Source organism: Cupressus sempervirens, chromosome 6, assembly GCF_028749045.1.
Source record: "Cupressus sempervirens isolate cs-2001-9-10 chromosome 6, ASM2874904v1, whole genome shotgun sequence".
NCBI classification, from domain to species: domain Eukaryota; kingdom Viridiplantae; phylum Streptophyta; class Pinopsida; order Cupressales; family Cupressaceae; genus Cupressus; species Cupressus sempervirens.
In genome coordinates, this window is record NC_143123.1 from 691,249,140 (window position 1) to 691,321,228 (window position 72,089).

At 34.7% G+C, this 72,089-nt stretch overlaps 1 protein-coding gene across 1 annotated transcript; it reads right to left on the minus strand.

Moving 5' to 3' along the window:
- Positions 1-36,676: 36,676 nt before the first annotated feature.
- LOC149554084 (transcription factor bHLH35-like) lies at positions 36,677-58,281 on the minus strand. Its single transcript, XM_089789975.1, has 4 exons — positions 57,668-58,281; positions 37,571-37,786; positions 37,295-37,468; positions 36,677-37,205 (listed from the first exon to the last, which is right to left on the minus strand). The coding sequence occupies exons 1-4, from the start codon at positions 58,151-58,153 to the stop codon at positions 37,128-37,130; spliced, it is 954 nt and encodes a 317-aa protein (XP_089646101.1). The 5' UTR covers positions 58,154-58,281; the 3' UTR covers positions 36,677-37,127.
- Positions 58,282-72,089: the final 13,808 nt, after the last annotated feature.

Here is a 72,089-nt window from a genome sequence, read left to right on the forward strand (position 1 = left end):
AATGAAGCGCGCAAGGAGTATGAGGTTGCATGCTGGGTTGCCCTTACACATGTGGGCGGAGGCTGTCAATACTGCAATATATTTGATTAATAGAGGTCCCTCTACTCCTTTGGGCTATGGTATTCCATAGGAAGCATGGACTGGTAAGAAGTTGAGTTATTCTTTTCTCAAGACCTTTGGTTGTGAAGCTTTTTCTCATATAGACTCTGAAAATAGAACCAAGCTAGAAGCTAAATCAAAGAAATGTGTCTTTGTTGGATATGGCATTAATGAATTTGGTTATAGGCTTTGGGATTTTGAAAATCATAAAATTGTAAGAAGCCGAGATGTCATATTCAATTAGAAAGTGTTGTACAAAGATCTGTTGTAGCAACATGAGAAGAAAGAAGATGATTATGTAGTGCTGGATGATACTCCAAAAGCTGATGTTTCAGCCATTCCTCATGATGTGCAACATCTGCAACAACAAATACCACACACACCAGTGAATGTTAGACGGTCAACGAGGCAAATTAGACCTCCACAAAGATTTTCTCCTTCTTTGTATTCTATTTTACTTACTGATGTTGGTGAACCTAAAAGTTATGATGAAGCTGTACAGGTGGATACTAAGATTCAGTGGGAGTCTGCAATGAAAGATGAAATGGACTCTTTGCTAAAGAATAAGACATGGGATCTATGCAAGTTTCCTGTAGGTAAAAAGGCTTTATAGAATAAGTGGGTTTACAGGTTGAAAGAAGAGGAAGGAGGTCAGAAAAGATTTAAGGCTAGGTTAGTTGTAAAAGAATTTGCACAAAAAAAGGGAATTGATTTTGATGAGATATTTTCTCCTGTTGTTGAAATGACTTCTATTTGTATTGTTTTAAGTCTTGTGGCTACTGAAGATTTGCATTTAGAGCAGTTGGATGTTAAAATAGCCTTTCTTCATGGTGGTTTGGATGAAGAAATATATATGGCTCAGCCACAGGGTTTTGAGGTCAAAGGTAAGGAGAACTTAGTGTGCAAATTGAAGAAAAGTTTATATGGCTTGAAGCAAGCACCTCGGTAATGGTATCTAAAATTTGAAAGTTTTATGCATGAGCATGGATATAATAGGTGTCATTTAGATTACTGTGTTTATTTTAAGAGGTTGGATGATGATAGCTACATCATTCTATGTTTATATGTTGATGATATGCTTGTAGCTGGGTCTAACATGGATCATATTAAGAGGCTAAAACACCAATTAGCACATGCATTTGTTATGAAGGATTTGGGGGAAGCAAAACAAATCCTTGTTATGAAGATTTTTAGAGATAGGAAGAACAGAACATTGACGCTATCTCAGGCTGATTATGTTGAGAAGGTGTTGCAACATTTCTCTATGGAGAATGCTAAAGCTGTCAGCACACCTTTACTTGGTCATTTGAAGTTGACTAAGGAGATGTGTCCTAAGACATAGGAAGAGGAGGATAAGATGTCCAAGGTACCCTATGCTTCATCTATAGGAAGCTTGATGTATGCTATGGTATGTACTAGGTTAGATATTGCACATGTATTGGGAGTTGTTAGCAAGTATATGAGTCATCCAGGATTTGAGCATTGGAATGCTGTCAAGTGGATTCTCAGATATTTGAGAGGAACATCCAATAAGTGTTTACACTTTGGGGGCTCTACTACTGATTTACAGGGCTATGTTGACTCAGATTTGGCAGGGGATATTGATACTAGGTGGAGTACTACAGGTTATGTCTTTACTGTTGGTGGGGCAGCTGTGAGCTGGGTTTCTAGGTTATACAAGATTAATGCTCTATCCACTACAGAAGCAGAGTATGTTGTTGCTACAGAGGTAGCCAAGGAGATGATATGGATTCAATTCTTCTTGGAATAATTGGGACATCCTCAGAAGGATAATTATTTGTTCACAGATAGTTAGAGTGCCATTCATCTTGCAAAGAATTCAGCTCTACATTCTAAGACCAAACACATACAGTTGTGGTACCATTTCATTCAATCAGTTTTGGAGGATGGACAGTTAAATTTGGAGAAGATCCATACAAATGACAATCTAGTTGATATGTTGACAAAGGTTGTAACAAGGGAGAAGCTGAACTCCTCTTCAGCTTTGGTTGGTCTTCTAGATTGAACATGAATAAAAGAACAATAGAGCCCAGGATGGTTTGATCCAGTGGGAGCCCCATGTGGTAGTGGTATTGCTACATGATCAGTCTCCAAGTGGGAGATTGTTGTTTAGTGTGGAGCCTGATCAATCCCCAAGTGGGAGATTTTTAGATTATGGTGACTAATCAGGAAAGTACTGTACATACTTCATAATTAGTGGGGTTCGGGCCGACATATTATGGCCGACATGTTGTAACCCTAAAATGGATAAAATACTTGTATAATAGGTTTTAGGGTTAGGTATTTTCATTATGTGGTAATGTGAAATTGCTTCTTGCGGCAATATTGAGCTATAAGGGATTACAGACTATAATCAGGTTGTAATCATTGGATTGTAATAAGATCAGACTTGCTGTTAGGTGGACGTAGCTCAGGGATTGGGTGAACCACGTTAAATCTTGGTGCCTTGTGTTCATTTCTATGTGATCTATTATTTTTATGTTATTGGTTATATTTGCATGTAGTTTTTATTTTTGTCCGTGGTTTATCCTAACATACCATACCATCAATATCCTTCAATTTTAGATTATTTTCTATGATATATCTCATAATAGAGATATCAATTTGATCCTTCTCAAAATTGTTATACAAATCATAAAATTTATTCATCTGAATAAAGTTACCTTCATTAGCAATAGCTGTGTTGATCTTCTCTATCTTCGACTTCTAGGGTTGTTAAGCTTTTCCTGCCAATTTCTTTGATAATGTCACTTTCTCTTTTTTCTTGATCTCTTGTTCTTCTTCCTCTTCATCACTAGACTCAACAATTGTCAACAATGTCTTCTGCCTTTTGCTTATTCCAGTGGCTTGTTGCTTGACCTTTTTTGTCTTTGTAGTCACAGCTTCCACCAGTCTCTTAGATTTCTCTTTATTTTACTTTGTTGCACATCTAACACTACTACATATGGAATACTTTTCTGTGAAGATGTTTCTACAATAGACACTGACAATGGTTGCACATTCATTATTCCTTGCTTCATAATTTGCCTAACTACCGCATACTCACTCTCTATCATACCGACCTCTAATGGTGCTTTCTTCATAATAGATTCTATCTTTTTGTGTTATGCCTTCTCCATGGTTGCCTGATGAGTTGACTATGTAATCTCATCATAGGTTCCAAATTTGTATTCTACTTTATCTTTCTCTAATTTCAATAATAAATCAATATAACTAACTATTGTATCATCATTCAATTCATAACTCAAGGGATCAAGAAATGTTTCCCGAGGTTCCACCACTTGAATATAGGTAAAATATGTATCAACCATAATGCAAAGATCTTTAAATTTGTCTACAATTGAAGGTACAATTTTGAATCTTTGTTTCATTTCAATCTAAAATGTTCTCATTATTAGGTTGTTATTGTCCAATATCTTATCTACACGATGCCTTTTGCATGCTTTTGTGATCTTCTCCATTGTACATCTATCACTTCTCATTATGTTTATGACTAATAAATAAGGAAATCTTTTAAGTACGTGAAAGAATATGTGATTGATTAATGACTGAAATTTAAATACACCATTCTTTGTCCTCTTGATCATTTCTAGGTTTTCTATGAGTTGCATTCTCAAAATTTCACTAAGATTTACTTGTTCCTTCTCTACACATATCTTGTAAACTACATAGATGAATCTTGCTGATAGTCCATCAATCTTTGAGCTTACACATATAGAGTAGGCAATGATTCTACTCAAAAATCTTACATCATCTTGCTTAATAGTGCTGATCACCATGGCCTTTCCATTATACATTTCTTTAGTATAGCTCTCAACTTTCTTCTTGACCATCTTCTCACCCATAGCTATACTACCTTGTTTACTAAGACTAGTTATTTCATGAATTAGGTCAGAAAATATATCAATTACATTATGTTGCATCCATATTTTTTCCATCATGTATTTTACTTAATATGATCTATGTCCATTCATTTGTGTCCAATTCATGGTAGAAATGATATTTGAACAGGTCTAGTTCTTTTAAATATTCAAATCCAAGCTTTACAACCATGTTGTGATTAAAAACTAATTCCATATCCTTGTTCATGAATTCACTACCAATAGACTCAAACTTACTATTCAAATAACTTCCTACATCTTTAAGATATACTACGTTGTTCAGAGTGATAGATAATATTGAGTTAGGGTTTCCTTTGGTAGGTTTTATGGAAATAATCTTCAACTTAGGTCTATCCTCATTCTCAACATTGTGCACCACTAACATATCCATGATTATATCAAATAAGAGCTTTTATCAAATAAATTTGCAAAAAATGATAATATACCTCTTTCTAAAAATAGGGTTTGTTTCAAAATTGCTCTGACAAGTAGCTTCTAAGTGCTCTTCACTTTGGATGTGTTCACAATGAAGTAAAAATTATGTACTCCATTTATTCCATCAACTTGAACTTGCATTAATTGTGTACTTTGCAAACATGAAAAAGATGTCAATTACATTTTGTAATCAAATAACTACTCAAGATCACTTAATTGATCTTCATACGCCATTCAAAGTTTTCCATAGCTATTTTGCATCATGACAAAACTCTATAAGACTTTGCTTCACAAAATTCTCTGTAAAAACATACTTTTCATCTTCTATTGCCAAATTAACCTTTACTATAATACCAGTAACCCTGAATCCCTTCATAAATTGTTTAGATAAGCTCCAAATTACAAGAGAGCTTAAGTACCACCTAAACATATCTCATTACACATTTTCCCAACTTCACTACCTCAAGTTCATTCTCAGAATGAAGTTCTCAAATTTCGATGTTGTGAACAAGCTTAATTCAACTTAGTTGAATCAAACTCAACAACTGACTTTGATCTTCCTATCTCATCATCATCTAGTTTTTCCTTTGACATATCTACTCCTTTTACAATTGCCTCATTAAGTTCTTGTCGAAGTTCACTAACAATGTTTCTTTGTCCCTCATTGTCTTTGTTAGTGTCAGAGTTCCTTTCATGGTTCCTTCTATCATTTCTAACATTCTTTCCAACATTCCTTTTGTTTGCAAAGTTTCTTCCATTGTTTCTTCTATCTCCAAAGTTTCTGTCCATCCTACAACACTTCATTGTATGTCTAAAGTTGTTTCATAATTGACATACTAGTGCTCTACTTCTAGGATTCTACTGATCATCAAGTGCATGACAATTCTAAGAAATGTGTCCTAAGTTGTTACACTTATAACACACAATCTATCTTTTGTATTCATAAGATCTTCCTTCTTTTGATGTCCTTTCATTAGATCTTCTTCTATCTATAGGGTTAGTATTTCTAGACATTCTACTATTCCTTCTATCATTATCATACATAGATTTTCCACAATCAATTAAATTATGACCCATACCATGACAATTATGACAATAAAAGTTCTTAATATGATTAAATGACTTATTTGTACAATCTCCTTTCATATGACCTTTTTCATTACATAAAAAGAACTTACCTCTAAATTCATACCTAGTTCCCTTAGGAGATTCCACTTGCTTTGTTTCATTCAAAATTTCAATTTCCTTGTCTTGCTCAACTTCTTTAGATTTATTAGAAGATTGACTAGATTCAATCTTATCATTAGATTTACCCTTTTCTTTCAAATATGATCTAATTCCAGGTTTCTTCACAGACATGTTAATTAGATAACCAAGACCTATCTTATCACAAGTAGGTCTCTATATTGACATTGAATAGCCAAGCTTTTCTCTACTATAATAAAGCTTCTCAAGCTACTACTTGCACTGAGTTAATTCGCCTTTCACAATAGTATTGTACTTATGAAGTTCTTCATGATCTTCTTTCAATGTTTCAAATTAGATATGCATTTTTAGTTTTCAAATTAGACTCAAATTTGCTAGGATCATTCTTCAAGGTCAACTTTAGATTCATAATCTTCAATTCATGCTTCAAGATTTTGTACTCTATCTTCAACTTTGAATAATCATGATCACTAGTTCCAGATTCAGTAGATTCATGCCTGGATTTGAGATGTTCAATATTTTACTTCAATTGACCAATGTATACTTTGGAGTCTTTATATATGTCCTTCATCTTATCTCTTTCCTCAGTAAAGAGATCAATTTGTTCAAGAGCTTCTTCAAGGATCTTCATCAACTATTCCATATCCATAGGGATCTTACTCAAGGTATTAAGCCTCTTAAAAGTAACTACACTCTAATACCAATTGTTAGAAATATGGATTACTAAGAGGGGGCAGGGGAATCAGTAATCTACAAACTTTAGTCACCAACTGGATATTATTTCTTACTTTAAACCATGCAAAAAAAAAAATAATAATGTTGAACGTAATAGTAACAATGCACAAAGATAGCTCATAATACAATATTTTGTTAACTAGGGAAACCCTAGCCAAGGGAAGACCTCGGTGGGGATGATACCCACTAGATAATATACTAATATATAAGTTCCTTGTTAGAGGATGGACCCTATTAGAAGTCAGTGAGAAAATTCAATATAAGGAGTCCCTCATAGAAGACTTTGAATCCCTGTTAGGAGATTGCAACCCTGTTAGGAGTTGTGGTACCCACTGCCCAAACATGCACTTCTAATTACAAGAAGAGCTCACTACCCAAACAAGTAATTAGACTTTTAGAATATAGATACTGTATCTTCTTCCTTGACTGATCTCTGATCTTCAGCTCAATCATGGATTACAAAATAGCTTTTACAAAATTTTGAATATATTGCTTGCACAAAATTTCACATACAATTGCTCAACATCACAATAGCATGATAGTATTTACAATCACACTTCTCATCACAAGATGTCCTTTGTATAAATAGCATTCTTTTACACAAATTTCTATTGGGTTGGCTAAGACCACAATCCACTTTTCAACTTAGAGTAAACATCTAGGATGTCAGCCCTAATTCGACAAGTAATTATTTTGTAAACAAAATAATCCTTTACTTCCATTTCTCTATCCTTTTTCACTTTAAACATGAGTATCTCTATTTGGTAAAGTTCATACTAACTTCTAAGGTTAAACACATCATCACCAACATGTATACTATCTCCATCTAACTTCGCTAAATATAATATGATGTCAGCAACAAGTTATAAACAAAACAATACACTGTTGTAAACCAAATTCTATACTTAGACAATTTTCTGATTACCAAACACTAAGTATCTTTATTTCCAAGGTTTCCTATAAGCATGTACATGTGTTGCCACAAATGAAAACAATTAAATATATATATTAGCCAATTTTGAATTTCCTTGATCAAGTCCATAGCATATCATTATGGGAATTTACGCTTCTCAGGTATGAGTTACTGCTTCATGTATTTTGTGGAGATTCAAATTTCACTTAATCACAACTCCAAACTACCAGGTCATTTTTTCTAATTGACCTTAAGAGCCAATTCATAGAACTTGAACTACTCTTGACACCTATCCTTATATATCACTTGATAACATTTAAATGGTGGTGGTGCACATGGGCATTTGTCAAACATTTAATCACGATTCTACATGGTCATATGTGCAGCTTAGACTCCTATAGAGGAGGATTGGTAAAAATTGGATCCCTTTAGAAGTCAAGCTCTCATTTTTACATGCCAAACAATGCAGGTGTGCATGATCTGCATACCGTCCTCATGATCTATCTTTGTATATTTACCATGGCTTCTCCTAAGAAACCCAAGCTCCATGAAGTGGAGAATCAAAACTCATAAGACAATACTTTCACGAAACAAACATTAAATCAAATATTACATGATTGGTCTCCGTGATTAATGAAGATTCTTGTCTTTGAAGTACAATATGCGATTTCCTTCGATTTTGCATCGAGTTCATATGTGATCCAATCATTACGGTCACTGCAAATCTCCAAGTTCAGACTTGGTTTCTCATTTGTCTTATTATCATGCACGAATTTCTTTTTTAGTTGAGGTCACTTGATATCCATTGAAGCATAACTTCTATCAAGAAATACTACTACCTTCTAGCTAAATGTCGTGAGTTTTGAGTCTCCATGCGCTTTAAAGAATTGATATCTAGGGTTCTAAAAATGATATTATCATTTTGCTAAACACTTTGCGGTTTCTTCTATATTCAAATACAATGGGTTTGGGCAAATGAGAAACAAACTTTCCCCATCTTTGAATGTTATTGACATCATGAATTATGATGTGTGACCAAATTTGGGATGCTAAATTCCTTGTGTTGTTGTGGGAAACCCAATAACATGATCAGGTTTTGCACAAAACAAAGAATTTCTCCTTGCAACCCGATATTTACTATTCTCAATGTTTGCCCAAATGGTTTGTTTTAAATACATGCCCATTTCTCCTCTCCTATGAACCCATTCCATATAAAACTATTGAAAAGCATTTAATCAAACAGTTGGTCGACCCCTCTTCTCTCCATGTGACATACGTATTCTGGACTGTATGAATTGGTTTGCACTTTATGATTTGGGGTTTGCACTATTCTCTTCACCTTCCTACTGTAGTGCAGGTGCCACTACCTATGTATTGAAATGCTCTTAGACAATATACCATCGCATTCTATAGTATATCCAAACATTTGGAGTCAGTAATGAGCATTTGAGAATCCTCCATTCATGAGAGAGATGTCATGATGCATATGCTATTATCAAATTGACATCCCCAAACATATCCTATTGAAACTGCCCCAGACATATTTTGTTCCAAGATGATTGATCTCAAGATGTTTGATCTCCATAATAGATTCCATATTCAGTCGAAGGTGATATGAATCAAATGTTTGGAGGCACGATTTGATAGTCAATTGTTTCATTGATTGATCTTACTCACATGTTACTCTCCACCACTGTGTCATTATGTCAAACAATTTGCCCACATTCTCCATGTCCTGTCAAGACCAGAGGTCCGGTATTCAACCTTGCAGGTTAGTTACAAAATAAAATAATGTAGACTGTCGGCTCCAAAAATGCATAGTGATCCTTGATTTGGACTTGATGTTTTTTCACATGGGTACATATCTACATTACTTAATTCAAAGAATAACGTATTCATCAAATCATTTGAATGCTTTCATATTAGCCCGAGCTTGAATTCATGGTGCAAGAACTCATTTCATGGGTAGTGGATAATATGTTGAATGAAGAATTTGAATGATAAATTTCTTGGCCCTTTTTATGTGGATCAACACGGGAGTTATAGTTTGTACGACATACGGTCCATGGGAATAGCTAGAGACTACATACATGGTTGTGTTCCTACTTTGAGTGCGCCTTAGCATACATGTACATATCCTCTTGAAAGAACGTTTGACAGACTTGGGGTATGACTTACATGCTTTACAATTGAAGACCAACTTTTCATATACCATTTTTGAACCAACCAATTTATTATAATTTGAAGCTTTGGTTTTGTGCCTCATAATTTATACAACAACTTGTCCATGAGTTTGATGTACCCTTTATAATACTTGCTAGACCTGGCTCTGAGGCTTCAAATCCACTATGTTGAACCATTACTCTCAAACTAATTTGTGACCTCTAAGCTTCAAATTTGAGCTTGAACATTGTGGATAATGACTAGCTTGATGAAATCTGAAATATGAACTCGAACCAAATGAGCCAAGGTGAATCAGAACAACTTGCATGAGAAAATTGAACCATTTTGAACCACTTCAAACCATTGTTCAAAGGAGTTCAAGACCATAAATTGAAAACTTTAATCACTAGGTTTATATGGGTACCAACAGATCTACAATAGGTAGTCATTGTTTCCCAAATATGCAACCAATAGGTAAACACAAATGGTAACATATTTTTAATTCTCTTTCTAAAATACATAAATGCACATAGACACACACATGCACCCCCACACACACACACCTAAGCAAACTCACTAAATAAATCATAAGATATCCCTCTTACAAATTCCTAACCTTTGGCATTATCTCATTGACTCCTAACCTCTCTCTCTAACTTGTTACCCTTAAGTGATGTATCTCTCCGAGGAAGCCCTACCCCCTCTTTCTCACTAACCCATAATCTGTGTGTGTGTGTGTGTGTGTGTGTGTGTCTGTGTGTCACATACACACTCACTAACTCACTCCAAAAATATCTCTCTTACTAACTCCTAATATTTCTCATTATCTCACTAACTCCAAGCCCCTCTCTCTATATAACTTTCAATCCATAACCTTTGTCTCTCTAACTAACCCCTACCCCCTCTCTAACTAATTCCTACTCCCTCCTTGACTAATGCCCCCTCTCTGTCTCTATTAGGACTTACTTAGAGAGGGGTTAGGGGTATTTTAATAGAATTATAGTATAGTTGGAGAGAAAGGTTTAAGGATGATAAGTTGGATAGAGGTTAGGAATTGGTAAGAGATAAATATATTAGGAGTTAAAAAGTAAATAATTGTGTGTGTGTGTGTGTGGGGGGGGAAGGGTGGTGTATGTGTGTGTGTGTGTGTGTGTGTGTGTGAGAGAGAGAGAGAGAGAGAGAGAGAGAGAGAGAGAGAGAGAGAGAGAGAGAGGTTAGGAGTTAAGAGTTATTAAGAGAGAGATTGGGAGCTAGTGGGGGTAAGGCCATGGTAATGGTTGACACTTTTTGGCCAAGTTTGACACCAAAGTAGATATTTTAAAACAAAACTTCATTTTCAAATGCATATTGCTAGAAAACCATAAAGAATTTGATGATGACATAAACTAGTGATTTTTATAATTTTCTATCTAGTTTTTAAAAGTTTTTTTTTTTTTTTTTTTTGACAAAATTCAGTTGAAGTCCATTTTTCCATCTCCTTTGAGAAGTGGTTTATATGAAAATTGGCATTTTCAAAGAGTGATGAGTCATTTGATCAAGATAACATTTTTAAAAAAAAATGATAATGACAAAATTCTTTCAATGATAGAATAGTAACATCAACATCTAGTAAATTTTGTTGGTTTCATTCAATTTAATTAAAAAATATAGATTTTATTTAGTGGCAAAGTGATACTAACGATAACTTAGACCTAGCTTATTTTTTATCAATATAATTTGAGTCGTATTTATTGAAATGAATTTTTTCTTGATTTTATAGAAAGGTAACACACATACCTTTGATGGAATTTTTAAATTTTTTTTTAATTTTCTCATTATATATTTTTCCCAAAGCCTCAAATCCACATTTATGAAATGGCCAGACAACCTATATTTAATAAAATAAAAAATTAAACATCATGATATAATATATACTAAAAATATAGTCATTGGAAAGCTTATTAAGAGTACAAAATTTTTCTATATTTAATTTTAGAATACAGACTTGTTTAGCCCTTGTTTAAGCCCTCAAAAGGGAAAAAAAATGATAGAAATTTGAGCAATTTTGTAAATTTCCAATTTTGGGACCTTCAAATGAACAAGACTTCCAATGAAGCCCTTGGTGAGGCTTCGAACAAAGGGGCTTTATTTGAAGTCCTCTAAGGTGTTATTTGGGTGGCCCTAGGGGGGTTCAAATGAAACCCCCTAGCCCACTTTTTGGCCACCTAGTGCCCCCAAGGGGGTTCGAACAAAGCCCCCTAGCCAACTTTTTAGCCATCTATTTTCCCTAGGGGCTTTGCTCAAAGCCCTAAGGCCTTGTTCAAATCCCTTGTGGTAGTTGGAACATGGGGCTTTGAATGAAGCCACTAGGGAAACTACTTAAAATGAAGCCCTAGGGGGGCTTCATTTGAAGCTCCTAGAACATGATTTTCCTACTTTTCATCTAATTTCTTCATGATGAAAAGTGGGAACCATTATTGTGGCCTTCCCCAATGAGTGAGCTCATGGGTGAAAAAGAGATAGAGGGAGTGAGAAAGGCAAAGAGGTGAGAGAAAGATAAAAAATATGATAGTACTCTTACCTACCTATTCGCTCCATGTTTGGAAAATAATGACTACCTATTTTAGACCAAGATTTATTCTAATGGATGGAAAAGAAAATATTCATATCCTAGTTTTATTTTAGTTGCATTATATTGTATCTCTCCTCAATATATTTTCAATGCATTTTGAATAGAGTCAACTAGAGGTTGGATGTGAAAGTTATGTCTTCCGAAGTGGAGCCTATTTTATTTCTTCAAAACTCGATTGAGTTTTGATTTTTCATCCTATAAACTTGATCGGGTTTCAAAAACTACTTAGGTTTCTTTCTTTCTTTCTTTATTTTTTCTAGTCTTGGTAACCAAGCCTACTTGATTTTTTGAAATTTCAAATAACTCAATCAAGTTATTGATATTTTTTGGTTTTGTTTTTGTGGTTTCCACTAATTTGTACACCATCTTGGTGTGAACACCCTAATAAGTGTTAATTGATGTGACATCTAGTCTTGCTCCTTCCCTAGCTTCCTATAGGATCTCCTTAGGTCTCTCACTTGACCTAATAAGGTTGCTAACTTCCCCTAGTTTCCTTAGCAACCTAACAATGTGGTTCGAGGTAATTCAGCTAGTTGCACACCAATGTAAGATCAATTACTCGCCTCATTTCAAATAACTCCAAATCTTCAAAAGACACCACAAAGGGATGGATGGCTCCTAAGAAGGAATTTTGATTCTCCACAAATTCCACAAGAACTAACAATCTTGAATTCCTACTCAAGTTCCAAAGTTCATTCAAGATTTCCTCAAACTACTTGAAATAGGACTATAAGCAATTAACTCTCTATATGAAGTAAAACTTAATGAACTTGAAAAAGTTTTTAATAAGAGGTCAAAAAATTCACTGATCTTGACACCCTTTTCATAGAACTTAAGGATTTTGGGGGTCTAGGGCTCCTAACTTGTTTATATAGTATGGCCACAATTTTAGCTTAAAACCAACAATTTTAAGGGTTTTACTGGTTGTCTACAAACAATAAGGCTTTTCCCTCTATAGAATTCTTGCAAAATACTCCCATTAAATTTGGGGCTTCACCACTCCTTCCTTCAACACTTCCCCTTCTTTGGTTGAAGTATTACACACATTCAACCACTCATGTCACTTTTGCAATAGACTGTGATCCCTAGCCATGCAACTCTAGCTCGCCTAAGGCATCGCCATAAAAACCTTTTCCTTGATTTCCAAGGGCCCCCCTTTGCTATAAAATAGGTGCAAGGAGTAAACTCCCATATTCCAAGAGGCCGTACATATCCTATGGTGGGAGAGGGAGTTATGACCCCATCTTGCTCCAAGACTAGATTCACAACAACAGACACAGAAAACCCAAAAATAATTTCTACAAGAAACTAGAAATTAAAAAGACCAAAAAATAAAAACAAAAAGGAATCCACATTGATCTCTATTAATACTTTAAGAAACTACAGTTCTTAATCTAATCCATTAAGTTGCCAAAAAAGCTTGAAAGCATAAAACTATAACTATTAACTTGTTGACAAACCATACACACTAGATTTCCTCCAAACTTCCAACCAAGGAAAAAGGTCAAGGATGAACATATAAACACATTGAAACTCCTATCTCAACTACTTCAGATAATTACAAGACTCCAACTAAAAATTTGCTCAACTATAAGAAAAGTGGTCAATGTTGTCAATGACAATATTGACAAATTTTGAGCATTTGACTGTCATACTTGCTCCAAATGATATAAAACCTTTCCAAAGGCCTTAAATGGTTAGAAAACATGTCATAAGGATTTTCAAATCCCTATTTCACATTTTTTCTCTTCAAAACACAAAAATACCCTAAAAGCTTAATTTAGCAATTGGGAGCAACTTAGACCTTTTGACACTTACCCATCTTAGCTAACCCCAACCAATGACTACGTTAGCTCTCGTATTCACCTACTAGTTTGGCTAGCACCACTACAAGAAAAAATCCCAAAGGGATCCCTAGGTCTCCCTTAGCCCACCTAGGTTCCCCTACACCATTAAAATAATAAACTAAATGGGTTTAGAATGAATTAATAAGAGAATTGTGTTCCTCATACATGTTTTGAGAGCTAGTATAGGCTAGATTGGGAGTGGGAGAATGTGCTTCTCACCTAAGTGGGATCTATATGGCATAGTTAGTAACCTTGTGCCAATGAGAGGTTGTGAATCTACATAGAGTCACAAGGGTACTCGGGTCTAGAGAGATTTCCATGATAACCTTGGAGTTGGATTATTTGGTGACACTTCACGAATGTGTATTAGGTTTCCTATATTTGTTATTTATTGTATCATCTTGAAATGGAAGCACTTTCATGTTTAGAGTGTTTATCCCTTCGATTAAATGGTCAGGGGTCATGTCAAGTGCCTTGAATGGGTATTTGCATAGATTTAGTTATTTTTCCCCTATTCTACATCTCTCCCTCCATTTCAAGACTCTTTCTAACAACTTTCTTTGTGAAACTAAAAAATTTGACTTTATAGGTCAAGATTGACCTTGACCTTGACCTAGGTCAAGGATGACCTCAACCTTGGCCTAGGGTAGGGTCAGCCTCATCCCTAACCCTAGGTCCAATTTTCAATTTCTGGGAGTTTTGGGACATTGGATTTCAAAAAGTTTATTTTTCCCACTTTAGGGTTGGCTGTTTCAGGTTTTAGAATGGTAATATAGGTCCATTTCTAAGGGTTAAGGTAAATTGGGATTTAATGCTCTAATTTCGACCTTCTCTAGGAGTTTGTGCCCTAGATCTCTATATAAGGAAGCCTCTTCCTCTCATTTTCATCTAAGGCATAAGATGATACATTATAAGATCAGACGAGCAATTACCTTTCTACATCCATTATTCTATGAAATGAAGATCTACTAAGTATTCAACCGTTCAAGTGTTCAAGCATCCAATTCATTAAGGAGGTCCATTGCTAGCTATTGAAGGATTCAATCTCTATGGATTCCTCTTGTTGAAGATTTTTCCATTCATATTCATTCAAGTCTTTTCCTATGCAAAGATACATTCAAGATTGGTGCTGAAGATATAATGCCATTGATTTGAGACATCCTACATACATTTCTACATTCATTTGGAGCATCCATAACTGTGGATTCAAGGATTTAAATCCTCCATAGGCATTTGAATATAAGAAATTTGAATAGTTCTATTTACTTTGTTTATACATATTGCAATTTCAATTATATTTCAAGGTTGATTCCAAATTGTGGTTTGACCAAAGCAAAACCCCCATCCAAATAAAAAAACTATTTTTCTTGTACATATAGGTGTGGAATAGAAAATTGAAGAGAAGATTTGGATACCCTTTTCATTGAACTTGTGGGATTTGTGAATAAAAAATTGTTGGAGTAGTGTAGGTCAAGGTTGAATTTTGGGGTACAATTGTGCCCCAGGGTAAGATTGTGCCCCTCTATCTGGGTCAATGTTGACCTCCTTCAAAAGGACAAAATTTTTCTGGGTTTTCTCTATCTCTACATATCTAGTCCAAAACAAGTTGTAGAGATCCCCGAAACTGTACACAGACATCAGAAATCAATTTTTTTCATATTTATCCTATTTCAAGGTTAGTATTTTTCTTTTATCTATTTCAAGATTTAAGAACATACTTCTCAAATAGCAAGACCATAGGATCTCCTTTCTCCCTATTCTCAATTGCATGATGCATTGTGCATTGATCACTTCTTTGTGCTTAATCAATTTGGATCATTCCTTTTGGAAAATTAGGTTGAGGATAAGTCCTATTTTCTTCCTATTCATTTTGGTGAACCCAACATGCTTACCCTCATTTATTTTGTGCAATTAGATGTTGTATTGTATTTTGTGGTGTTAAATTTCATTTTTATATTCGTTTGGTCTTTTCTTGCATTAAAATTAGATCTAGTTTATTCTCTTGCAATTTAAAATACAAAAATAAAAAAAATTTGCAAAATTTATTTCAAAATACCAAAATATTAATGCTTTATGTTTTATTAGTTTAGTTCATTTTCATTGCATTGGTTTATGAGCTTTGTTACTTCTAGTCCTACTTCTAATCTTAGGGTTAGATGCAGTCATAGACTTATGGGTACCTTTGAGCCTAAGTGTTTTTCTCCTTTCCTTAGGATTCTGGGTAAGACTTTGATTCTTCCTAATTCTAATCCTCTTATGAAGAAAAACTCTTCTCAATCATCTCATGATGAGGATGATTCTTTAAGAGTCTCTCCTAAACAAGTCCAAAAACTTTCAACTGAACTTGATAAAATGGGTAATTGGCTTATTGAAGAAACCCATAATCAAGATTATATTCAAGCTATAGAGGATCTTGAGAAAGTTCTACATGATAGTAACCAAGGTTTTAATCTCTTGCATGGTATTACTCACCTTGTGCATTCCAATGTTAAACCTTTAGCTCAAGAAGCTCAAGATTTAGGGTTGATTCCTCTCGTCACTCATGTAGAGCCTTTTTCTATTCCTTTCCCTAGTGTTCCTAGCTATACTCCTTTGGTGACTGTGGCAATTCCCTTTATCCCTATGAGTGTTCCTCACATGTCCCTTCCTGTATCACAACCTTCTTATCATATCATTTCTTTTATGTATTCTACTCCTCTTCCAACTATAGTTCCTAGTGTTCCTTCAATTGTGTCTTCCATTCCTACAATTTCTTACACTTAACCTAGTGTTTCTAATGTTTCTATTCCTCCTATTTCCTCTCATTATTCCACCTTAATTAGTTTGTCTCAAACTATGTCATCTTTTTAACAGAAACTTGCATTCTTGACTAAAAATAAGTTTAGTATTCCTACGCGTGACATGGGAAGTCCTTTGTCATAGGATATTATTCATACTTTCATTCCTTAGAAAGTTGATATGCCTCATCTTAAGGATTAAAATGTTAAGGGAGACCCTATGTTAAAACATTTGAAATCCTTTGTAGTGATTATGCTCATGATCATAGGATTTTAGCTAAGTTGTTTACTCAAACTTTTCATGACAAGGCTTTACAATGGTTTTGTTACTTGATTCCTTATTCTATTAATTCATTTCCTCAACTTGCTAATGCTTTTATTCAATGATTTCAAAACAACATTGACCCGCAAGTGTCTTTGACTGATTTGATACATTATAAACAAAATTCTAAAGAAAATTTGATTGAATTTATTGGTTGATTTAAGCATTTGCATGCTCAAATTTCCTATCATCTTCCTGATATTGATACTCAATGTATGTTTATTTGAAATTTGCAAAAGGATATTAGAGACAAGATTTAACTTACTGAATTTACTTCATTTCAACAACTTTGTGCAGTACTTCATCATTATCAATTACAAGTGAGTCAATTTGAGAGCACCACTCCAATGGTTCATATTCCTGTTGATAAAAGTGATGTTGATTCTAATCCCAATAAAGTTCAAAAATTCAACAACTATGTCAAGATAAATAATCAATCAAACACAGTTGTTGATCAAGTTATTGTTGCATCTCATAATGCCACTTTTGCATCCATTGTTTTTTGACTAAGTCATGCATTTACTCCTCTTTATGAATATTTACACTCTATTATGAATAGGTTCCTAACTACTAATATGATTACTTCACCTCCCATTCAACCTCTTTTCCCTGCTACAATGGTGTCTAAATCTTTTGATTTGAAATCATTTTATCAATATCATCACCAGAATGATCATGATACTAATAAATTCTTTAAAACATAAGGTTTAGGACTTAATTGATTCTAATGCTTTATCTATTGATAATTTTTATGGTAGTGGGAATATAAATTTGTTTCTCTTCCTAATAAAAATCTTAAAATCTATATGAATCATTTACCTACACATGATACTAATACCATTGCTCAATCATCTTCTATGGATATTTTGTATGATTCAAAGATGGATGATCTTAATCATGTTGTTAATCAAGTGGTTCAATCTATATCTCCACCTCAACCTCTACTTCAATCTCAAGTTTTAGCTTCACCTCAACTAAAACCTAAGCCTAAGTTGAAGCCTCAACCTAAAACTTGACAACAACCTAAGAAAAAATGACCTTGAGAAATTTTGATTACCTTTGATGATTGTAACAGTATTAAGCTCCTGATGGTTCCCTTTATATTTATGCTAAGATTGTTGAGATACCCACCCGTGGTTGTCTTATTGATCCTCCCTCCTTAGTTAATGTAATCATAGAAGAAAATCTTTTTATGAAAGGATTGCAACATGATTTTTATAATACACTAGATGTGTCGATTCAAACTTGTAATGGTTTTCTATATCCATCATTAGATTCTATTGATTTACTAGTTAAACTTTGTGGAAAAATTGTGAACACTACCATTTTTGTTGTTCCTACTTCTGATCAGTTTCAAGTTAAGCTTCATTTTCTATGGTTAAATGTCATGCATGATGTTGCTTCCCTATTCATACATGTCTTAAGTTTGTTCGTGATGGATAAGTGAAGACAGTTAATCATAGTTTATATCATACTTCTAGGCCTAGGGGTTCTGCTACCATTCACTTCTTTTGGCTTTCACTACCAAATTCATCTCCTTTTTGACTTGATCATCTTTTCCATTCATATCAAGCCTATAAGTATTGTAAGATTCTCAAGTTTAGTTTGCCTCCTATGTATCTTAATCATGGCCTTTTTCCTACACCTTCCATACCTCCTTTATTTATTGCTTCCACAATTTTTAATCAAGCCCCTCATGTTGCTTGTTAGTCTTTTGATAATCATATTCATCCTCCTACAGAACATGTGAAGGATCTCATAATTGTTCCTCTTAGTTCTCAACATATTTCAAGTGAGACAAAAAATAATCAATCTAATAGCAAACGTCATAAGAAGCATCATGCTCAAGCTAAAGCTTGTAATTCTATTCTTCAAAAAATCTTTACCTTCTTTGGGTGCAACTATGCATGTTGTGTTAGAAGAAGTTGTTGCTAATAATGATATTAAGATGCATGATTCTGATGATTCTATTTGTATCTTAGATCCTATTTTGATTAATGTGGATGAAGATGATACTCTTAATGATGTTGATGCTATTAATGATAAATATGGCACTATTGACATTGACACTGATTTACCTAATATGCTTTCCTCACAATTGACACTTACACCTAGTATTGAACATTGTGATTCTCAAGAGGATTCTTGTTTGGAACTGACTATCATTCCTACTATGTTGGATATAGTTCCTCTTGTGATTTATCCACCTTCCCTAAATGATATACAACAAGATGGGGAGATAAGTGACATACTTGATTGGCTAGTCCTTCGTGGTAGCCTTTTTTGTGTGTTTAGGCTATTATACTATGCTTCTCCCATGATGTATTTTCTAAATGTTGTTAGATTCTTTTATACGATCTTTGTTGATTTGTTTGTGCAAGGTGATAAAATAATCAAACTTATTGTATTATTCATCTATATGTATCTCTATTCTTACATATGTTATATTTCATGTTATGTTGTATTTGTGCTACTATAAGTATATGTTTCCTTGAGTAATCTTCTTGGATTCACGACTTGGTAGCACTGATTCTTTTTGGTCTCTAGGCCATGGTCCAAAAAGATTTTCCTTTGTATCTCTTATGTGATCTTTCGTCCTTTGTGATTGTATTTCTACTTTCTTTGGGGAATGATGTGAATTCATTTGCAATAATATCATATATATATATATATATATATATATATATATATATATATATATATATATATATATATATATATATATATATATATATATATCTTATGATCATACTGACCCCATAGTAAGTAGATCCCTCCTATGTTCTCTGTATGTTTATGTACTGTTTCCCTTGGTTTTTCTTCGTTTGGGGGCATCTCATAGTGGAAATATGATTAGTGGAGTTTTTTATGTTTCTATTCAAGCCATTGCTCCTATTAAAGTGTTAGCAATGACTTTAACATGGAGGCATACACTCTTCTCACTTATTGCCCACACACACTTTTGAAAACATATATATTATTTTTCAAGATACCTTTTTCTCCCTTTTAGGATTAATGACTAATCCTTATAGCATGGATTTATACTTTCAGTTTCAAATAATTTTGATCTCTTAAGGTCAAAGGTGTCCTTAAGATTGGATCTCCTTTTCCTTTTTGTTTTTACTCTTATAGAATATAATATTTTTAAGAATAAATTCTTGATGGATTGATTAGTGAGTAGCCATGTTCAGTAGATGGTTCAATTCCATCTTTCCAGTTGTACAATTTTCTTGTGTAGTTCACAATGAGACATAAGCTCTAATTGGGTGAGATAATCACACTTTTTTTCTATTTCTTTTTTTCTAGAGATGTCTCTCTTATTGTTGTAGACACCTAAATCCTTTAGAAAATAAAGTATTTTCATTTTTTGAAAAAGTCCCCGATGACATCATCATTTATTAATTAATTAATTAATTTATTTTTATGCCATTAAATCCCTTTATCTTAATTAAAAATATTTAATTAAGGAATCCCTCCCAAAAATGTTTAAATCTTATTTAAACATTTTTTCCTTATTTATTAATTATTTAATTAATAAATTGACCAAAAATCCCAAAATAAATAATTTATTTATTTTTTGCCCAAAACTTAGCCAATTTCCTTAAGACCACTAACCTCTTCCAAAATCTTCTAATCCTTCTTTAATTTTAATTAAAGGCTAATCCCATCATTTCCTACCCCTAATCCCAACTCAAAATATTTAATTAAGATTAAATATTAATCATCATGTTTATTAAAAATACTTTAATAAATATCTCCTCAACCCAAACCCTTGAAATAAATAAAACTTTATTTATATCCTAAAAACCTTATTTATCCTCATCCTAGGAAGTTCTAGACTCTTCTAGAAAGTCTTCATCCTCATCCAAAGCCTAGACTCTTCTAGAAGATGTCAATCCTTATCTTTGACCCTAATCCTAATACCCCTCTAACCTTGTCACATTCCCTAAACATGGGTTAAGGCTTGCTAACCCAAGCCAAAGCCAACAAATATCTCCTCCTTCACCCACCCTCATTAAATGCCATCCACTTGCCCATCTCTAACAAGCCTAATCTAATCTTAACCCAAGCCTAATCCAAGCTTTAATCATTTGCACATTCCTAAGTCAAGCTTAAGACTTTCTTAATCCAACCTATGTCAAAATATCTCAACTCTCTCTCACAAATATCCCAACCATAAAACTTTATGAAGCCCACAAAGCCATAAATGACTCTTACAAGCCCATTCATTTCTCTTACAAGCCATTATGAGGGTCTTTATGAGCTTTGAGCCTCCTTTGTTGACCCCTCAACCCCTCTTGCAATAACCAATGACCTTGTAACATGTGTCACTCCCTGATTGGCTGTAAGGAAGCACAATCCATGTGCTCTTCTCTCATTCAATCTAAACCTTCCATAATCTTTCTCCCATCCTTGCATCCTAGCCCTTGATCCCTCAAGCCCTTTGCCTATTTAAGGAATCCTCTCCCAAACAATTTTAACACAACCACCCATAATAACAAAGTAATGCCATTTTGATCATGAAGTAAAGCCATAATGCAATTCTTGAGAAGCCATTTTACATCAAATCCATTCACCCAAGCCAAAATCCATCAAGAACACCATTGAAGCCTTTGGAGAATTGAGCATACATCCTATCAAATTAGACAAAGCTACTCAACAAGAGAGCTTCTCATTGAGAGAGCCCATTAATGGCTCATATTCTCAATTGAGAGCTCATCTTAGTCTATCTTGAAGTTACGTTTATTTAGTTTTGTGAATACTTTTGATTTGATATTTAGTGTTCTTTGCATTACTAATCCTCGTATACATTCTGGCACGCCCGGTGGGACCTCGCATGGGTCATGCTTGTTATCATTTGTAGTCGAAATTGCATGTTTTCTACTAACTTTGGCTAATTTTCATGTTTTGGTGATTGGTAGGGGCATTTAATCAAGTTTTGCAGTTCCAAGAAAGCAAGAAGAAGATGAAGCAAGAGTTTTTTGCAAACATTCTGATGGGATTTAGAGTGTTTTTAGATTTTTCAAGCTTATAGGTGGATGGAGCACTTGTTATTCTTCTTCCTCTTCTTGTCTATATTCTTCTTATATTCCGTCTACTTCTTCTTCTTCTTCTTGTAGGATCTTGGGTATTTTTTTTTAGGGAGCAAAATCATACACACCTTGTTTTATAGCTTAAAATGAACCCCCAAATCATACTTAAATCCATTAAAAAACTAAAAATTTGCAAAAAAATGTTTTAACAAGCGAAATTAAATCAATCCAATCATTTGCATCCTTGCAACATCAAGGTTTTAGATGCATTAATGATGATTCCGTTGTTAAAAATAGAAGTTTCTCTCATAAAAAGATGATCTTCCAATTCATTAATTTACATGTGGCTTCTCATAGCTTTATGTCTACATTTTGGTTTCTCTTTCAACACAGGATGACAGGAGAATGATTCTTTTTCTTAAAATTTCAAAATGTCTTCATGATTTATAGGCAAAGTTAGGAACACTTAATTTTTGGAAACTTAAAAAGAACTTCAAGTTTCCATTTCAAAAGGTTCAAAATCAACACTAAGTGCACACAAATTCTAAATCAAACTCAAAGCATCAATCAAGGATAAAATGAACTTCATTTGCAAATATTTTAAAGTTCTTTTAAAATCTCATGAAAACTAAGAGTCCTAAATGGTTGCCAAAATTATCCTAAAAGCTTTGTTATTTGTTCCAAACAAATATTTTGTTGCAAAATCTTGAATGTTTCCTAGGTTTTTCATGCATCAAAACAATCTAGGAATATCATTTTTGGGCTTAAAACATGCAAACTAGAACACAAAATCTTGAATGAAAACCAAAGTCCAAAGAGTCATTTTTTTTGAGTAAGAAACAATCTTGAATGATCTAAATTGGAAAGAAAAGCATCCCTATTCCTTCCTCTTTGAATTTCAGTTCAAACAAACTCAATCTTGAATGATCTAAGGTTAAAACAAAGCACTTCAAAGTTCTTAAAACAACACACAAAATCCCAATCTTGAATGATCGAAGGAAAGAACTTGAATGTTTAAACACTTGTCTTTGAATTCATATTGCTAAAATCACTCTTGAGTGCCATGGATTAAAATCAAGTTTTTTTTTTTTTTTTTTCCATTGGAATACATAACAAATCCAATCTTGAATTCCACAGATCAAATAATCATTATCATACATCACACTTCATCTTTTGGAGCATAAAAAGAATCCACATTTTAGAAAGTTTCTAAGTTATAAAAACAAATAAAGACACTTTGAGTGAGTTTGTTGTTGGACTCACCCTCTTTAATCACGCATCATTCTAACCATTGGTTGCAATATCAGCGCCATATATGGGGATGGGTCTACCTAAGAAGGTGTTAAATGCTCCACAAAAATGAAACTCCACTCACTTGAGTTTTTATTGGTTTTTCTAAAATAGAAAATTTCTTGAATGCACATTAGTCTCGCTAACACTTCATTTGCACATAAAAATTGAACAAATTTTGACATCGAGGGCCTCCAGGCACGCGCTTGAAATCAAACTTTACACACATCTTTGTTTTGGCCTTAAAATGAACAAACACCAACTCTTGAATGCCTTAAAGGAAACTAATCGATACTTGACGTGGAGGGCCTCCGGGCGTTGGGTTACTTTCTTGTTAACCCTAACTCTCCTTTTTGTATTCATTCTTCGATCACTTCTCTTTTGTTGGCACATTTCAAATTGGAATTGAACCTTTGCATCTTAATCATGTGTGTTTTCAAAAAGTCTAGATCAGAAAACTTAAGCATTAGTTGGAAAAGAACTCTATCTTTTAGCCCAAGATCATCCAAGTCTTCTCTCCCCTTGTCGTCTTTTGAGGCCATCTTGGGTACATAAAATTAGGATCCAAAATCTTGTTTAAGTTTTAGGAGGCTTGCTCAAGGATTTCATCACCCCTTGGGACGACCTCAACACCAGCATTCCGGTGGAGTATAAAGATTGGGAGGTGAATCCAACGACGCCCCTCTTGGGATCAAAATTTTTTCACTCGGGCTAAGCCTCAAAGAACTTTATACCCTAGATAAGTGAAAGAGGAGAAGTGGGTTACTACTCCTCTTGGCTGTGTGACATATTTTTGGTTTCATCTATGAATTTGGGTCTCACGTACCTTGCATATATCGAGGACTCCCTAGCTAAACCAAATTTCATCCTTGTAGAAAGCTTCCTAAGATGTTGGTGTGTTTGACGTGCTTGCTCCAAACTTTTGTCTACTTGTTTGTTCATAGCTTTTGAATGAATGTTTGCCAACTTTGGTTAAAATCCCATAAAAGCAAAAATATCCCAGCTCAAGGCATACTTAGCATAGTCACTACCTCATCAGAAAATCATCCAAGCTCCCCTACCACAACCGAATCTATCTAGTTCTTTGCTTTAGAACAATCCCAAATCCAAAGTCCATCCAAATTATCCCCCCAACCAGCTAGCAACCCAATCCAAAATCACCCAAGCCTTTAAGGAATTGTTGTTACTCTGCCAAAGTTTTCTATCCAATCAATCTATCCAAATCCCTCAATCTCCCCAAGGTTATCCCTTTGATAGAGCTTTTTTTAGGGTAATCTAGCCTTGTCACTTGTCATCCCTCATCACCTTAAGCTAAAGGTTGGGATCCACAAGTGGTCAATCTCGTGTCATGCCCATAGGATCATTTTTCTATCCTCAAGTTGACACCCAAAGCCACCAATCCTACGCATAGGAAAGCAAAACTCTCACTTTTTGACAGCATGCCCTTGAAGTCTTCCATCCATAGGAAAGCCAAAAATCTCCAGCCAATCCTCCTTAGGTCTATCATGCAGCTTTGACTCTCCCTAGGAAATCTTTCATTAGCCAATCCAAAATCTGCGCTTAATCCAAATCCAACCATGAGCTTCCGTGTTCATCCATATGCAAGACCCCATCCTCATCCAACTCATCATCAAAACATGAAATCCCAACCCTATCATGATGAGTTTGGTCGCATTGTCCTTTCTCCCGCTACATCTTATTCCAATGATGATGAAAATCTTGTTGACTATGACGGGTATCTTGAGAGCCTTAGATGCCTTCCGCCAACCATCCCCCAAAATCCAAGCATTTCTCCAAACTATCTAGTCATGCCATCTCATATCCCAGCTTCTCCTCCATCACCCAATTAACCAAGCTTCCAATCTTCCACCCCATCATACCAGCGATTCCTATCAATCCACCACCTCCACCTCCGACACACGAGTCTCCCAGGAATCTCCTAGAGGAAATACAAGAAAAGTTGCCTCCAACAGTCGATAAGCTATGTCATCTAATCCAACCATGTGAAGTAGTCAGTAATGAAGCTTCCCCATCTATAATATCACCTCCATCTCCCATAGCTATCATCCCCATACCATCCATCAAATTGCTTAAAATCCTTCCAATTCTCGCAAGCATCAAAATCCCACCACCTGTCAAATCCCTCCAAATCCTATCCACATCACCTCCAAGCATTTCCCAAATCTCCCATAATGACCCTTATGCATCCATCTTCTACTCACCCATCTCCACTACCGAATCTCCCATCTATCCATCCGCTGCCTTTGAAGAATCCATCCCTTCACCTCCTATCGCACCATCTGCTCCAATCCAATCCTATCAAGATCGTGCCCAAAAGCATGTTGACATCCCCCAAAGCATAAACAAAGATATCATCGTACCATGTCTTCCATCCATAGTGCAGTCACCATCCCCTCCATCTCCAAAACCTCAAGCCATACCTCCTCTACTGCAAGATATGTTTTCATCCCATCAGCTAAATCAAGATCCTATCCTACCATCTCCTCTGCTCCATGCTTCCATCTTACCACTTATCCAAGCTATTCCACCATCTATAATCTACCCTCTTGGTTCACTTACATTCATCCATGGTGGCCCCCTCTCAACAGAAGAATTAAGAATAGTATCTCCCCATTGCAGTACATCTAATAAAGCACTTCTACCATTTTCTACAAGCAAAAAGTTTCCTCAGCTCATTCAAATGCTCAATCGATGGCATTATCAAGGTCAAGGTTTAGGACCACAAGAGCAAGGAATCAGAAAGCCTATTATTGCACAAAAGAATCCAAGATTTCATGGTCTTGGATATGTATCCAAAGGCTCACCATCTAAAAAGTGTTGGTACATGCCATCCCCAAACCAAGCCTATCTCCAAGCCCACCATGCCAGCCTCCCATCACTCCTTCAAGAAATCTTATGTCATCCCCCCTCCACCATCTTTGCAATCCACAACAACCTACCATATCCCCCCTTCATCCACTAAATCCATTTTGGGTTCCCATGTCCCCAAATCTACCATCCTCCATCCTCCTATCATCCATCATAAAAATCCTATTCCCTCCATTCTTACGCAAGATCAACAAAGGCACATATCAGGGCACATCATCCATCATTATCCCCCTACACGCTCTTCCATATCCTCTCCATCTCACAAAGCTTCTCCTAACCATCTTCCCAAAGCTTACCACAACAATGTGAATGGCAACTTCAAAATGCATAAAGCTAAAAATCCACATCCTTGGCAATCATATGTCTATTCTAAAAGACATACTCCAAAAAGAAAAAATCCAATCAAAGAATGCAAAACAATGCAAAAGCCTATGAAAAGAAAATCCAAAACCATGTGGATCCCAAAGAAAAAAGTTGAAACCCAATGCATAATGGCATCCACCATTGCTAATCCCCCATCCAGTGATTTGTGTCCCCCATCTCCTAACTCCATCTTGGGTGCCTATATCCCCAAGCGCGCTTCCACAAATCTTGCATCAAGACCGCATCTACCATTTATCCCCCATATGCTCTTTTCACACCCATCCCAACATGTGCCAATGTTGATCCTGCAAGCATCCCCATCTCATGCTCCTTTCCAGCCTTTTCATCCCTCCATCTCCTACCATCAATCCCATCTAATCTGATCTATTGCATAAATCACACATCCGATGTACCAACAACTAGCAACAAAATTGAACATTCCAACAGCCAGTGAAAAATCTCAAAAAAGCCAAAAATAGCTGAAGAAAGCCAAAATCATTCCAGCTAAGTCCAAAGTCAAAAAAGTCAAAAAAATATATATAAAGTAAAATAAAGCGTCCACTAGTGAAAACTTGGCAATTCAAATTCCTTAGACAAGTACCATGATGAAAACTTGGCAAACAAGCATCATGTGTAATCCAACCATCCCCAGCTTAGCCTATCATCCTCATGCTTTTGGTCACATCTTGCCATCTAGCTCCATCTTCCAATTTATCCACCTATCTTTCATCCTCCATCTTTTATCTATCACTATCCACTTATCTTCTGCAACCTCACCCTATCATCCCAGCTATCATCCATCTCCCTAGCGCCTTCAGCTTTTCCATCCTAGATTCAATCCTATCAAATCCATCATAAGACCTCCTTCCACTTTTCATCTTCTGACTGGGGGCACTATATTCCTTGGAGATCTTGTCTTGTCCATCCTCCCTTGTCATTGGTATCTCACTTTAGGCTATCCTCATGCAAATCCAATGTCATCCTCTCATTAGCCATTCACTCTAACACCATCTATCAGCTCAGATACCACCAACCTTAGCATTGTCCTCATCCTTGGTTGCACATCTATCATCATCATTGGATGCATCCTACCAAATCCATATATTTCGCTATCACCTCATCCTTAACTTCTGCATCTTGCACCAACTTGAGCCATCCCGCTATCTTATCATCCGGAGCTCCTGTACAGCTTGTAAATAATCTTGTATCCAATGCTTGTATCATAACTTGTATCATAGCTTGTATATCTAATCTTGTCCAAAACAACTTGTACATTTGTACCATATCTTTGTCTGTCAGCTTGTACATCCTCTTTAGCTTAATACCATTGTATCTATCTAGCTTTCATGTTATTTCATCTTTGATTAGCATCTTGCACACATCGCACAAATCTTGGTTAGCTATTCCAAGCATCCTTTTCCAATGCATCCTTTAGCTAGATCTCCTATCACCAAAGTGTTATCCTTCTTAGTTCAGCTTGCCAAGTGCATCACTAATCCAAATCCACCAGCTTAGGTGCTCTCCGATAGATCTTTGTAGGATATAGCTTTCCTCATGTCTGATCTTGGTCCATTAGTACCTCGTCCTACCCATCTCATTGGCAAATGGTTCTCTTTTGGATTTTCGGTTTCTTTTGATTTGAAATCTTCCCTTTTGGGTCTTGCAGTATCTTTTCCAAGCAATCTGCTTGTTCCCTCCTCAAGGTTGCCATAATCTTCCATATCATGGTATGCTGCGAATGGGACACTCTGAGCGTACAATTTTGATCAAGTCTTTCATTTGTTTCTTTTTTTCTTGTGGGTTACCTAGTGTCGGTTCTACGCTATTTCCTCCGGGTTTCATGTGTGATGCTGGGGCAATCTTTGTGTGTTGTTTCAAGTCAATCAGTCAGTCCTCTGGACGGTTGGTGACATGGCCTTGATGTTCTTGGTAACCTTGGCACTTAACCAACAGTCCTATAGCAAATCTAGTGCTCAACTACATGGTGGTACTTCTCTTTGAAGTATCCCCTTGCTCAAAAAGCTTCAATAGATTCCCTTCATCTCCATTATCCCCCATCCATATTCAACATTTGTCTCTCCTACCCCATCTTATGCATTAGTATCTCTTTGAATCAATCCTCACTTTTATCTTTAGGGATTCACAATCCTAGTCTTAGGGATCCACCAATCCAATCAATCCACCAAGCCTCATCTTTTGAGATCCACAATCCTAGTCCTAGGGATCTCCAAAATCCATCTTCCGCCAATCTAACTCTTTGAAATCCTGTTGCATCAACTTTATAATCCTCTCATCCTTCTCTCTATCTTAGATTCTTTTTTATAGCACTCGGCTCCTTCATCCTCCACCTTCCCTAAATTCTTAAGCTTGCTTCCTCTTGTGCATTTGATTCTCCTTTATCATTCTCCCATAGTGAGAGTTTGAGCTAATTCAACCCCTTCTCTTTGTCAATCTAAGTCTCCTTGCTTATCCCAGATTCTTGTATTTTTCAAGAAGTCATCGAGCCTCATTTTCTCTCCCTGCCGCCTTCTTGAGGGGGCATCTCATAGTCTAGTCTCTCCTTCTTATCCAAGACTGGGGCAACTTTGTTGCTAAAACATCTTCCTCGTGTCATTTATATATTCAAACTTCTTTGAAATACTATTATCTCAACACTATGTCAAAGAGGGGCAAAATATAGACACCTAAATCCTTTAGAAAATAAAGTATTTTTATTTTCTAAAAAAGTTCCTAATGACATCATCATTTATTAATTATTTATTTATTTAATTAATTTATTTATTTTTATGCCATTAAATCCCTTTATCTTAATTAAAAATATTTAATTAAGGAATCCCTCCCAAAAATGTTTAAATCTTATTTAAACATTATTTCTTTATTTATTAATTATTTAATTAATAAATTGACCAAAAATCTCAAAATAAATAATTTTTTTTTTTTGCCCAAAACTTGGCCAATTTCCTTAAGACCACTAACCTCTTCCAAAATCTTCTAATCCTTCTTTAATTTCGATTAAAGGCTAATCCCATCATTTCCTACCCCTAATCCCAACTCAAAATATTTAATTAAGATTAAATATTAATCCTCATGTTTCTTAAAAATACTTTAATAAATATCTCCTCAACCCAAACCCTTGAAATAAATAAAATTTTATTTATTTCCTAAATACCTTATTTATCCTCATCCTAGGAAGTTCTAGACTCTTCTAGAAAGTCTTCATCCTCATCCAAAGCCTAGACTCTTCTAGAAGATGTCAATCCTTATCTTTGACCCTAATCCTAATCCCCCCCCTAACCTTGCCACATTCCTTAAACATGGGTTAAGACTTGCTAACCCAAGCCAAAGCCAACAAATATCTCCTCCTTCACCCACCCTCATTAAATGCCATCCACTTGCCCATCTCTAACAAGCCTAATCTAATCTTAACCCAAGCCTAATCCAAGCCTTAATCATTTGCACATTCCTAAGTCAAGCTTAAGACTTTCTTAATCCAACCCAAGTCAAAATATCTCAACTCTTTCTCACAAATATCCCAACCATAAAACTTTATGAAGCTCACAAAGCCATAAATGATTCTTACAAGCCCATTCATTGCTCTTGCAAGCCATTATGAGGGTCTTTATGAGCTTTGAGCCTCTTTTGTTGACCCCTCAACCCCTCTTGCTCTAACCAATGACCCTGTGACATGTGTCACTCCCTGATTGGCTGTAAGGAAGCACAATCCATGTGCTCTCCTCTCATTCAATCTAAACCTTCCAGAAGCTTTCTCCCATCCTTGCATCCTAGCTCTTGATCCCTCAAGCCCTTTACCTATTTAAGGAATTCTCTCCCAAGCCATTTTAACACAATCAACCATAGTAACAAAGTAATGCCATTTTGATCATGAAGTAAAGCCATAATGCCATTTTTGAGAAGCCATTTTACATCAAATCCATTCACCCAAGCCAAAATCCATCAAGAACACCATTGAAGCCTTTGGAAAATCGAGCATACATCCTATCAAATTAGATAAAGCTACTCAACAAGAGAGCTTTTCATTGAGAGAGCCCATTAATGGCTCATATTCTCAATTGAGAGCTCATCTTAGTCTATCTTGAAGTTACATTTATTTAGTTTTGTGAATACTTTTGATTTGATATTTAGTGTTCTTTGCATTACTAATCCTCGTATACAATTGTAATCTTAGAGCTGGTGAAGACTTGAGTCTCTAGGGGCTTGAAGATCTGTTTGTCTCTTTGATTTTAATAAGCTCATCTTTTCATTACGATCTACTCTACTAAGAGTTTGCATTGAGTCCATACTCTTGCTAAAGTGGGGGCTAAATATATCATCTGAAAATGGAAGTACTTCCATGTTAAGAGTGTTTAGCCCTTAGGTAAGTGGTTTGGGGTCATGTCAAGTGCCTTGAATGGGTCTTTTCACGGATCTGGTTATTTTTGCCCTATTATGCTTCTCTCCTTCCATTCTAGCCTCTTTCTAACAACTTTCTCTTTGAAATTGATAACTTTGACTTTTTGGGTCAAGGATGACCTTGACCCTAACCTAGGGCAAGGTTGACCTCATCCTTGACCCCAAGTCTAATTTTCAATTTTGGGAGTTTTGGGACATCATGCTTCAGAAAGTATCTTTTTCCCACTTCCAGGTCAACTATTTTGGGTTTCAGAATGCTAGAATCTTAAATTGCATTTAATCTAGGTCCATTTTTAAGGGTTAATATTAATTTTGATTTAATTCTCCCACATCAGCCTTCTGTGAGAGTTTGTGCCCTAGATCTCTATGTATGGGAGCCTCTTCCTCTCATTTTTCTCTAAGGCATAAGAAGATACATTATGAAATTGGATGAACCATTACCTTTCTACATCCATTATTCTATGAAGTGAGGATCTACTAAGAATTCAAGCATTCAAGTGTTCAAGTGTTCAAGCATCTAATTCTTTAAGGAGGTCCATTGATAGCTATTGAAGGATTCAATTTCTATGGAGCCCTCTTGTTGAATATTTTTCCATTCATATTTATCCAAGCATTTTCCTATAAAAAGATACATTCATGATTGGTGTTGAAAATCTAATTACATTGGTTTGAGACATCCTACATACATTTCTACATTCATTTGGAGCATCTTTCAGTGTGGATTCAACAATTCAAATCCTGCACAAGTATTTCAATATAAGCAAGCTAAGTAGTTCCATTTACTTTATTTATACAAATTACAATTTCAATTATATTTCAAGGTTGATTCCAAACTAGGGTTTGACCAAGGAAAATCCCCCATCCAAAAAAAAACCATTTATCTTCTAGATATAGGTGTGGAATAGAAAATTGAAGAACAAATTTGGATACCCTTTTCATCAAACTTGTGGGATTCATGAATAGAAATTTTATTAGAGTAGTGGAGGTCAAGCTCAAATTTTTGGAGTACAACTGTGCCTCGAGGTAAGATTGTGCCCCTTTATCTGGGTCAAGGTCAACCTCCCTTCAAAAGGATAGAATTTTTCTAGGTTTTCTTTGTCTCAACATTTCTAGTCTAGAACAAGTTGTAGAGATCCCCAAAACTATACATAGACATAAAAAATCAAAATTTTCAAAATGTATCCTATTTCAAGGTTGGTATTTGTCTTTTAGCTATTTCAAGATTTAAGCACATACTTCTCAAATAGAAAGACCATAGGATCTCCTTTCTCCCTATTCTCCATTACATGATCCATTTGTGCATTGATCACTTCCTTGTGCTTAATCAATTTGGATCATTCCTTTTGAAAATTTGGGTTGAGGATTAGTCCTATTTTCTTCCTATTCAGTTACAATTTGAGATAAAGTGTTTTTAGGATCCCTTGCCTATGTTTTGTGTTGTTACTTTTTGGGTTTGATATTTGACTGGGACATAATGTTATCTTCTTAGCATAGTGGAAGTTGTTCTTTGGTAACACATGGTTGAGTGGTAGTTATTCTACTAATAAATGAAAATTTTCATATGAGGGAATAAGATGTCCAAAAAATGGCATTCCATTACTACTGTGGACACTATGAATTCTTGGTCATTCCCTTAGAGTTGAGCAATGCTCTAGCAACCTCCCAATTTTTTATGAACCACATATTCAATAAGAAGTTGCATAGATTTTTTTGATGTTTTATGATGACATTCTTATTTATAGTAAGACATGGTAGATGCATTTGAGACATTAGGATCAAGTATTAGGAATTGTGGGTTCACAACAATTATTTACAAAATGGTCCATATATGAGTTTTGGATGATCAAAATTTTATAATCACAATAAGTCATCAACAATCTATGAGTTTAGATGCATAAAGAGAAGATTTAGAAAATTCTTGACTGGGCCCCACTTAGGACGCTCACATATTTGTTTAAGCTCTTTGATCCATGGAGTTATTGAACAATATGTGTGAAAGGATTTTATAGTTAGGAGCACCACTGATAGACCTAATGAAGAGGGATATTTCCATTGAAATAAGATAGCATGATAAAACCTTGATAGGTTCAACGAAGTCATGAGTACTTGTCTAGTATTGACACTACAAAACTTGACTTGACCTTTCATACTAGAGTGCAATGTGTTTGGAGAAGACATTGAAGTGATACTAATGCAAGGCTATCACAATATCATGGTTAAGAGATAGAAACTAGCAGGAGATGGACGACTATACTTAATATACTTGTCAAGTTTCAACAAAACCCTTTTAATTGAACCAAAAGAAATAAGAAGATACAATTTTAAAGAAGAAAAATTAAAAAGAATTAAAAAATACTCTTAAACCATGGCATGACATGTGTTAAGAGGTAGTTTCCTTTCCTTGTAAAATACATCTTAACTCTCTCAATATACCATAGGATGCTTAAGAATCCAAGAGGAAAAGGTTTCTACTATAGCACCAACTAGAATCAACATAAGATTGAAGATATATCTTGAACTTTCTCAATATATCCAAATATTCTTAAGAAAGAATGAAATTGAAAAAGGGACAAATAAAACTATTTTCAAACTACATGAATGATATGAAGTTTCCCTTTCCATAAATATATCAAACTCCCTCAATGCATCACTATCTTCTTTGGAATTGAAGAAAGAAAGATGTTAGATTTCTTTTCATAGCACCAACTAGAATCTACATAGAATACAATATTGAAAATCATAGGGTATTTATGTGTGTGTGACTACACACACACACACACACACACACACACACACACACACATACACACAAACATGCATGTATGTATTTCTTATTTCTTACATCTTCACCTCCACCTTCCTCTCCATTCTTGTCGACCCTTCCATCCCTATCCTAACACCCTCCTCCTTGACTCATGCCTCATTTGTATCTCCCCTTTGTATCTCTCTATCTTCCTCCCTCTCCGTATAGAAATATAATATGATCTTTTGGTGTAGAGCACCTAATCTTCTTTATTTTCTTGATGTAATAAGGTCTAGGGATAGATCTAATGATCTCCCTATGACCATCCACATTTGTAATGGACACAAGACCCCATGGTGCGACTATAAGCCTTGGGCATCAATTGGTCTAATAAAGTGGATTTTTGGCTATTTCTATGTTTTTAGGCAAGTCTAGGTGTTTAGAAAATTAGTAGGGTTTCTAGGAGTTTGTAGAATCCATTTGTAATCAAATTTGCAATAAAACATGTCTTAATGCAAAAATTGCAATTTTCTTGACAACTTTTCAAAATGTAACTCCTAACGGCTAAAACCGTCCAAGGGTTGGTTGGACCAGTTATAAATAGCCTATATAGGCACTAAGCATTCGAAGAAGGGGATAGATTGAAGAAACACATTGTACTTGCTCTCAAATCAATAAAGAACATGTTGTTTCTAGTATAGTTTTTAGAATTCCTATGTACAGTATGAAACCTTATGATTCAAGGGTGAACTTTTTGCATTGATAAGTTGGAAATTTTCATTTACAAGATTTTAGTTTTGGTTTGGAGACCTTATCAATCATCTTGCAAAAGTTATCCAATTTTCTAGGTTGCTGGTTTGAGAAACCCTTGAAATTAGGGTTTGGTCACAAAAATGACCCTAACTTGATTCTCCATAGGTGGATTTCCTTTCAAATTTGCATGGAGCAAGTTAGGGATGTACTTAATCAAATTTTGGGAGTTTTGGAGCAAGAGGTTGCATTGGTGATTTTAGAGAGTGAGGCCTAGGTCGAATATTCCTATGTATTTGACCTTGTTTTTGAGAGATTAGAGTGAATAGGATGATGGAAAGAGTTTGAGGACTTGGTGTCAAAAAAAAGTACCCTTATTTGAATCTAAAGAATAGCTTGGTACTGGAGATTTGATTTCATGCACCCATTCTTAACCATTTGCCTTGAAAACCAAGCCTAAAGTAGCTAATTAGGCCTGTGTACTTGGTGCTGGTTGGGATATGTTGGAGTGGAGTTGGTCTTTGAAAATTTGGAGTTTGTTAGATCTTGGAAAAGAGTACTTGAATCAGCATTTTATTTTCTAGGTCCTTTGATGATTTTTAGAGTTATTGGTCAAAATCAGTTTTAGGAGACCTAATAGGCTACTAGGTCTAAACTTGCAAATTGAGTTGTGGGTTGTTGCAAGTACAACCAGGGGTTGGTTTGCCTTATTTTTGTTGAGACTAAGTTGTTCCAAGCCCTTGCTGGTGGTGGAAAGGTCTAGAAGAGAAAAATCCTTATTTTGCCCATTGTGGAGGAGTTTGGTCATATTTGCCCAAGTTGGTTCATATTTACTTTGAGTCTTATTTGTGGAAGGTGAGTCTAGAAACCTTGTTCAGTGTTTATTAGGAAGAGTATACACCCGTGGAAGTAGACCAAACCCCTTGTTCAATCCTTGTGAGCACATTGAGTGTTGTGTGGGTTTGGGCTTGTTGCTGACTTCCATTGTGTTATCTTCTACATCAGCTTTTAAATACTACAACTTGATTATCTTCCCCATTAAAAGATTTTATTTCATCTTCTAAGTGAATGTGTAGTTCATTTAAAAGCTATCAGTTCTCCATTAATATCTTTGTTTCACAAACAACATAATTTAGTAAAGGTGAGCTTGAAAAAGGGAAATGAAAAGGGAATGGTGGGAGGAAAGTCAAGGTAAAGAAGAGGGTCTCCATCTAGCTACTAAGTAGGAGGTTGTTTTTGGCGATGTAGCTTCATCTAGGCCTTCTAAGCAGCTCCCCTTCCTGTATAAGCTCAATGGTTTGAGGAAGTAGTGGTTGAGTGCTATGGTTTTGTACTTGTGGTCTATGCTTGTATGGCTGCTGGTTCATGTTGCTTGCTAGTTTGGTTCTTGGAGGTTCTTTTTGGTCTTTTGGTTGCTGGTCTTAGCTGTTTATTTTTGTTCTCTTTTGTAGGATCTCACTTATTTTGACCCTGTCCCTTTGTCCGTTGGATTTTATGTTTATTTGGGTTAAAGGATTTGGGTCGTCTCCCACTTTATTTAGTAAAGGCTCATGTACTGCAAAAATGTATACTAAAAATAGATTTAAAAAATTATGATTTATGTTCCCCACCTCTTCTACATACCTATTGCAGAAAGTATAATCTAAGATTTAAAATAGTTCTCCAAATACATACACAATTGTAAAAGAAATCAAAAGAAATAAAGAAAACTCAATTTTAAAGAAGAAAAATTATAAAAATTAAAAACTTCTCATAAACCACATCATGACATGTGATAATAGATAGTTTTCTCAATATATCATAGTTGAAGAGAATACGATTTCTACCTAGCACCAACTGAAATCAACATAGAACACAAGATTGAAGACATATCTTAACCTTTCTCAATATATCTCCTAACACGCTTAAGAAAAAAGAAAATTTAAGGAAAGAAAGAACGAACGAAAAGGCAGTCTCAGACCGTGGTATACAGTATATGTAGTTTCCAAAGAAAGAACAAAAACAATACTTTCAGACCGTGGTATACATAACATGTAGTTTCCCTTTCTGTTTAAATATATCAGACTCAATGCATCGTACGCTGCTTGAGAATCGAAAAAAGAAAGATTGGGTTTCTTTTCGTAGTACCAACTAAAATCGACATAGAATACAAGATTAAAGATCATAGGGTAAGTTGCGAAAATTGAGCTTCTCTCCAAACTGATCTCAAATTTATACATATTCCACTACCACATGGAAGGTAAGTATATCTTGTTATATCGAAAAAGATTGAACCATTTCTCATCGAATCCACCCATTAGAAAAGGGACAATGACATAATAATTCAAGTACATGAGTGAAATGGGCTGATTATTAAATAAGAATTCGTTGAATTTAGCTGTCAAATAAGCTAAACACACGTTCAGATCATTCAACCGTTTTCCAAGACAAGTGGAACATATGTTCCATCACTTTTGTACGAGGGATTGAGATTTATTGTATCCACATAGTGCATAAAATAAAAATCCCAAAAACTTTTAATCCCACTTGTAAACCATCCTCGATGTTCAGTCACATCGGGCAACCCATAGCAAAGATGAAATAATTCAGTGGGACAGTGGAGAAAAGCTTGTAATATAAAATGCCAAAGAGCAGCCCAATCAGGATTTGCAGAATCCATAGTGAACAGCTGCATCCATAATGGCATGTTTTAGTGCATCTTCTTTGACTTCTTTAGTCTGCAGTGAATTACACTAGAATATCAGTATTCATTCAAATATTCTTACAGCTGTTTAAAGAAACCAACAAACTCATAATATTTTAATACCTTTGCAATAAGAGTCTTCATGATGTGGCCATCAATGCAGGTAACATTAGAACTCTGCACATCCAGTAATTGGACAGATTCTAGGGCTTTCGTCAGCTGTACCAGTACACGTGGCCCCTTTTTGCATCGTATTCTGATATGAAATGTTCTTTCCTCTATCTTGGAAATGTCAGCCTGTAACATATGTACGAAGCTTTTCATTTAATAAGATATCTTGGTAATCATGAGATGCTTACTAAACTTTATAAAATAATAAAAAGAAACCAAAGTACTTACGTGAATAGCAATGGGAGATGGAATATTGCTTTTGGGGATATGACAGTCATCCACGTTAGCAGTGGCTGACGTCAGGCATGAAGAATTAGAAGAGCACTCATTGGTGGAGGTTGGGCTTTTGCCAGCTTTCAATATCTCAGCTTCAATATCTCTGACTTGCTTTTGCAAATCTTGAATATACTTAATTGCATCTGCTATAATGGAGGCTTTGTCCATCTGTTTACAATTAAATTATATAGTAGTTAGGTATTAGTGTATATCTAAACATTATAAAACAAAATAATGTAGATAGCAACTAACATGATTGAACCCGCAGGATGTATTAACTGCAATAGTTTATGATGAACTCATCTGGAAAGTGATATTGCGACTAAAATATGTTTTCTCAGATAAGTTTTGATTGGTTTCCAGATAGAATAGCTCTGTTTGTAGCATAAATTAATTGCACGTGAAAGCTATGCTGTCTGTAAGGAGTAATTCATCAATACTTTTTATAAAGCAATACATGGTGCAATCATCAACCAAAGAATCTTTGACTAACAAAGCCATTGCTAGCTGTTTGAACTTAATTGAAGATATTTTAAGTAATCAACTTAATTCAATCAATTCAATTCAACTTTATCGCTAGCATAAATAATTGTTTGGATAGCTTAAAGAGCGCAATCAAATCAGATCTTCAGTATCTAAGGATATGTATCAGTCCCGTCTCAACCATCTTTTAATAGAGAATATAGATCAAACATTATCAGAAGTTCATCAACGACAAATTAACGCTGCTTTATTGGTGGAATTTGCATACCTTGGTCATTCACTTTTCCTTGTGTGTCCTTACTGGAATGATTATGTACACTTTGCAGATTAGTTTAGTACTTTCTGTATTATTTTCCCAAGTTTTATGATCGTCAGTTTTATTAATTTTCTTCTTAAAAGTTAAATGTATAGCTTCAAAATTATTTGGTTAGATATAAGATTGTAGAAGCACTTTAAAAGAACAAGAGCACTGCTTAAGGAAAGAAGAATAGTATTAATGTGTATCTTAGGGTGCTGTATTAAAGGATTTTGAGAAGTAAATTCAACCCTAAGAAAGTAGACTTCATTACATTAGTTGCTAAGTTAGTATTCTAGATGTTAAGACAAAGGAAAATGAAAATGCATTTCTAATCATTACAAAATAATAGTATAACCAACTTTATATATAAGAATAGACATAAGAATTTAATAAGGTCTCTATTTTGTAGAATTATCATATAGATCCACATATATAAGATGGATAGACCCCAATAACTTAATGTGACCCCTATTGCATGAGACTCGCTTCTAATCATGCATATGCCAAAATTAGAAAAGGCCCATACATAACAAACTACCATGTAGATGAAGACATATATTACATGTTAGGTAAAATGGCTAATAGTTATATCTAATTTGATATATTGTCCTTCTAGCGCTCTATGATGTCCTCCCTCACTTAGTTGATAATTAGTGGAGCCCCAAAATTTTGTGATATGATTAACAAACTTAAATAGCATTCCTATAAATATTCTACTTGGGATCTTAGTAATATATCTAGGTCATCTCAATATATTTTTAAAAGATGGGCGAAATACATTATTATATGTGCTACCTAAATTTTGTATATTGTTCTTCTAGGTGCTCCATGGATGGCACACATGTGAATAACCAATTCTATCATTTTTCATAGTTGGTGGAGATATTGATGCTATTAAACACACCATCATTGCTTCCTAGACATACGTCCTCTTTGCCTAATTTTAACGTTAACATTGTTGACATTCTCTATTTTCATACCCCAACAAATTATGTTTACTTACCTTACTAGTTGGATCAATTTAGTATTTATTTATATTGACGTTTTACCAAATTTAGAAAGAATTGTCAAAAATATAAGTAAGCAAAAGATTGATGATATTTTTCCCTACACCAAATTAAAGGTTAAACAAAAAAAGAAGATTTTTTTTTTTAGATCAAATGGTTGCTAAAGTGGAAGCCTATTTCTACTAATACATAAAGACCTAGTTCTATTTAAAATATTACAATGAAATAAAATTCAAGGATTATAAAGAAGAATTTTAGATGCTCAACATTTGGACATGTCACATAGAGGATGGTGAAGAAAAATATCAATATATGGCAATGGGATGAAAGTATCAAGTTGATATGAGCTTAACATAATCAAATTGAGGTTATTAGAAGAGACCTAATAGTATGCCTTTAAGGTAAAGTAGAACTTGGAAATAAAATAATAAAATAATTCTAAAGGAAGAGGGGAGAGTGGTGGTAGAGGGTGATAAATAAAAGAGGAAGAATCTAGTAGACCAAATCTTAGTAAATATAAGTAAAACAAAAGTTAAAAATAATATGAGTGAAGAAAAACATAACCATGAAAAATGTGGAGAAAGAGGAATAGTCGTCACTTGTCATAAAATTTGGAGGGACTAATTATATGTCGTTTGAGTTCTTATAGTTTTAAAAAATAATATTAAGAGAGTAGATGATCAATTAAGTACACAATAAAAAAATAAAGACAAAGGAGATTGATTTATTATTGATTAAATAGTTTTAGATTGTTGTCAATTTATACAACATTGATAAAATTTTGAGTTTGTTAAGAGATTTTTTTAGGGGTTCTATCATTGAAGTAATATTTCTATAGGTCTTCCCATAAATTGAAAATGGTGGAAGCGAGTGGTGCTAGGGTTTCAACGGGAAGTGATGGCAGCCAAGGGGAGGATACTAAAGACAATGATGTTAGGGAATGCCTACATCTCCCTTTGAAGGCCTTGGGATGTTCTAGACAGACTGGTTTTGGGAATATCTACATTGGGAGCTTGGATTGTGGCTATGTTGAGCAGATCTGGACAATTCAGGTCTGTGATAGAGTTTTGGACTTGGATTGTGCTAGGCTGAGTCATGTTGGGGTTTGGAGCAGTTGTTGTGTTTTGTAAGTAGATTCTGATGAAGATGAAGACCTAGATGGATCTTGTTGGCGTCTTCATGGTTGGGTGGATGGTATATGGAACAACAGATTGGGGGTTGTTTTCTCTGTTATCTCTACTTGCTCTAGATGCATTGGTGACCTATGTTGCAATAGATTGAGGATTGTTCTCCCAACTACCTCTACTTTCCCAAGATTCATTAGTAATCTCTAGTGTAGCAGAATGGGGTTTTTTGCCCCATTATGTTTGATTTCCTAGGATCTTTTGGTGGTCTCTAGTGCTATAGATTGGGGCTTGTTGGACCTTGTCTCTCTTCTTTCTCAAGAGAATTCTGTGTGGGGGTTATCCCAACCCAAAAATCTACAGTGCATGGGGGTTGTGGTGGTTTATGAAGACCTTTAGGGACATTCCTTTTTTGGAGCACTATCGTAGAATGGAGGGGTTGTCTACGTACAATACTTGGGTTGGATTTCTCCTCCCATGCAAAACCCTTAGACTTTGGTGGAGGTGTCCTTTGGTCTTTTCCTTCACTTTCTTGCATCCTATTGAGGTGGGGGGAAAGTTTGTGGAGGTAGTTGTTTGCTAGTGAAAAATGGTGGTGAATGGGTTCAGTAGATACTCTCCTTCTATTGTTAGCAAGAATCCCTTTTATTTTGCAAGGGATCGGGATGGAGAGAGCATGTTTGAACAATATACTTCACATGGTGAAGAAGGTATGACTCCACAGATAAACACTTTGGTGTGGAGATGGGTGTTATGGGTTGGGCCATAGTAATGGTTCTTTCAAAGGTGGTCTAAATCTTCCTCTTTTCTTCTACATTCACAACTCCTATGGAGGTGGAGCAATCTCCTATTGAGGTGGAGATCATATTTGGGTGATGGGAAGTAGAGGTGACTCTTATTGAGATCTTGTGTACTTGAGGTACTTTTAGTAGCTTGGTTAGTAGAAGAAGGGGGAGAAACTCTTACCTTTGGGGTTTGGTCTTCCTCCTCCCTGACCTTCTCATTTCTATTATGGTAATGTGGCAGTTTTTTTTTTTTTGGGGGGGGGGGGTGTTGGAGTGGGGGGTAGCTGGAATACTTTTCACTGCATTTTCCAAAGCTAGAGGTTGGGCTTTGCTTGGACCCATGGTTCGAAGATATCCATCATCTTTGCCAAGGATGGAGGTATAGTGCTTATCCCAATATTTTCAGTGATAGCACCGACCATAGTTGCTGGTCCAGTCACATGTGGACCTTTTTCTTTGATAGAGGAAGATTTGATCTTATGACATCTTACTAGGCATTGGTAATGTTCTATTATTGGGTTCTAAAGGTTTGATTGTACTTTGGGTCAGCACTCATTAATTGCTTATTTTCTTAATCAAAAGAAATAAGAAAGGTTTCTTAAAAGCATCATCTCAATCAATTTTAGATTGGTACAAATTTATATTTCATTATTAAAAAAGTAAATTGTTGTTGATTCTAATGAGGCTATTTTGTTTTAGGGTATTCAAAATTACTTGGGGGTGTCAAAAAGTTATTTTATAATATCATTTTTATTAGAAATGTGAAAATTTTAATGATGTATACGGTATCTATGTACTAACTTTGAAATGTAATGGCTGATCTCACTATTGCAAAAAACAATGCATACATTCTTATTATCACACTAGATTGTATTAATGCACATAATGTGATTTGGTTAATTTTTCTAATAATCCCCCACTAGATACAAGGTTTATTGTAATTAACCACCACAAGAAAATGGAAGGATATTTATATTTTATTTTATGAATACCACATTATAAAACTTGATGATTTCTTACCACTTCTATTGGGAAAATAGTTGGTATTCCCTCGAGGATTCATGAAAATAGATTAACTATCTCATGTGGATTATGTAAGTCTAGTGGTTGTATTGTGCATTGATAGGATGATCTTTTGGTGGAATGACCACCATACTTGTAATGTAAGTGGTATCAGTGCTTGGTCATAGGGTTGAATCGCTTGAGTAGAGTTGATGGGGCAATTATTAGAAAAACGGTCAGTGGTACCCTTAGGATTCATGAAAATGGACTAATTATCTCATGTGATTTCTATACGTCTAGTAATTGTATCCTTAATTGATAGGTGTTAGATTTTGTCTATCGGTTGTATCCTTAATTATTAGGTGTTAGAGCTTTACATTAATATAAGTTAGTTACATAATTTATATTAAATAATAATAACTAGGTGTGAAAAAGGCCTTATAAGGCTCATGAATGTAATGAAACGATCATCCAAATACATTGAATGAAAATCATATTGAATGGAATTTGAATATCAATGTTTCTACTTTATATTTAATCTGTAACAATGATTTGGTCTATGTATCTTCACTTGGCATTAAAGAAATGGAGGTGATCAGGGTTCTATGTTGAACCTGCTATAGGAAGAGCACTCATATGTCTCTTGCATGCACACGAAGTTTTCTTCCTAAATATATGACGCCAATAATCAAATTGGGAAAACACTAGAAGTAAGATTTAGAGTAAGTAAAGAGAAGTAAATGTTTCAAAGTATTCTTGAATTCAATGTTGATAGTTTTTAATCACTAGTCCACAACGACTTTGTAAATGAATACATGGATGGAATGTGATTTCTTTCTGTGACATTCTCTTTTAACAAGTCCTTTATTGAGAATGTTGAGAAGACACATCATCTTGAGGAATGAGATCCAGAATTTGTAGCATTATTGAACGTGATTGCGGAAGTAATTAAGTACTTATATTAAGTAAATTATTGCTGATGTTGATGATAGTCCATTAAATCTGTGCTAGAACTTGTGCTAGAATATTCGTCAGTCACTTCTTTTCTTTGGGCATGGTTGGTAAAAGTGACTTTTTTATTTTTGCTTCGCATTAGTTGAGGATGTGTATCTAATGATGGTGGCTGGATAAGGAAGTTAGAAATTGTTCATTCCATGCGGAAAAGAAACCTCAAATTGCTTCTTAAAAAATTCAGTAGGCATTTCCAACATTTTGAAAGTGAAGAGATAGTTAACAGATGTGAGTGGGCGGTTACATATATGAGTACCTTCGTGTAAATTAAATCTTGGCTACAATCTAATAGATTTTATGAACATATTGGATGCAATATTATAAGGTCTTTCATATCAATCAAACATTTACAAAAGCCAAATATGTAATAATGTTCAAGTACCAAAGACATGAGGATCATAAGTATCAGAGTTCTGTTGTATGTGTCGAGTTCTCAGTGTATGTGTCCCTTGCTAAGAGTAAAAATCCTATATTTCTACTAATGGGAAGCTCCGATAGTATTAAATAACTTGTTGCAGATGTTGTTAAAGCATGACGAGACTTAAGCTCTTGGAAGTGTTTAATCTTCTCATCGTGTATCATATTCTTTGGTACTTGGAGTTTACTGTTTGTAGGTGGGAACTTTGAGCACTTTTGTGTTGAAGTTGAAAGATACTATAGATGAAGGTATTGTGGCTTTGCAGTCCATACAAAAGACTCGTGCCTCATCAAATATAACAAATAAATCATATGAGGTTCGCAATGAAGGAAGAAGGAAGAAGGATTTTTATCATCTCAAGCTAGCTTCATGTCCAAAGATAAAACTTGCATGAGAAGCAACTATTTATGTCCCTAGAAAGCTGGAGCTTGACAGATTCATCCTTGAAGAGAAGAGGGGGCTTGGTAGCATGATTTTGCTTCCAACAAGCAAGTGGAGAAAATATTTGAGTATGATTTTTCGAGCACTTGAGGAGACATTAGACACACTTAGAGGAGATGCAGAATTTTGGAGGAAATACATCTCATGTGTAGACATACTAATGGTGATTTTTTCATAGGATTGGAGGTGTTGCACACACTTGAAGGATTTGTGGACTTTTGTCCAGGAAAAGTCTCTCATGTGTAGCACTGGAGGAGTCATTAGACACACTCAAAGGAAATGTGGAATTTTAGAGGAAATGTGTCTCATTGTGTAGGGGAGGTGGGAACACTCATAAAGGAAACTTGAAGATTTATGATTAGGATATATCCTCTAATATGATTAGTTTGATGTTTCTTGAATGAGAAAGGAGGATTGGCGAAGGGTCTTCATCGAAGTCTCTAGAGGATTATTTAAAAAACCCTTGCAAGATCTAGTCTTGTTTGGATTAATGTAAATGGGGGGTAATGTTGGATTTTTATACTAATATAGGTGAGTTACATAGTTTAGATTAATTAATAATAGTTAGGTGCAAGGCGGTTATTCCTATAGATAGTGTTTATATGGGAAAATAAGGATTTATAAGGTTCATGAATGTAATGAAAAGATCGTCCAAATATATTGAATGAAAATTAGCTGGGTTGAAATTTGAATATCAATGTTTCTAGTTTATATAAATAATTTCCAGTAATAATTTGATCTATGCATCTTCAATTGGTTGATATTTTTGTGCAACTATAACCACACTTGTAATGTGTTCAATTTTAGTGTTTTAGGATTTTGGTGTCAATACAACTCATTTTTGCATTGATCAAGATAACATTTTAACCAATTTCATCTAGGTCAATTTTAAACATTCTTCCAACCACTTTAGTTGTTAGAAACAATAGTCCAACAATATAACTGAGGAGTGGGGGGGGTAAATCAATTATCCAATAATTATCAACCTTAAATAATCTTAACCATTCAATCAAAGCAAAAAACAACCATACAAAGATGCACATATTTAATTACACCAAATATGTTAACTAGGAAAACCTTAGATCGGAGGGAAAACCCCAGTGGGAATGATGCCCACAAGATGATGTACTAATATAAATATTCCTTGTTAGAGGATGGACCCTGTTAGGAGTCTATTACAACATTTAGTACATATGAGTCCCTATTAGGAGACTTTGAATCTGTTTTAGGAGATTCCAACCCTATTAGGAGTTATGGAAGACAAAATGACCCACTATCCAAATAGCTTATGGGGCAAGATCACCGAACTCACTGTCCAACTGATCTTTCAACTATTCCTTGTAGAATAATTGTTTGTACTATACTTTAACTTTTTCTCTCTATTCTATCAACTAGAACAATCACTGTCAGACCTTGTAGACTAGGTCACAAACCTTGGATCCATGTATCAAACTGCAGATCTCATAATAAAACCTTGGCAATGAAGTTTCCTTCACATATGCTCAGCTCTTATTATTTTTGCATTCCTCTTTTCGTGATTCTTGCAATCATTCATACATCTCATAGATGATAAATTTTAAAATGTCTTTCCTTTATACTGAATCCATAAAACAATTCCTTGAGTTGGCTATTACACCTTCTCAATTAATTATTATAGGACCTCATTAAGAATATGTAACACTTAGTGATAACATTAATCTTCCTCCTTGTAACTTGAATAACTTTTCGTACATGTAACGTCATTATGAACGAGATTAGCTACATCATCTCTAGAATTTCTTCTTCACATCTTTAACTTTGACTTCTTAGAATAAAAAATGTTATAGGAGATATAACAAGTTTACCAGAATATGCCTCTATAAACTCTATCTCAAAATAGTCTTAACCAAAACTTGCATAACTTCTTCTAGACTTAATATCATATCATTATGAGGTTAGCTACATATACCAGACACTTAGTATAATCTCCCTGTAATCTCACTTAGTGAAAATGCTCAATAAAATTTTTGTACCAACTTGATCTTTATCGATGTTCTTCTATCAGATACCACATAAAACTGCTATGTTGACATGAATGAAAAACACAGTCATGATTGTAACATATCATCATAATAATGATCTAATCATGTTTCTACAATACTCCCCCATAGAAGTATCATCAGCATTCAGGCCTCCAACAATCTCCCCCTTTGGCATTGATGGAAACATAGATGAAAAACATCTAGTTCCAAAAATACCAACTATAAAGACTATTAACCTTTTTTTTCAAATCCTCTTCATCAATCAATCTCCCTAATTGATATATTTTAATTTTCTTTATATCAAACTATTTTTCAATGCTCAAACTATTTTTCATGTTGCAAATTCTCCCCCATTGACATCAATGTCAAAGGTTTCAACAACCGTCAACCTCTGCAACAACTATCTCTGACTTACTCAAGTATTCAAAGACACTATTCAAAAGAACATCCAACAAGAGTCCTAAATGACAGTGTCCATCACAAATAATCCTCCATACAAGAAGCATCAACATTCAATCCAGACAAATAATAGTGCTCTGTTATACTAGACTGATGCACACTTGCATCATCTACTCTAATGTAGGAAGTGGCATAACCCCTAGCATACCTTGCAAATACTCTAAAGTCTCTTTAGGAAGAGGCTTGATGAAAATATTGGCAATCTTCTCTTTGGTGCTTACTTACTCCAATCTAATTTCCTTTTCAACAACTTTCTCTCTCAACATGTGATATTTGATAGAAATATGCTTAGTCTTAGAATGCAACATTGGTTTCTTAGACATATTCATTGTGCTTGTGTTATCACAGTGTATGAAAATAGGTTTACTGAGTTCTATCCTTATATCCTTCAACATCTGCTTTATCCAAATATTTGATTATGATTGTTTTCTACTGCAACATATTCTGCTTCAGCTATACTTTGTGAGGTACAGTCCTACTTCTTTCTTAACCAAGAATCCAATCTTCTTCCATGAAAGAAGGCTCCACCACTAGTGCTCTTTCTATCATCCATATTGCCTACCCAATTAGCATCAGTGTAAGCATATCATGTAAAATCATTAGATCTATCAACCCACAATCTGAACTCTTGTGTTCCTTTAAGATTTTTAAATATCCTTTTGATTGCTGCATAATGTGCTTCTCTAGGATCAGCTTGAAATCTCACAAAAATTCCAACTGCATTTTCTATATCTGGCCCTGTCCGAGTCTGATATTACAACCCTCCAATCATAGATCTATACTTGTTCTGTTCAATAGTAGGTTTCTCATCCTTTGTAGATAACATTTCTCTAGTTACCATAGGTGTTCCAACTAGTTTACATGTTTCCAAACCAAACCTTTTTAGTAGATCTTTCAAATACTTAGTCTGAGAAATAAAGGTTCCTTCCTTGTCCTGCACAATCTGTAATCCTAGGAAATATTTCATTTCTCCTATCATGCTCATTTCAAATTCTTTCTTTATTTCTTTTATAAACTTGTCACTTTCATCATCATTTCCTCCAAATATGATATCATCAACAAATATTACCAAAATCATCAATCCATCATCTATTTCTTTCTAGTATAAACTATTTTCTGCCATATATTTGGTAAATCCAAGCTTTTTAAAATGCTTGTCCAACCTTGCATACCAAGTCCTAGGTGCTTGCTTCAAGCCATATAATGCTTTCTTTAATCTACATACTATGTGCTTGTCATTTGTTCAAGGACAACCTTCAAGTTGTTCTATGTATACCTCTTCTTCAAGTTCTCCATTCAAAAATATTGACTTGACATCCATCTGATACACTTTGAATTTCTTATGTGCTGCATAGGCTAATAATAGCCTTATTTCTTCTATTCTTTCCATAGGAGCATATATTTCACCATAGTCTATTCCTTCTTTCTGTGAGTAGCTTTTACATGTCAATCTTTCTTTGTTCCTTATAACTTCACCTTGTTCATTCATCTTGTTCTTGAATACCCATTTTGTTCCTATCATATTCTTCTCTGCTAGCGTAGGGACCAATTCCCATGTCTCATTCTTCACTATTTGATTCAATTTCTCTTTCATAGCTTGCTTCTAATACTCATCTTTACATTCTTCATTTGCATTCTTTGGTTCAACTTGAGATATCAGACATAGTTCTTCATTGATTCTTCTTCTTTTCATCACACCTTTATCTATACTTTCAATGATCTACTGTAGTGGATGCTTCTATGTCATATTCTTACCAAAAGTAAGAGTTATTATCTCAACTCTTAGCTCTATTTAAGGTTCAGAGCTTTGTTTTCGCCTTTTCTCTCCTCCATTCTGCAAATTATTGTTAGTCTCAATGAATACTTCATCATTCCCTGGTTTAGTAACAACATTCTCATCATCATAATTGTAATCAACTGTTCTTTCTTGTACCCTGAATTTCTCATCAACTATTATATTTTTACTTTGCACAATGGTCTTAGTTCTTAGATTATAACATTTATAGGTTCTTATTTTCAATGAATAACCAAGAAACATAGTTTCATCACTTCTAGCATCAAACTTACCAATATCATCATCTCTTTTGATGTAACACTTACTACCAAAAATTCTAAAATATTTAACTGTAGGTGAGTGACCAAACCATAGTTCATAATGGGTCTTGTTTGTGTCTTTCCTAACTTACACTCTATTCATAGTGTAGACTGCTATATTCAAATCTTCTCTCCAAAACATCTTGGATACATCATTCTCAATTGACATAGCTCTTGCTTCTTATGTTACTAACCTATTTCTTGTCTCTACAATTCCATTTTGTTCAGGGGTTCTCGGAGCTAATAACTATCTTTTGATTCCATTATTTTCAAAAAAGATGTTAAACTCATTTGACGTAAATTCTCTTCCTCTATATGATCTTAAAAATTTAATCTTCATACCTGATTCACTCTCAATTCTATTCTTGAATATCTTGAACTTATCAAATGCCTCAGATTTTTCTTTAAGAAATGCAACCCACATCATTCTAGAAAAATCATCAACTAAGATCATGAAATAGCTTTCACCATAGAATGCTTTAGTCTTTGTAGGACCACTAAGATCTGTACGTACAATATCTAACTTAGCTATAGTAGTAAACTTCTTACTGGGAAAAGAAGTTCTGGTATACTTTTCCATTACACACTCCTTGCAAATTGTGTTAGAGGGCGTAACAATCTTAGGCAAATATCTAACTAAAACCATACTACTATTTTTTAACTATGTTTCGTTTCAACTATTCCTTGTAGAACAATTGTTCATACTATACTAAATAACTTCTTTCCTCTATCCTATTAATTAGAGAAATGACTGTTAGACCTTGTAAACTAGGTCATAGACCTCGGATCTAACTATCAAACTTTGGATCTCATAATTAAACCTCAACAATGAAGTTTCCTTCACATTTACTCAACTGTTCTTATCTTCACATTTTTCTCTTTGTGCTTCTTGTAATCATTCAAACATCTCATACATGATAAAGGAAAATGTCCTTCCTTTATACCAAATCCATAAAACAATTCCCTCAATCAGCTATTACACCTTCTTAATTAATTATTATAGGACCTCATTAAGAATACATTACACTTAGCAATAACATTAATCCTTTTCTTTTTAAATTGAATAAATTTCTGTTCATGTAACATCATGATAGCAAGCTTAGCTACATCATCTCCAGAATGTCTTCTTCACATTTTTAACTTCGGTTTCTTAGAATAACAACTTTGCTAGGAGATATAACAAGTTTACCAAAACATGCCTTTGTAAACTCTATCTCAAAATAGTCTTCACCAAAACTTTCATAACTTCTTCCAGACTTAATATATTATGCTTTTGAGGTTAATTGCATATACTAGACACTTATTATAATCTCCTTTTAACCTCTCTTAGTTAAAATTATCAACTAGCTGTCCATATGGTCAACTTGATCTTTACTATTGTTCTTCTGTTATATACCACAAAAAATTTCTATATTGACATTAATGAAAAACAGAGTGATGAATGTAACATATCATCATGATAATGATCTAATAATGTTTCTACAATACTCCCCCATAGAAGTATCATCAACATTCATGCTTCCAAGATTAGTCATATTCATGAGAACTATAAAAGAAGTATATCTTGGGTGGCTACCATTGATAATTTTTTATTTTATCCATTATATAGCTACAAAGGTATAAGAGTTGTATGCTAACATATTTCTCTTAATCTAAAATGGATACACCTCATATGCAATATAGTGATAAATTTGAGGATTTCTTATGTCAAGTGTCTATACTTCATGTAGAGCTTCTCGTAGTTGGTGGGATGGTAGAGTGAAAATTAATTATCCTAATTACTTTGAGGATCTTCCTCCAAAGTTTTAGACATTTATCGTCACTTTGTATATTACTAAGTTACAAAAGGTGTACTTTGAAGAATTGGTAAATTACTTCAACAATAAGAGTGCATCTTGTCTTTTCAAGATGAGTTTGAAGTAAAAGCACTAGACTCCAATCTCCAACAAGGATGTAAGCCTTAAAATGTAGACTCTTAGAAGAAGAAACAATAAAAACTATGGCAATAGAAGTCTCCAACTACAAATATATGGTGTTGTATTTTTCATTATAAATACTTGTGATAATTATTGATATAGGTACATTTTCCTTGCACAAGGAAATTATAGTAATGAAGGCTCAAAAAGTTGTATTTATTCTTGACAATCACAAGGTTATCATTATTGATGATGAAAGAGAGGACATATTGTAACACAAAAAGAAGAGACATGTAAGGTAGCTTGTCATGAGGATAAAAATGAACATATATTGTTCTTTCAATCAAAACTTAATTATTTTCTCCCAAACCTCTCAACTCCAGAGAAATGTTTAGTTAATTGATTCTAGTACTATCAAACATATGATTGGAAATAAAGAGTTATTTCAAACTATAACTACTAAACCTTTTGGTGATCTCAACTAGATTTATTGATGATACATAATATGTAGAAGAAGACATCAATGCTATTACCATCCATCTAGGTTACCAAAGATATCTATGTTCAAAGTTTAATTGCCACAAAAATTTCTATGTCATATTTTTAATTATAAGATCAAGGTCAAGAATTTTAGCTCAAAGATGATGCCAAATCCTATCTCATCTCCTAACATGGTATGGCTATTTCTAGAGTTTTTTTTAGAAGGGTAACATGTTTTCTCTTGATGTTTCTTCCTCCCTTGAAATCACTCTTTGTATAGTTGTATATATAGTTTAATCAACTTATCCTTCACATTATAGATATGGACATTTCTCTTTCCATTCTATCTATTAGGTTAGTTCCCAAGTGATGGTATACAGTCTTCTTCCTTTGCATGTCTTTTATAACTATACTGTAGGAAAACAATATTAGGATCATAAGGTCAGTCCCAAGACCTAACATACCCTTGAGCATCTTGTAGTATTAATTAAAAGTAATTCGTGTGGACCCTTACCTACCTTTAATCTTTCTAAATATTGAGATATTGATTAATTATATGCAAGACTTGTGTGTATTTTCTTATTAGGAAGAGAAAGTATTTTTCCCATTTCCATGACTTCTACCATCAAGTAATACAAGAGTCCATCCAACCTCTCCTATTCAGATTACTAGGGATTCACTTGATTGGAGTTTGTGTAATTCTTAAAAGACCATGTGGTATCGAGTAAAACTTGGTTTCTCCCTATACACCTCAATAAAATAGATTTTTAGAGTGATGCAACCAGACTATCACAGGGATATCTCCATGAATTCTTGCTACAACCAAGCTGGAAGATATATTTTTGGTAGAAGTTTAATCTAAATTGATTTTTATCTACTCAATATAGATCTCATTAAGATTCTCAAGTATAAGATCCCAAATTTGAATGGAGAGGTTACAAATTGTCAACTTATCATCTTCAACTATATTTTACTACATATATGCATGACCCAACTCATAAATGAGTTAAGCTTGATTCTAAGAAATACTGTTACATATTTTTAAATTATATGTTCTCCAAAGCTTGTTAACTTATGGATCCCAAGATACATAATATTTATTGGATTCGAGATGTTACTTTTTAAAAATCATCTTTTAACTCCATAATATAAAGAAAGTATGCCTCATCCTCCCATAAATGTATCTTGCACTCAAAAGATATGTTTGAGAGCTATTCTTAACTAGGAGATGAAGGTGACTTACAAGGTGAGTTATTTCTTGATCCTTATTATTTTATAGAATCATTCTTTTCATCAGAACTAGTTTCCAAGTTTACAATGGGTTCAAAGTAGCATCAAGGATCCCAACCTAAGTTCTGTCCAAAAATATTCATGGGAGTAAGGTCACAAGTTCAAGAAAGGAATGGACTAAATCTATTATTAAGAAGTTGAGTTGGGAACAATACTTAACTTGATAGATCTCACGAGTCTTTAAATTAACCACATTAGATGAAATCCATCAATGTTTAGTATGAGTCTGTGATGAAAAACCATACATGGAACCTATCAATTTTAGTATACGTAAAGAATTCATAATTTACAAATGGGTTTTCAAAATAAAATATACAATAAATGAATCCATTGATAAATATGAGGAATATCTTATTGAAAAGGGATCTCAAGAAGAGAATATTTATTATGTTGAGACATTTTCACCCTCTCCAAATCTTAAAACTATCTTATTTATGTTTACCTTTATTACATAGAAAGTAGGAAGGCTTTATCAAATGGATGTAATGAGTATTTTCTTGAATGATGACTTTGAAGAATATGTTTATGTGGTTCAGCCAAAAGGCTTAATAAATGTAAACAATCGTATCAAGGTATGCAATTTGATGTAATCGTTATAAGGGCTTAAAGCAGCCCCTTGGGCATGGTCATCAAAATAAATGGTGTAGCCCCTTTTGTTCCTAATTTGTATATAAAGAAGGATAAAATAGAGATTGTTATACTTGTTTTATATGTAGTTAATTTTGTGATTATAGGGATCTCAAATTATCTTACTCATATTGTCGAGAATGATCTATAGAAATCTTTCGTGATAAGTGATTTATTTTATTATATTATTTTTATTTTTATTTTCGGGGGGGAGGGGGGATGATATTGTCTTTTCTTAGAGATTTAGAAAAAGGAGTATCATATTTTTTATCTCCTAGATTAAGAATGCCAAGACACCCATAAACATATTTTGCATGTCAAATTGTAAACTTATTCCCACTAAGATGGATAGAAAATTATTTCTATCTCATTTCACAAAATTACCTCATGTTGATGTGAAACTCTATCAACATTTTTTTTGGGAATTTCATTTGCTTTACATGTGTGGGACCAAATTTGTGCTTTTTTGTTCTCTACCTATCCATGTGTGTAACATAAATGAATAAAGTTTATTTGATTGTAGAAATTTTATTTTTTTACATGTTTTAGGTATACTTGATTATTTACTAGAATACATGAGGAATATATAGTCCTTTCTATAGGGATACATTAACCTTGAGTATGTTGGATCAATAGATGATCAAAAGTCAGAATTAGGTTATATATTTTTTATCATAGGTCTAGTCCTATTTTGTAGATACATAAGAATTGAATATTGTCTCCTATGAGAACCTATGTGAAAAATTATTTGGTTGCATCACATTCTAGGAGATATACTATTCTAGAGAATCAACAACTAGTTCTATCTTGTAAAAATAAGGGATGTTGAAGTTGGTTGTGCATTTTGTTTTTTGAGTGCACCAAGCACATCAAGGTTAAATGTAATTATACTCATGAGTAGGTGATGCAACACACAATTAGATCTAGTAAGGTCCCTCCAACTTTAAAGTCATTGGTGTCTCACTAAGCCACTTGGAAAGATAAAAAAATTTAAAAGTTTTGAGGGTCCATTTTTTGACCTAATACATAAGGGGATGAATGTTAGCATTTTTATAATAAATAAGTTAGGTAATACATTGATTTTTTTTAATTAAGAAATTTGGTTTTACAAAGATGAGAAAACCAAAATTATACATAAAATAAGAGTTGTCTTCTTATAAAGATAAAATAGATTTAAACTAGTTAAGACATTGACACCAAAAAACCAAAAAAAATTAGGGAAAAACTAAAACCTAACCAACCTAAAAAATATTAGCCGAATTCTTATTTTTCCTAATGATATCAGGGTTAATATCCTTGACCTTATTTATAATGTTATACAAATGAATAAAACCTTTACTTTTTCTTCTTGAATATGTACATGGAATGACCATGTTAACATGAATCCTATGATCAGTATGAATCTCCAATTGATTATCCATGGTCTTGTTCTTATTTCTCAATTGAGACATGTCAGTATCACAACTAATGGTTCTAGAATTGGTATCAAGGGAGTTAACTTTAGATAAATGTTGAATCTCTTCAACCAAATAATTGAGCTTTCACAACCCTTTACTTGTAGCTTGTGAAGTTGATGTACTCACTTTCAAAATCCTTGTCAAATTAGCCTGCAAACCATTAAATTTATCTTCCAAAGTTTTAATCTTATCCTGATGGTATTTTCTTAAATCACTAATTTCCTTAGCCAAGGTTTGAGTGCTACCCAAATATCATCCAATTTCTATGTTGAAGGGGAATAATATTTAATTGCATTGATATTCAAGATAAACTAGTTAAACAAGGCCTCTTGATTTTGTGAAAAAAAAATCATACTATTGATTAATTCATCCACCCAAATAAAGGATCATTTTCCCATAGGGGTATTCATCCTCACTGCAAAGGAAACTCAACTTTAATCTCCTTATTTTCACACCACTAACCAGGTCGTCTAGCACATCTTGAACTAAAGAGGGAGTATTTTTCATCATAACATGGGATTAAAAAGCATCGAAATAGAACCTATGTAGTTTTCAAGTAGAATTCTCTTTAGGTCTATTGTGGTTCTATTTCCCTTTTACCTTATCCATACTATGATTTAAAAAATTAGGCACAATATCTTGTGATGCCAAGTAATCAAAATCCTCCTTATCCATAGAAATAATCATTTTTCCTTTCAGAATAAGAAGGAAAGGAATTTGCAGGATTCAAGGTAGCTTCATCTTTTTCCTATAAAGATAATAGACCTAATCTGTTGTGAGTCCACATCATCACTAGAAGAGGTTGTCTCATCATAATGAATCCTAAATTTATTATTAAAATCAAGCCTAAATTTTTTGGGAGTTTTTCTTTCTTTAGTATGCAGACCTTTTCCATATTTTATTCTAAATAAGATTAATTTTAATGGGTGCATAGAGAATTTTCTCATGAGAAACTATACTATGATTTAATAAGAAGGTAAGGTAAAAAGGAACTGAAACACATTTATCATGGTGAAAGTGATTAAGAATTAAAAAATGGTGACTAAAACTATGACTAATCTTACTATCACGAGTCACATACTACATAATCACCTTAGTAAACTCTAGTCATGGCTTCTTTAGAGAGAGATGCTCATAACCCATATCACTAGTTTTATGTCCTTTCTCTCTTTTGCCTAGGAGGAAGAAAAATTTGACCACCTCCAAATCCAATTTCTTCTTCCTATAGAATTTTTTGTCATCACTTTGCATATTGGAAATATTTGAGACTAGATCCTCATTGACCACAAGCTCCATTCCATAGGCCTTCAAAACACTATCCATTCAACCCCCATCAAACTCCTTAGTAACTAAAGCATCTATCCCATGGATTTTTTAGATATAAGGGGTCAAGCCACTATTAGTGCTAGCACTTAAACCAATCTCATTATTTTTCCACCTCTCTTAAATAATGGATCTATCTTGTTCCTATCTCCTCCTATAGTGTCAAAAGGAATTTTCTACAACCCCAAGATTAGAATGAACAAATAATATAAAAATTTCATCTCTATTAGCAATAAAGAAGCTTGTATGCCATCATGCATTTTCAATCATAGGGGCTATCATTGCAATTTATGTATTAAAATGTCACCCATTAGCATCATTTAGAAAAAAGACATCTCAAACCCATATGGATAATATACATAGAATATCAACACAAGAAATGATGAGTAAAAATCCATCCCTTTATTGGCAAGGTAATCTACCACTTAGTTTGCCTCATGATACATGTAAGATATGCTAAATTTTGGAAACCATTAAGTAACTCTAAAAACTATTAAATAATGTTCTTAATCATGAATCCAACTAGGAGGGGAGATACCCTTTAGACAATTTAAAATAATTAAGGAGTCACTTTCAATCCAAATCTTAACCAAACATTTAACCTTGTCCATTTAGCCTAGAAATATTGTCCTAGCCTCTTCAACATTGTTTTTCTAGGCCCATAAAGGAAACACCATTTTCTAAACATAATACATTGGTTGTTATACCTATTTGTTACTGTCTATTTTGTTTTCATTGATATCCATCATTCTAATGGTTTATTATGTATTCATATACTTGTTTTAGGTTTCTCAATGATCAAGGCATTTGACTCTTTCTTTCTTCGATAGTCAAGAAAGGTCTCCATGATAAGAATACAATCCCAATTTATTCTCCACTACAATACATTAGGTGGCCTTGGATGAGAATTTACACTACTTTTCTTAGTACTTTCCAACAATTCTTTTTACTTGTAGTGATGACTCTATAGTGGACAGTATTAACTATTGTATTAGAGATTTCATATTTATACAAGGCCTTCATTCTTTTATCATGTGTTTTTTTGCAAACATGTGATGGCTGGACCTTCTTAGGATCCACACTTCATTGGAAGTCTTCATCTTAATATTACAAGTATAGTTAGAATTTTTTGTAACTATAGCATATGCATTATAACCTTCTACGAGACTTTGTTGAGAATTGAGCTGATTAAAAATAGAAAGTGTGTTTTATGCATCAAAGAAGTAGTGGCCTTGTCACTCTTCAATAAGACATAAAAGAATGTGAATTTCCTTTTAACTTCACAAACTACAAAGTACAAGAATATCAACCTAATAAACAACATCCTCCACTACATTATGCCACATTGTTGCCCTAAACTAACCAAATTATCGAAATATTGTTCAAATCAATTTAATAAATGGTGTTCATTTACCCTAATCAATTTAATAAATGATCTTCATTTGTCCTAAAATAATCAAATTATAGCCATATTGTTCAAATCAACTTTATAAATGATGTAATTTTAAAATATATAGCAATTGGAAATTAAAGTTTTTGCCTCTTCCTTTTCAGTTAGTACATTTGAAGAAAATTTGAAGAGTAACTAGGTTATAGATAGCCAAGTATTAATAAGATTCAATGAACCATTAAAACATGGGCAGTTCCAAAGAGATCCTTCAATACAAACAACTAAACAGGAAAAGACTATAACCTAAGTTCTCACACTGTTTTTCTTTCTATTTGAATGTTTTTAAATCCATTTCATCGACACCAGAATTAGCACAAGAACTTGTTAAGGTAAGACACACAATGAAGCTAGAGGATAACTCACCTTAGTTATATAAGGGACCAGGGAGCGCAAGGTATAAAGTCTTTCATTCAGCTTTTTGCGTCTCTTCCTCTCTGAGACAAGATTCTTGGTCGCTTTCATCCGGTCTGCAATCCATCCTTCGCTCCCATCAGAAAGGTACTCTTCTTGTTTCCTTGAAATTCTACTCCCCTCCGAATGAGCAACTTTTCCATCCCACACCAGACCTTCTGGACTGGCATTCTCCACTACATTGTTATAAGCAATCTCAACGCCCCCAAAAGGCCTTTGAATAGAATTGTACGAATCCCCTCCATTCCAAAAAGATTGAGCTGTTGTGTAGCTCCAAGCATCTGCAACACTGGGTTTCTCATGATGGGGTATCCCAACGTTTGGCGAAGATACAATAAGATTGTCCACGCTATACAAACAAGAAGAAGATCCAATAAGATTGTCCAAATCTTGCAGGGATACGCTGCTCAGATAATCAAAGGATTCCATTCCATCCATTTGGCTTCCAAAGCTTCAAATTCAATATAGGGGGTCTCACAACTCTAGGAATTAAGAGCTGTTTAAAAACCCCCACTACGTTGGATGTGCTTAAAATGTTTAGATCCACATTTTGCTTTAAAAAGTCTTGCCCAACCGCGTGGGCTTGTCGGGATTTCTGCATATTTAAAACGATTTCCTCAGATATAAAACATTTTCTTTGCGGCTGGCGAATCGTTTAGGTCCACATTTTGCTTATGATTATTGTGAAAAGCTTTCTTTATTCCTCACGCAGATGCCGCAGCCTCAGGAAGCACAGTGAAAGTGGGACTATTTATCATTTGAATACTTCATTCATATCTCATAATTTTGTTTTCTTGCGTGGACAAGTCATTGTCTTTGGCTCTATTTATATAATCAAGGCTACCTGTTCCGACAGATACCCATTCCCATGTTTTCTTTTTAGGGTTTTGTACTTATTTTAGTCTTGTTTTTGTACGACTCTATTGGGAGTGGAGGGTAGCTTGCAGCGTATGGCACTGACCAGGATTTGTAGGAGGAAGGCAGGGAACGTGTTACCGTGTGAATGTTGATCAAAGCATCAGCATTACTATATCCTCGTGTTTTTCATGCTGGCTGAAATTGTACTATGCCAAAGCTTTTGGTAGCATTCGACCACTCTACGACCTTTGATGTTCATGACAAATCGCCTTAATATTTGAAACAAGCCAATCATGGTGCTAAGAGAAAGAGCTTTTAGTTGCTATTTGAAATAGGACAATCATTGTGCAAGAGAGATATTTTAAGTTTTCCAGGCTAGTTATTATAGATACACGATGTAGAAAATATATCCAAGATTCCTCTAACAAAAGCCCTCTTTATCATGTAACTATTAGTGCACGTTTCTAGGAAATTATAACAAAACATGGAAGTCGTGCACCTAATTTCCCTAAATTATGTATAGACTTATTACATGATTCATATGTATTGCCTCAATAAGTGATTATTATATATATATATATATATATATCTTCTTTATTTTCTTAGAAGCTGATGCTTTTTCATGGTGTCTATAGATTATAGATTATGAAGAATTTTGTTAAAAGTTGTATTTGTAGCCACATAAATGTAGTGCATGTGAAAGGTTCAAGAGTAAGATATAATCCCATAGATCGAGCCAAAACAAAAGTTTTTAGTGTGCATAAATTGCATGCGTTGAAAATTACCTTTAAAAAATTTGAAGGAATGAAGGAAGAAAGAGAATGTGCTCTGCTAGGGTTTGTACGACCTTTATCTGAATCCTTCTTTTATCGTCTGTCATACCCCATTTGCTACGAGACTTTTTTTCATTTATAATAGTCTCAGCCTTCTCCAGCACATCAGTTGATGCTGGTGTTGGAGCTACTGTTGTGGGGAGACTGGCTCCGTCAAATAAATGTTTGCGCAAGTTCTTACCCAAGGTGTTCCACGAGGTAATTCTTCTCCTGATATTGTTTTGAACGTCAAGGAATTTGTTAGTGCATGCACTTGGCTAGAACAACAAACCTTGATTAGGTATTTTGTGGGTCACACTCCTTCTAAAAGCATGCTGCGAGAATGGATTTCCAAGGTCTGGACACCTCAGGGTGTCCACCTTGAAGATGTTCAAACCCTTACTAAAGGTTTTTTCCTTTTTCATTTTGGCAATCCTAACCAACCTAAACATGTGTTTATTTGAGGCCCCTGGATTGTTAGATCCTCTCTTCTAGTTTTTTAGCATTGGTCATGTAATTTTTCTATTTTTGATGACCACAAGCTTAAGATGTCTGTATGAGTGGAATTCCCTGGGATTCCTATCCCATGTTGGTCCTTTCTACAAGCCATTTTACAAAGTGTTGGCAAGGTTGTTTTCCTTGAGCTAGACAAGTTTTTCAATGCTCGGCCCTAGTGTAGCGTTTGTGTTAAGGTTAACCTCTCTAGGGACCTCAGTGAATCAGTGGAAATACATATAGGTGGTACCACCTTCACTTAGGAGGTGCTTTACCTAAAGCTCCTGAATACCTACTATTAGTCTCAGTCCGTGGAATACAAGATAAGGGATTTTTCTTTATTAGAATGCAATCATCCATAGCCTGGAAGCCAAACCAACTTCGATCGCCAAAAAATATGAATGGACTACTATTGTGAAAAAAAAGTAAAAGGGCTTCATTGTGGCTAAGACAGGCTCTTTTCCTCCAAAAAATGGTCATCCTAGCTCAAGCTTGGTGTCATTAGAGCCTTCAGTCCCCTTTCTCCCTCATCTACCTGTTCCAAACCCTGCTGCTCAAGGGACAATGGGTGTTCATACCCCCAACTCTTGCCCTTTATGGATTCAAGCACCATAAGCGACATCCATGATTTTTCATAAACCATTCATCGTTCTCACAACCTAGAATGCCACGATAAGGTACATGAGAATGGGGAGAAGATATGGTGGGTCATCTCTCTTGGAGACCCTTTATTTAATACTTCCATATTTTTGCACAACAACTTCTCCTCTATTGGGGACAAGGAAGACATGTAAGTTAGGTTACCATGAATTGTCTCTCATAGAATGTGTGGGGGCTAAGAGACCTCCCTGTAAAATATTATGTTCGTGATACCAGGAGTCAACGTGGTCATCTTGATGTTCTTTGTCTTCAAGAAGTAAAATTTGTTGGGTTTATTTTCACCTTAGCCTATCATGTTATTGGTTGGATAGTGCCTTATTTTCTTCCCAGCATGAGGCTAGACAAGGTGGCATTGTTACTCTTCTCTCTTCTCATTTAATTTTACATGGCTCTGAACCCATGCAAAGGATTGATTGGACATTGTTGTCTTTTCAAAATCATTCTTTTGGTATTGTTAATATTTATGCCCCTAATGATGTTATTGAACATTCACACCTATGGTGTTGGTTGGTGGGCCACTTGCCACCTACAACCTAGGGTTTTTGTGGGAATTTCAATATGGTTGAGCTAGCTACTTATAAGGAAGGCCTTCTTCCTTTTCAATGGGCAGCTGGTGAAAGAGAAGCCTAGTTTTACATGTAAAACAAGCTAGCCCTTTTTGATCCCAATGCTAACCACATCTTGTCTAGTGGGGTTTGACATACTTGGTCAAACTTTTGAGTTGGGTTAGATAGAGCATTAAAGAGACTTAACAGGGCTATGCTTTCAACTCACTCCTTTTTTTCCTTTTCAAATGAACATGATCTACATGTCACTCCTCTACCAAATGTGACCTTGTCAGATAATTACCCCATCCTCTTTTCTATCACCTGGCACATAACTTAGCCTCATCCTTGCAAAACCTAGTTTTATCTTTGTTGGCCATTTTTTGCCCCCAATTTAGCCCATGATTAATAATCGATCACAGATATCTTCAATGGGTTATTATTTTATTATGAGTTAACATGTGATTTGTTTATGGCTAACATTTTGTGTTGACTCAATCTCTTCATGAATTGAGTTAGCTTAGTTCCTTCATTGACCAAGCTAATCTAGTTGTTTCGTGACCAAGAGAACTTGATTCCCTCTTTTGTAGAGTAGCATGTTAACATGCATTTTATGTTGAGGTTAACATTTCATGTTAAGCATTTTTTCCATTTTAGAGAATGACTTTGCTGCTCTTTCTAAAAATAGAAAAACTCACTATTTTAGAAGGCCTACATTTTTGCTTCCACAAAATTGCATGCTGCCTCCTCCACCATGCATTTGGAAATGTGTTGACCAATATATTCATGCCACATGGTGGATTATTCTTTGCTGAGGTTTCTTTAGATCAAACAATGCTCATATATTTGCATCATTTCTTGGGTCTTTGGTGAAGATTCGATGACCATCAGATTTTGGTGCATCTTGTGGGGATTTGTGAATGCATCTCAGTCATCCATTTGTTATGTGGTAAATCTACATCTTCGATCATGTTACAATCACTTGTTGAAGAGATTTCTTACCGCATTTGGGCCATCTATTTCAAAATGAAGATCTACATCAACAGTTCATCTTTTTGGGGGCAAAATTAGATTTATTCCACACAGATCAGCTCTACATTTTTATGGTAGGTTAACATTGTGTGTTATCCCATCTTGCATTTTTTTTTACAATGGTACGAATTCATTTTTTGTAGCCATGACACATTACAAGGACTGCTCTTTAATGCTGAATGACATTCTTTGGGCTTGTTTTCATTCAACATCTTTGCATCTCCATGCCTCTTTATTGATTTTGATGGTTAGATCTTTTTGAATTTGATTTTTTATTGTTGGATGCATTTTTTTCCCCCTTCCTGTCACTTCATTGTAGCAAATTGTATTTCTTGATCAGAGTTAGTTCTAATATTCATTTATTGCTTCTCTCTACAACTTGACTCCACCTTGGGTTGGGGTTTGAACTTCAAGTTAGATTCGAGATAGGCCTAAACTCTTTAAAAGTTAGTTGTAAACATTTTCAAAGAGTTCTTCTCTATTTATTTTTTCAACAACATTATGCTCTACATTTTTTCCCTTTTTTTAATGAAAAAAACCCTTTTCTTACCTATTCTTGTCATTCTTCTATCTAGTGCATGTATTTTCATTGTAGTGAATATTCCCTTTTTATTTTCTTGATTTATATGTTGTGTTAAGTCTATTAGTAGTTGTTTCATAGTGAAATATCTTTGGACTTTCAACACTTCAATTAGTTCCAAACCTACATGTGGTTCCTTGGAGATAGAAAAGAGTCAGGACTAGTGTATTCTAGATTTTCATTGATGTACACCCCCCTTTCATTTTTGCAATTTATTTCAGTTCTCCTTCTCCCTTTTCCTCTCTTGTTGTAGTTTAAGTGCATCTTGATAGTAAGGAAGCTGACCTTCCCTAAAGATTCAGCCTTAGAGCACAAGTCCCACACTTGGAGGATGTTTCCATGTTACACAAGGTCACTTGAGGGTCATACCTCAAGCAAGGGTGTAGACTTTTGTGTCAACAATTTTTTGCATGTCTGGTGGGACAAGAAGATTTAGCTACATAAGTCCACTAGTAGCCATTGCAATCTCATTCACTAAGAATTTGGGTATTATTCTTGGTGCCATCAACCATTGGAGGCATTCCATCAAACACCATGGTGACTCTAGTGCACTTCTATTGGTTTCTAATAGACCCACTACTAGTATCTAATGATCAACTCTAATCTTTTTTGATTTCCAAAGCTTTCTATGAAATTGCAACTTTTATGAAGCTCTAACCATGGACCCATTTCATAGAAACAACTATTATTTCCCCCCATATCATGAAAATTTTAATTCTCAGCCCTCATATTGCCATTTTAGATCTTAGCCTCAAGCTGGCTATAGCTAGTATGATAAAAATAAATTACTCTCCTCCTACCCCAACTCCACCAGTCTGAAAGTCCCCATATAAAAAGGTTGTTTAGATATGATGTTGGAGTTCCAAAAGAAAATTGACTAGAAATTTCATGAATAGAATGAGAAGATTACCATGAGGCTTCATGAAAAGGGTAAGAGAGTGGACATGTGGTTCTATGAGCAAGGTGAGAAATTGATGGCATGTGATAGGTAGCTTGATGAGATTGAGAGGTGGCAAGAGTTTGAGAGACAGTAGGAGGAGATAGCATTCTAGGCCTATCTCAAAAAATAACAAGAGAGGGAAAAACAAAGAGATTTTGTGGAGAATCTTACAAGGGAAGTTGTTGCAGAAAAAGAGGAGGAAATGAGGCTACAATTGGCTCATTTTCAGATCAAACAAGCAGAGGCAGACCCTTCTCCAAGACTTATCATCCCAAACTTTAAGAATCCACCTCTATTACAAAAACCTATTTTTGTAACTTCTCCACTCCCTATGTGAAAAAAATGGCCCCATGAGCCTTCCATACCCATCACCATTTCACTCTTTGAGGGTAGACCAATCGTATGGACTCCTGATGGTCCACCCATGAAATTTTGGGAGAGTAAAACAAAGCCAATGAAGCTACCATAGGAGGAGTTATAGCATTCTAAGGAGAGAAAAGAGGTAGCTATTGAACCAAAGGAAGAGGATAGAATCCTCTTATTTGAAGAGCTTCCCTCTTTTATTGAGGAAGAAGAAGAAGACAAAAAGGTTGTTCCTTTTCTTGAGGAACAAATCATGGCTTTTGAGCCATTACAAGAAGACAAGGATCTATTAATGAAGAAGGAAGAAAATCATTTGATGGAGAAGAGAGCCTCGAGGATAGTTCTTTCCTTGAGGAAGAGCATGTTGATATGCATGAGGTTGTCCCTCAACCTATGCATATTACTACAAAAGACCAAGAGGATTCTTATGAGGAGAATTTTTGAGATAATCTAGAGATGTTTTGTTCATCCTTAGACATGAAGCAACCTACCCCTTCATCAGATAATCATGAGTTGTAGTAGAAACAAGTGGAGACTCACACCATACTGGTATCTCCCAAGGAGGTGGCTCATGAACATCATGAGTAAGAGGTGGAGATTATTTCTTAACAATAGATGGAGCCACTTCCAAACCATAATGATACCATCATTACAAAGCACAATGATGAGGTCAAGGCTGATTTATTAGACCTAAAACTATCAAGAGGATGCCCCATAAGGCATCTAGCTCTGCAAAAATCAACAAGTTTCCCCCAATCATGCTCATTCTAGAGCATGAGGGTGAAGACCAAAAGGAGGAACAAGTATTTCTTTCTCAAAATCAATGCATCCTAGTGTTGGAGTGCATCTTCTTTATTTTTAGTATTGGGAAGGAACTCCATGCAATAGTGTGCTTGTTGTGCTTGTTGCTATTTTAAGTTGCCCACATGCATGGAAGAAAAAAACAACTTGTGAGAAAGGGCAGCTACTTCAACAAGCTAGTCAATGGCTTTTTTGATCACTTTTGTTTGTAAATACTTGTACATAATAGAGTAGGAGTTTTCAGCTTTCCAAGAAGTGCACGAGCACATTTGCTCCCTTTTCTGGAGCTATACTAAGCTTTTTAAAGCTCCTCAGAGCTATTTCATTTTCATTGGTTGCAAAATTTTGTGAAGTTGTAGGTGCAATAACGTGTCGATTCTTGTTAGTGATTCCATCACCAATGGATTTATTAGGGCCACTGATCCATACTTAGCAAGCAAGCATCCCTTTTCGGTCACCAAGAATGTTGGCTATTTTTTCCCCCATTCAACCCATCATCAATAACTGATCAAATATATCTTCAATGGGTTGTTTTCTTGTTGTGGGTTAACATGTGATTTGGTTGGGGTTAACATTTTGTATTAACTTGGTCTCTTCATGAACCAATTTGGCTCAGTTCCTTCATTAACCAAGCTAGTTCAGTTTGTTCCTTGACCGAGTGAACTCAGTTCCCTCTTTTGCCAAGTTGTGGGTTAACACACATTTTCTGTCAGGGTTAACATTTGTGTTAACCATTTTTTCCATTTTAGAGAATGACTTTTCTTCTCTTTCCAATATACCAAAATTCTCTATTTCTGAAGGCTTACCTTTTTGCTTCCACAAAATCACATGTTTCCTCCTCCACTGTGAATTTAGGAATGTGTCGACCAACATATTCATGCCACATGGTGGATTATTCTTTGTTGAGGTTTCTTTTGATTGGACAATGCTCGTATATTTGCATCATTGCTTAGGTCTCTAGTGAAGATGTGATGACCATCAAATTTTGATGCATCTTGTGGGGATTTATGAATGCATCTCAGTCATCTATTTTTATTTGGGGAATCTACATCTACAGTTGTGTTATAATCACATGTTGAGGAGATTTCTCATGGCATCTAGGTCGTATATTTTAGAATGAAGATCTACATCGATGGTTCATCTTTTTGGTGGTAAATTAGATTTATTCTACATATGTCATCTCTGTATTTTTGTGGTGAGTTTACATTGTGTGTTATTCCATCCCATGTTTTTCTTATAGTGACATGGATTCATTTGTTGCAGCCATGACACGTTACAAGGACTATTCTTTAATGTTGAAAAACACTCTTTGGCCTTGTTTGCATGACACCTTTACATCTCCATGCCTCTTTATTGATTGTAATGGTTAGATCTTTTGGCATTTGATTTCTTATGGCTGGGTAGTCTATTAGTAGTTGCTACATTGTGAAATATCTTTCCTTTCAACACTTCAATCAGTTCCAAACCTACATTTGGTTCCCTTGAGATAAAATAGAAATAATATTAGTGTATTTCAAATTTTCATTTATGTGTAGTGCATTCATAGGAGAATTTTTAACTATCATTTCTATCTAGTACATCACTTGCCCTTTCATTTCTACAAATTCTTTCAGTTCTCCTTCTCCCTTTTCCTCCCTAGTTGCAATTTAGGTGCATCCTGATAGTGAAGAAGTTAGCCTTCTCTAAAGATTCAACCTCACAATGCAAGCCCCACACTTGGAGGTTATTTCCATGTTACACAAGGTCTCTTGAGGGTCATACCTCAAGCAAGGGTGCATAATTTTGTGTCAACAATCTCAATACCTCCTTGTTGTCTCATTCATCCATTGTTGCCCATATTCTTTGAGTTTGGAATCTTGAGCCTCAACCCCATGCCCATGTTTGGTAGATTTAATGGTGGAATGAAACCATTCTTTGTACTATGAGATTTCTTCAAATTTATGGTAAGCAGTTGACCATATGTTAGACTGTGGTGACTGATCAGGAAAGTACTATACATACTTCACAAATTCTTTAGGACTTGAGGTATCACTCCCAAAAAAATTAGGCCCTATTTTATCAAGATTTTTTGGCCGACATGTAATTATGATAAGTAGGACATGATTTCCACAGCTAGTCAAATTGTGATGTGAATATCAGGATTTAACTGTGTGATTTTGAGTCAAACTCGATGACCCATGTTTCATGAGTAGTGATTCAACATGAATCCATCTCTCATGAGAATAAATGGAACACTTAGCACTCATTGGATCTAGGTGATGCTCACAGGGGTGAAGCACTGGGACTTCCCGGGAGGTCACCCATCCCAGTACTACTCCAGCCTGAGCGCGCTTAACTACGGAGTTTCCTCCACAGTTAAACCCAAAGCTTGCAAATGGGGTTGCAAGCTTTGGGTTTAACTGTGGAGGAAACTCCGTAGTTAAGCGCGCTCAGGCTGGAGTAGTACTGGGATGGGTGACCTCCCGGGAAGTCCCGATGCTTCACCCCTGTGAGCATCACCTAGATCCAATGAGTGCTAAGTGTTCCATTTATTCTCATGAGAGATGGATTCATGTTGAATCACTACTCATGAAACATGGGTCATCGAGTTTGACTCAAAATCACACAGTTAAATCCTGATATTCACATCACAATGTAATTATGAATTATAACCCTAAAGTAGTAAAAATAATTGTATAAAAGAGCTTAGGGTTAGGGTTAGGGATTGTTTCATATTTGTGATGTAAAAATTGGTTCTTGTGGTGGTACTGAGTAGTAAGGGATTACAGATTGTAATCAGGTTGTAATCACTGGATCATAATAATATCGAACTTACTATTTGGTGGACATAGCCCAGGGTTTTGGGTGAACCACATTAAATCTTGGTGTCTTGTGTTCTTTTCTCTATGACCTATTATTTTTTTATATTGTTTATATTTGCATGTTATTGTTATTTCTATCTTTGGTTTATTTCTAACAAGTGGTATCAAAGCTAGCTTATTTTTTAGTTATCCTCTGCAAGAAAGTCTCTCGTTTGAGTGGGAGTGATGGTGGATGAGGGTAAGCTGAGGGTTGACAAGTTTAATGGGTAAAACTTTCAATTATGGAAGATGTAGATGGAAGGCTGTCTTTATCAGAAGGACTTATTGAAGTTGTTGTAAGGTAAAACCAAGAATTAGGGATCTATGTCAAATGACGAATGGGATCTTTTGGATAGAAAGGCACTTAGAAGCATTTGATTATGTCTGGCACCATTGGTGGCATTCAATATTACAAAAAAAAATATGATAGAAGAGTTGATGCAAACTCTAGTGAAACTGTATGATTTAAAGATCTTCACTTCAAACAAGGTATTTCTCATGAAGCAATTATTTAATATGAAAATGACAGAAGGTGGATCTATTGTAGATCATTTAAATGAGTTTAATACTATTAGTAGTCAGTTATCTTCTATGAAAATCAATTTTGATGAAGAAATTAGGGCTCTCTTGATTTTGTGTTCTTTGCCTAAAAGTTGGAATGGCTTGGTAATGGCTATGAGTAATTATGTTCCTGGATCTAGTACCCTAAAATATGATAATGTGATCGGTGTTATTTTGAGTGAGGAAACTCATAGGAAAACCTCAAGTGGATCTAAATCAGGAAGTGCTTTGAACACACAAAGTCGAGGTAGAACAACTCAGAGAGGAAGTAATTTGGAAAATCATGGGAAATCAAGAGGAAAGTCAAAAGGGAGGAGACTCAAGCGAGAGGACCGAATGACTGCTAGTATTGTGGGAAACTAAGGCATAAAAAGAAAGATTGTTGGAATTGAAAGAAAGATGAAGGAGATAAACTAGATGGAGACACAGAGGAAAATGTGGTAAGTAACAAATCTAAAGAGGATGCTTTTCTTATGTCTTTAGAAAGTGTTGATGATTCATGGATTTTAGATTCTGGTGCTTCATTTCATCCTACACCATATAGATATTATTTCATTGATTATGTCCAAGGCGATTTTGGGCTTGTTTATTTGGGGGATTATTAACCCTGTTAGATTGTTGGAAAGGAAAAAGTTAAGATTAAGTTGCAGAATGGGAATCATTGGCTACTACATGAGGTAATACACATTCCAAGGCTGAGTCAGAATTTCATTTCAATAGGGAAACTCGATGATGAGGGTTGTGTAGTTACTTTTAATGATAAAAATTGGAAGGTTTCTAATGATTCCCTTGTAGTAGAAAAAGGTGTGAAAGTAGGCACCTTATATCTTTGTACAAGTCATATTGTTCCTTTTATTTTAATTTTTTCAGAGAAAAATGAATGTTCAAGAATAGTTGCTACAATTAAGTAGGGATAACAAATAACTACTATAGATTTTGATACAACTTTGTGGCACAAAAAACTTGGGCACATAAGTGAGAAAGGTATGAAAGTAATTCATTCAAAGAAAGTTTTACTAGGTCTAAAATGTGTTAATATGGATTTTTGTGAAAGTTGTGTAGATGGAAAACAAAAGAGAGTGAGTTTTGTGAAGACTAGGAAGGAAAACAAAAAGGAGAAATTAGAGCTTATGCATACAGATGTATGGGGACCGGATCAGGTATCTTCCCTTGGTGGCTCTCATTATTATGTTGCATTCATTGATAATGAAACTATAAAATTATGGGTTTACTTCCTTAGACAATTTTTTTTATGTATTTCAAACTTTTAGGAAATGGAAATGCTTCTCAAATCTAATAATGGTGGTGAGTATTGCAGTCATGAATTTGAATATTATTGCTCCACTAATAGTATTCGTAGATAGAAAACTATTCCAAGGACTCCACAGGAAAATGGAGTGGCTGAACACATGAATATGACTATAATGGAGTGTCCAAGCAGCATGAGGTTGCATGTTGGGTTGCCCTTACGCATGTGGGTAGAGGCTATCAATACTATTGTATATTTGATTAATAGATGTTCCTCTACCTCTTTGGGTTGTGGTATTCTAGAGGAAGCATGGACTAGTAAGAAGGTGAGTTATTTTTTTCTCAAAACCTTCAATTGTGAAGCATTTGCTCACATAGTTTCTGAAACTAGAACGAAGCTAGAAGCTAAGTAAAAGAAATGTGTATTTGTTGGATATGGCATTAATAAATTTGGTTATAGGCTTTGGGATTTTGAAGATCATGAAATTATAAGAAGTAGGGATCCCATATTCAATGAGAAAGTGTTGTACAAAGATCTATTGCAGCAACATGAGAAGAAATAAGATGATTATGTAGTGCTAGATGATACTCCAAAAGATGATGTTGGATGGTCAAAAAGGAAAATTAGACCTCCAAAAAGATTTTCTCCCTCTTTGTATTCTATTTTACTTACTAATGATGGTGAACCTGAACCTTATGATGAAGCTATGCAGGTGGATACTAAGATTCAGTGGGAGTTTGCAATGGAAGATGAAATGGACTCTTTGCTAAAGAATAAGACATGAGATTTATGCAAGTTTCCTGCAAGTAAAAGTGTTTTATAGAATAAATGGGTTTACAAGTTAAAAGAAGAGGATGGAGGTAAGAAAATATTTAAAGCCAAGTTGGTTGTAAAAAGATTTGCACTGAAAAAAGAATTGATTTTGATGAGATATTTTCTCTTATTGTTAAGATTACTTCTATCTGTACTATTTTAAGTATTGTAGCTACTAAAGGTTTGCATTTAGATGAAGAGATATATATGGCTTAGCCACAAGGATTTGAGGTCAAAGGTAAGGAGGACTTAGTGTGCAAATTGAAGAAAAGTTTATATGGCTTGAAGCAAGCACCTCGGCAATGGTATCTAAAATTTGATAGTTTTATGCATGAGCATGGATATAGTAGGTTTCATCAAGATCATTGTGTTTATTTTAAGAGTTTGGATGATGATAGCTACATTATTTTATGTTTATATGTTGATGATATGCTTGTAGCTGGGTCTAACATGGATCATATTAAGGGGTTGAAATGATAGTTAGCACATGCATTTGCTATGAAGGATTTGGGGGAAGCAAAACAAATTTTTGGTATGGAGATTTGTAGATATAGGAAGAATAGAAAATTGATGCTATCTCAAGTTGATTATGTTGAGAAGGTGTTGCAACATTTCGCTATGGAGAATGCTAAAGTTGGCAGCACACCTTTACCTGGTCATTTGAAGTTGAATAAGGATATGTGTCCGAAGACACAAGCAGAGGAGGATAAGATGTCCAAGGTACCCTATGCTTCAGTTATAGGAAGCTTGATGTATGCTATGGTATGTATTAGGCAAAATATTGCACATGTAGTGGGAGTTGTTAGCAGGTATATGAGTCATCCAAGAACTGAGCATTGAAATGTAGTCAAATAGATTCTTAGATATTTGAGAGGAACATCCAATAAGTATTTACACTTTGGGGGCTCTACTACTGATTTATATAGCTGTGTTGACTGAGATTTGGTAGGAGATATTGATGCTAGGTGGAGTACTATAGGTTATGTCTTTGTTGTTGGTGGAGTAGCTATAAGTTGGGTTTCTAAGTTACAAAAGGTTAATGTTTTATCCACTATAGAGGGAGAGTATGTAGTTGCTACAGAGGCAACCATGGAGATGATATGGATTCAATTCTTCTTGGAAGAATTGGGACACCCTCAGAGGGATAATTATTTGTTTACAGATAGTCAAAGTGTCATTCATCTTGCAAGGAATTCAACTCTACATTCAAAGACCAAACACATATAGTTGTGGTACCATTTCATTCGATCAGTTTTGGAGGATGGATAGTTAAAGCTAGACAAGATACATACAAGTGAAAATCCAGTAAATATGTTTACAAAGGTAGTAACAAGGGAGAAGTTGAAATCCTCTTCAACTTCAGTTGGTCTTCTAGACTAAACATGAATAAAACAACAATAGAGTCTAGGGTTGTTTGATCCAATGGGAGCATCATGTAGTAGTAGCATAGCTACAGGATCAGTCTCCAAGTGAGAGATTGTTGTTTAGTGTGGAGCCTGATCAATCCCTAAGTGAGAGATTGTTAGATTGTGGTGACTAATTAGGAAAGTACTCTACATACTTCATAAATTCTTTGGGCTTGGGGCATCAATCCAAAAAAAAAATTGGGCCCTATTTTATCAAGATTTTTGGGCTGACATGTAATTATTAATTATGACCCTAAAGTGGTAAAAATACTTGTATGAAAGAGCTTAGGGTTAGGGATTTTTTCATAGTTGTGATGCAAAATTTGGTTCTTGCAATGATACTGAGCTATAAGGGATTATAGATTGTAATCAAGTCGTAATCACTAGATCATAATAATATTGGACTTGTTGTTTGGTGG

Coding starts and splice junctions, on each gene's coding strand:
- LOC149554084 (XM_089789975.1), bottom strand. CDS start 58,153: ATGGATGGAATGGAATCCTTTGATTATCTGAGCAGCGTATCCCTGCAA. Junction 37,787..57,667: donor TGGTCCCTTATATAACTAAG/GTGAGTTATCCT, acceptor AATTGTAAACAG/ATGGACAAAGCCTCCATTAT. Junction 37,469..37,570: donor CATCTCCCATTGCTATTCAC/GTAAGTACTTTG, acceptor CATATGTTACAG/GCTGACATTTCCAAGATAGA.